The sequence below is a fragment of the Magnolia sinica genome, chromosome 3 (genome assembly GCF_029962835.1).
Source record: "Magnolia sinica isolate HGM2019 chromosome 3, MsV1, whole genome shotgun sequence".
In the NCBI taxonomy this organism is placed as follows: domain Eukaryota; kingdom Viridiplantae; phylum Streptophyta; class Magnoliopsida; order Magnoliales; family Magnoliaceae; genus Magnolia; species Magnolia sinica.
Window position 1 is genome coordinate 111,191,712 of NC_080575.1, and position 72,089 is coordinate 111,263,800.

A 72,089-nucleotide genomic window follows, 5' to 3' on the forward strand; every position below is an offset into this window, starting at 1 on the left:
CTCAAACTTTGCTGGAGTAGTCGTCAATGAATGAAACAAACCATGAAGACCCCCCAATGAAAACTTCTGGCGATGGCCCCCATACGCCAAAGTGCACATAATCAAGCACTCTTACATACATGTTTTCCAGATTTAAAAGATAATCTAGATTATTTACAATATATACAATGATCGCATATATCTAAATGAGAATTTTTAAAAGCTGGAATCAAACAACGATCAGATAGTACCTTCATGCCCCGCTCGCTGATGTAGCCTGGACAAGCATGTCACATACGTACAAACGTGGAATTTGCAATAGCCGCTACCGCTCCACCTGCTGAAATGTTTCCCGATCAACCTATAAAGGTTTTCGTGCCTTTGCACTCTCATAACTACGAGTGCCCTTTTTGAAACTTTAAGGACATCATCAATACCAGTAAACTTACACCCTATAGCTTCGAGTGCACCGAGAGAAATCAAATTGTTCTTTATATCAGGAACGTGTCTGACATCAGCCAAGGTACGCCTCATCCCATCAAACATCTTGATGCTCACGGTACCAATAGCTGCAACATTACAGGTACTGTTATTACCCATAAAGACCTGTCCACTATCGCATTCCTTATAACTGGCGAACTAACTCCGATGAGGATTCATGTGATATGATGCTCCCGTGTCAAGGATCCACTTATCTCTAAGATTGTCATGCATCCGACCATAGACACAGACAAAACATCACTTCTACTTGTTTCTTCATCAAATGTGACAATATTGGCCTCCCTGAATGAAGCCTCTGAGTTTTCTTTCTTTGCTTTATGATTTGTGCAATCCTTCTTCATGTGTCTATTCATCCAACAGTTCAAGCACTTTAGTTTTCATTTGCTCTTGCCCTTATATTTGGATGTTGGTCTTGAAGATCCTGTACCTCGCTCAGTATTTCTTCCTCTTGTAAATAGTGCATCGGAAGATGTTCCCATGCAACCGTTTAACTTTCTCATGACCTTCCCTTGAAAGACCAAGATAACGGTGTCGATACTCAGGGTTTTATTGCGGTGCACATTGTGTCCCTGAATGACTCATATGATGTCGAAAGAGAATTCAACAACATACATGCTCGTTTTTTATCTTTGATCACTTCCTTTATATACGACAGTTTGCAAACTAATTTATTAAAGTAGTTGATGTGGGCCTCAAGATCTCCATCATCTGCCATCTTAAAGGTGTACCACTGTAGCTCAAGTATAGGTGATTTTCAGAGAATTTTTTCGCATAAATATCCCCTAACTTAGCCCATAAACTAGCCGCAGTTTTCTCCATCAAAACATTATAGAGAATCTCATCCGTGAGATATAAACGGATGTAAGCTAAAGCATTCATGTCAAGAGTATTTCGGTCTTTATCATTCATAGTCGATTTTCGCTCATCAAGAGCCTTAACTTCGTCTTGCTTAGTTAACAGACTAATCATTTTGATCTTCCATAACTCAAAATTATTTTTGCATGAGTACTTCTTAATATCAAAATTGACGTTTCCTATTGATGCTAATCCTACAGATCTAAATCTGTGCCCCAACGATTTCTCTGATACTACTTGTTGAGGATTGTGTTGCAGAATCACACAGACACAGAGATGGATCTAAGACAACAATCCAAGAGCACCAGGCAAACATAAGAGAACACAAAGATTTAATATGGAAACCCTTTCGAGAAAAAACTACGACACAAAGCGATAAATCTTCACTATAAAAGTAGAAATTACAAGGAGAAAGGACTTACCAGACTTGAGTAATCCTCAAATTTCTCCCTTGCTCCACCCTTTTAGAAACCTTATAACCCTTTTAAAAAGCCTTAAAATCCCTTAGAATACCTTCCAATCCCGTTTACACCCATATATAGTTGTAGAAAAAATCCTACATAAAATCGAAAAGAATTCTAAATGAAATTGGAAACAAATCCCTCACTTTTGCAATTTTGCGAAAAAATCTACACATAATCTGATTAGATTTTAGACATCAAATATAACACTACCAAAATGGCTCACAAAATGTTATCCCTGATCTTTTTTCTCTTCCTTTGCACTATCAGGAACCATGGTGCACAATACTCTTTTTTTTTTTTTTTTTTGAATTAGCTTGTTAGTACACACCCATGTCAGAACACACACTCCATGTTAGCCACCCCCACTAGGGATCGATACCAAGACCTCAAGTGTTGAAACGAGGCATCTCCACTCAGTCTACCAGTTGAGCTATGGTTCTGGGTGTACGGTGCACAATACATATGGCCATTGAAATGTTGTGTAAGATCCAAGTCAAGTCATGATTTAAAATGTGGACCCTGCTCTAACATGCATGTCCTAAAAGCCAAACAAGGCTTTAAATCTTCTGCCTAAAAAAGTTAGACAAGTGCACTTTGCAGGTGGGCCACAACAGGCAAAGTAAATTGGTGTTTGATATTTTCTAGCCTTTCATTTGTTTTGACATGCTTAGGCCCACTTGAGGTGTGAAATGGTTTGATTTTTATCCAGGAAGATCTAAACCATGTAGCTCACCTTGAAGGCATTGTGACAAATATTACTAATATATTGAAAATCTCATGATACTCTCGCGGAAAAGTGATCAAACAATAATTCATGATAATGTTGTGAGATTTTCAAAATCTTCACAGTTATTAATTTCTTGCATTTTTATCATGAAATTATTGCATTTTATTTAGAAGTGAAAATAATTCATTTACACCCATATTTATTTCCAAATCGATTTTCCCAACACTGATAATATCATAAGAAAAATGTCAAAATATGCAAATCGCCTGGGAAATTTTTGATCCAAGAAATTGCCAAGAACGAAGATTTGCGGCTTTGCTTGAAGCAAAGATCTCTCTCACACCTTTCGCATTATGATGCAAGCGTCCACGTGTCGATGCATATAGCTCCCACGCTCGGGTGGCATTAGCAAACCTGGTTTGAAATAAGTTAGTCTGGGATGCATTGAACTACTTCATGAGAAAAAGATACAAGAAAAAAAAAAAAATCTTACAATACCGGAATACAAGCGTAATGGCATTTTTACTGTAAGCCAAAACAAATAAATATATAGAAGGGCCACCTGCTGAACAACTTAGATATTACAAGAACTCTCTTTGATTATACTATAATAGTAGCTGCAGCTGCAGCATAAATATAATATTGTTATTATTATCACTATTATTATTATGGGAGATTGTAAGATCATGGTGAGACCCATTAGATCAGCAATAACAAAGGTTAAGATCTTCCATTTGAAGAGAAATTCGGGGATCTTTTGCTAATGTTGGACAACTATGAAATACTTTAAAATTTTTATTTTTATTTTATTTTATTTTATTTTTGCACTCGATGTTGGAAAAGAAACGTCCACCGATGTAACCTACCTGGATTTGACAATGATGTTTATGTTCTATCCAAATCGTTCGTCCTGTTATTACCAATCAGCTGTAACACCAAATATCTATCTGATATCAACCTTCTCACGCTCCCAGGCATTCAATCCCCACTGTTTCGTGTGATATGACCCACATGAGTCTTGGATCTGCCTGATTTTTAGAATTGTATGCTATTGTGGGTTTTCAAAACGGATGGACGGAGTAGATTTGACACGGACATTTCTGCGGGCTCCACATATCCGCGGGCACAGGAATATCACAATGCTAGCAGTAACAGGCAATCCGCTTCCACCCCTAAGACCGAACATCACACATATCACTATTTAGGACGCGGATTGCGTACTGAGTAAGTCAGCACGCTATGCGTACTGAGTAAACTCTGTGGGGTCCACCATGATTTACATATTTTATCCACTCCGTCCATCCATTTTAACAGATAATTTGAAGGCTCTAGCCCAAAAACAAAGTATATACAGCTCTCAAGTGGACCTCACCACGGGAAACAGTGTGAATTGAAATTCTACCATCGAAAATTTCTTGGGAGCCACATAAGTTTTGGATGGATCTGTTACTTATGTTTTCCCTTCATCCATCTCTGTGTGATCTTATGAACAGGTTGGATGACAAATAAACATCACTTTGGGCCCTACCAAGGTTTCAACGGTGGAAGTCATTATTTCCACTGTTTCTTGTGGTGTGGTCCACTTAAGCTTTGGGCATGTTTCAATTTTCAGGTCAACCACTAAAATGAGATGTAAAAACTGATGAACGGCGTGGATAATACATAAACATTCACGGTAGGCCCAACTGAGTTTACTCAGTACGATAAAAGCGTACTGAGTAACTCAGTACGCAATCCGATTTCCACCATTTAAGTCTTTGATTGGGCCCAACCACCCATATCACCGTTAAATCAGGATCTCATGGATTACGATATCCGTGCAAGTTCATATTTATTATCATATCTTACTTCCACGAGGTTTGTTGGAATATATAGCGCGGTATTTAATATGAAACGTTGGGATCACGCCCGTTGGATCTGGGACCATTTTGGGCAATCCAAATCGTCTACATGATGGGTCTTACCGTAGATGGGATACCTAGTAACGGAACTGTCGGTTTAGAGTAATTTTAACACTTTGATCATTTAATCTTTTCATTTGAATATGGACCGTCTTATATTCTTAACTGTTGTTTCAAGGGCCATCCGATCCGAAGTTTTGATCTTTGATCTTGATGATTTTGAGGTGGCCACCTTCATCTATGTATCTCATCAAACCTACAGTTTGGATCACCTAAGATTAGCGGAGATCCAACGGCTATTATCCCGACGTATCCTATTGCATGGATGTCTCGATGTTTTCCAGCAAACAATGACTCACTATTCGAAGGATAATGTCAGGATAAGACCCACTTGAATGATGACGGTTAATACACGTCTTAATATTAGAGCAAGGCCTCCTCCTTCGTGGGACCCACGTCCTGGATTTCAAGTAAACCAGATTGTTCCACGTAGGTCCTCCCCGCATGTCCAACAGATTTTGTGGCCCATTCGCCGGCCAATCAACGGAAACGTCGGCCCCTTAATAAGATGGTATGGGTCAGGTCGGTCCTGACCATGGAGCTCCACATTGATGCATATTTTATATATGTATGCCGTCCATTTATTTTTTTCAGCTCATTAAAGAGCATGAGCCCAAAAATAAAGCAGATCCAAATATCAGGTGGACCACACCACAAGAAATAATAATCACCCAACAACCATCATTAAAAACTTTCTGCGGACCAATGGAACATTTATTTGCCTGCCAACCCGTTGATAAGGTCACACATATAGCTGTACATGTACAGCCTAAGTTCGGCAACTTGTTCGACTCAGCTTGAAAAAGTTCGACTCGACTCGGATCGAAACACTGTTCGAATTGAGTCGAGCCATATTTTGGGCGCTTGGAACATTTTGAGTCGAGTTCGAATTGAATGTAGCTCGACTCGACTCGACTTTTAAATTAGTATATAAAGGATTTCTAAAAAATCCTACCCAGTCATCCGACCCTACACAATACGCCCAAACCAGCAACCTTATCCGTTCTCCCTCCCTTTTGCTCAAATTGTCCCATTTCTCCCTCCAAATTGCTCAAATCGGTTATCCGTCCGACTACATTTCCTTCTTCCAGCGACTGTCCGGCGACATTTCTTTCTTCTAGCGTCTGTCCGGACAAGCTCTCTCCAATACTCTCCGCCCGGTGACATACCCTCTTCCAGAGTCTGTCCGAACGAGCTTCTCTTCGAAAGTGAGTCATATCCTCTACTCTTTCCATTTTTTCCGACCGTCCGAGTAGCGGAACCCATTCGACTAGCAACCACTGGCCAGACTCGACCTCGACTGAATTGAGCACGAGCTGCTATTCTGAACTCGAAGGCTGAGCCGAGCTGAGCACGAGCTGAGACTTGAGCAGTCCGAGTTTACCATGAGCTGGGCAAAGCTCGGCTCAGCTTAACTCGTGTACACCTCTAATCACACGGACCCTATTTATTTATTATTATTTTTTGAAAGCTTGTTAGTACACCCACTATTAGGTCACACTTCACTGTTAGCCACCCCCACTAAGGAATCGATGCCAAGACCTCATAGTTGAAACGTGGTATCTTTCACTCAATCTACCACTTGAGCTATGGATCTGGGTGTAAACACAGACCTAGATCAAGGGAAAACACAAATATCAACTTAATCCAATTATTTTTCATCTCCTGAGAAGTTTTAACGGTGGCATTCAGTCCCCAACGTGTGGTACAGTTGAGCGTTGGATCTGCCTCATTTTTTAATTCATCCGCTCAAGTGATCTAACAAAATGGATGGACAGCATGGATTAAACCCATACATCACGATGGGCCCCAAAGAGTCCTGCCGGGAGTGATTATGATCCAGATGGGGGCAGGACCCAATCCGCTTCTAACGTCACTTTGAAAGCCACTGAGCTGATGGCTAGGATCATCCACTCTATATGTATTTTGAACTATTTTCTATCCACAGTAGGGCCCACTAGACGTACGTCGACGATCGATACATCACCCTATCACTCATAATGTAGAGAAAATGATCTACGGTATTCCAGTCCCACCAGCTCTACGGTATCGTCCAAGGAGCATTCGCAAGAAAAGATATTTGGGCAAGATCCTGAGAAGGGATCTGAGGCACACACGCCACCGTGGTAAATGTGGACGAGATCTTGCTCAATGAACAGTTGGGGCTCACCCTGGTCCAATTACCACGTCAGTTGATTCATCAGGTGGGCCCCACAAATAAGAGAAGGACGGATTAAAAATGAGGGCCCACCGTGAAGTTCGATTCACTTCAGTAAAAAGTGAACAAATAATAGATTGGGACTGCCTCACGGATGCGTGTTTTCAAATGCAAGACCGTCCTTACTCTTTCCCCGACGGTAGACTCATGAGAGTTTCAATACCAGGTCAATGATTCATCCTCTCATCGGGTGTATCACAACAGTACACTGAAACAAACCATCAGATGTCCCTAGATTTGGAGCTAATTTCCCACCTACTCAGTGTTTCTGCCTGACTTTCCACTACTTTATCACTAGAGAGTGGACCCTCTCTTTAAAAGAACGGAAAGCACCAATTGATTGGGAGATGAATGCGACGAACCCCAAACCGGATAACCTTATCGCTCTTCCTCACCACCGCACCCTTCAACCATGTCCACGTGTATGGATAAGACTGTGCGCGGATTGCGTCCTGCACCTCATGGAATCACTCTGTCCAGGCGGGGCTCGATGGGGGACGCCATGTATTTGTTTTATCTGTACCGTTCATCCATTTCAACATATTATTTTAGGGCATGAGACCAGAAGGGAGAAAGATCCGGTGCTTAAATGGACCACATCATAGGAAGCAGGAGTGATAATACACCCACCATTAAAACTTTTTTAAGGCCCACTGTGGTGTTTGTTTGCCATCTAACTTGTTCATAAGGTCACAATTACATGTACAAAGAGGAGAGGAAAGCATGAATATTAGGTTGGTGAGACTTCCTAGACTCCCAAAAAGTTCTCAATGGTGTGCATTCAATCCCCATCATGTAGTCTACTTGAGCCTTGAATCTACCTAGGCTTACACGTTAAACTTAACTTCCAAAATGGATAGATAGTAAGGATAAAATATACATATATAGTTGTAAAAAAACACCTACATATGAATAGGCCAAGCTAAAATCATAAAAGAAAATGTTTAAACAAAAGTCAAACAGCCAAGCTAAAATAAAAAATAAAAAGTATAAGAATTTACATGGTTCATTAACATGTATAATTTAATGGTGTAACAATACAAAACTTTTTTCTTCCATAGAACAAGAGAAATAAAATTACAAAAATTGCCTCTCCCACTCATACAGGTGGTCCAAGTTCTCTGCACCTTGAATCCGCTATGCGTGCCAAGAATCACTTTGAGATGATCTTAACAGGAAGCTAGGTGTCTTATGCGTTGTGGGGTCCATCGTGACATATGTACTTTATAGCCATGCCGTTCATCTGTTTTCCATATCATTTTACAGTATGAGCTCAAAATGAAGCAGATCCAAAGGTCACCATAGGAAACACCGAGGATACTAACACCCACCATTGAAACCTTCCTAGGGCCCACCTTAATGTTGATTTGCCATCCAACCTGTTGATAAAATTGCATCAACCTGGATTAAGGGAAAACACAATTATCAACTTGGTCCAAAATTCTTGTGGCCCTAAGAAGTTTTTAATGGTGGGCGTTCAATCACCACTGTTTACTGTTGTGTGTTCTACTTGAGTTTTTGATTTGCTTCATTAATGGACTCATGACTAAAATGAGTTGGCAAAATGAATTCACGGTGTGAATAAAACTCATACATAATGGCAAACAAAATAGGCATTTTGCATTGATTACAGCAAAAGCCAACAATCAAATGGTACCAACTTTTAATAACATACCTATTAAAAATCATCTCTAGGCGATTGTAACCATTCAGATTAATGATAAGAAAAATGGACAATCTCGATCAATTGGAAGGGATGCACTTTCATAAACTGGTTTCTCATGAATCATTTTGATCTCCATATTCCATCCAATGAAAATAGACGGTGAGGTCCAAACGGATTGCAACAAAAAAGTGTAACCTCATATTCCTTACCAATGGCTCACGTGTGCCCAATGTGCCACATTTAACAATGTGACAAATTTTCCATCCATCTTCAACATTGCATGATGCGATAGTGTGGCACATAAAGTGATAAATCTTGAACATAAACACCGAACATTATCATGATCCAATCGATGGGATGGTAATAGAAGCAGGTCCCACTACCTATGTATTTTAAGACTTCAATGGATGGTAGGAGTTTTATAACTGTCTGATATCGATCTACATGGTTAAGGATCACAAATTAAAATTTGGCTATGGTGTCCACTGCCAAATCGAAAGACAGAATGATTGGGTTTGCTAAATTGCTATCCCCCAAGGGCTAGGCAATTGTAGTCTCACCTCTCACACGGCAAACATGCCAGCATGCACGTTACATCCGAGTTGTGTAAAAGTTCAGCAGACATCTAAAGAACGGATGGTTTTTCAAAAGTGCCATCAGTCCAAATTCAACCTACCTACTTGATGCTTGGGTCCACCTGATAAAAATCGTACAAGGTCATCCTTATGATGGGGGAACCATGTACGCAGCTCACATGTACCAAACATGTGCAGCTTTGGCGCAGGTGCTGTGTGTAAAGGTACCGGTGGAGGGTGCATTCGTGGCGCCAGTGAAACACCCAAAACCAAAAGATCATACTCTTCTGTGCATCTCTCTAATCAGTACAGCAACATTTTCTTTTTCACTATTGAAGAATAGCACTGAATCAGAGCTTCAGAACCTCAATGTACATGCAAAACCTATTTTCCATCACCACCGGCCTGAAAATGCTCCCCCAATCACAGGACTCGTTTGGCATCACCCACCTAAACATCTGCCTTTAGTGGAAAGACCATCTTTTTAAAATCAGCTTTACCACTCATGCTGACATCGAATTTCCACTTCCACCACTTCATTTCTCCTTCTGATTCATGTGACCGGCATCCAATTTCTACTTCTACCATTTCATTTCTCCCGTTTCATGTGCTCCAGGCCACCCAACACAGCTCATTAGAACAGGAACTGTCACTGAAATGATGGGGCCAACTTCAATGGTTGCACCATGTTTGACATATCAAGTTCAATAAGGACTGGCCTTCTGAATGATGGACGGAAGGACGACGATGATGCCCATGAGGATATGATTTGATTAACTTAAGCTAACAACACAGAAGCATCAAAGGGACCCACCACTCCCTCTCTCAAAAGGCGCATCGCAGCACCTCGAGAGAACTTCCTTGCAAAGAGGAAGCATGGCATTGAAGTAGCATTGCTACGGCACCATTCTGTTCGATGCTCTGTCTCATAGTACACATGATTGATACCCTGATACAAATGGCGCACACAAAAAAAACATCAAAACATCATTCAACATCTTCACATACACATCATAATTTATCAAAAGAACAAATTAAGAGTGATAAATTCTACAGGTAACAAAAGCAACTAGTTAGGTTGATATGGGATAGATCTGGGATTCATCACTCATAATGAAAATTCAAATGGGTAAATCTCATCATTGACCAACCAAAATCTGATGACAATGGGAAGCAGCCCCACTTTGATCTTTTAGGAAGTGGTATGAATAAGTGGAGCCCACTATAGCTGTCAAAATCCTACGATTTATGATTTGAGTCAAGTCTTAGGAAAAATGATTTGAATCCCAGCTTGAATACTTTTTTGTTTAACAAATCCTATAATTCCATAATTTGAATCCAATGATTTATGATTCAAATTATACATGTACTCTTGTTTTATAAACTTAGCTTTCATTTTATGTTTTTTAATTTGTGGGGGCTTTAAGAATCATTTAAAAAGGGTCAATTATTTTATTTTATTCTTTATAACATAGGAGATTTGGGGATTTCAATATTCAAAATCCCGAAATAAAGAAATCAAAATATTGTTTTCTTCAGTCCACAAAATTGAATGCCCTTTTCAAACTATTTCTACACTCAAGAAGTGTAAAATGACACTTGTACAGTTTTAAGCTAAATTTCTCGAAAGATAGATCCTAAAGGAAAAACAATAATCTTTTAACACTATCATGATAGATATCAGGTATGTCGTGTACAAGTTCTCAATTGCCAATATGTCGTGTACAAGTTCTCAATTGCTGATATCATTACATGTATTACTTTTCTTGGTGAATTTTCAATGGGCAATGAATAATTGACGAGTTCTATTTTTTTATGATTTATGTATATTTTTTTAAGAAAATCAGAGAAACTTCTGATATACAGTACGATTTGCAATTCAATATGATTCAATGCCTATTTGACAACCTACTTCTCATCAATCCGATCATGATATTTATAGTGAAAGATTCAGCCATGGAAAAGCTTTGCCATAAGTGCTTCAGATTTTATCATGCTCCCTTGTATTTTTCTTATTTATTGAAGCCTGGGAATTCCTGATCCCTTCACATTTTGCAGCTGCACTCTAGTTCAATAATATATACTTTGAGGTCTTATTTATTGAAGCCTGGAAAGTCCAAAGTCCTAATTCATTTGCATTTTGCAACTGCACTCTAGTTCTATGATACCTTAGGGACCATTTGATAAAACTTATTTTCAGCACTTATCACTGAAATTTGATATTTTCAGTTAATTTCACTGATTCAGATTGTTTTCAGCTCCCCTCCCTTCACTTAATGTTGAAGGCTGAAAGTGGTGATGCATTAAAATTTCTTTTCACTTTTGACTAAACATCCCTAAAATTATTTCAAAAATTCAATTCAGCAGTTTAAGTTATCAGCACTTTCAGTGCTTATTTTCAGTTTACCAAAAGGCACATTAGAGAGAGAGAGAGAGAGAAAGTTGAGTATCTGATCTGAATTAAGGGATTAAAGTATCATCTGAAACCGGTACATGAACATTACAGCTGTGTCGGCCCGAAACAGCCTGATACAGGGCGATATGGGACCGTACCAGTGCATAGCAATATGATACCAGATACACCAATTTTAAACCTTGATCTGAATAGCTTTCAAACATACCATACATATTGGGCACGAGGTGCACAAATTGTACATCTATAATGGGCTCAGGGTACAGCTGCACATGTCAAAATGGTACAAATTATAGAAAGGGGGATAACCATAATTATAACCAGGAATGGAATGACAGTGCATAAGCTGGTGAATGCTAATTGTTTCGGTAAAAGAAAAACAGGTATAGAAAGCCCCAGGACAACAATGAATCATTTTCATGCACTTTATAAATGTGCCTAAATCTGTTAATACATTGGTAAAACTAATTGCATTAATTTGGTCTCAAATGCTGTGAGTAATGCATTGTGGCACCGTTTTTTAATATGGAAATCATTTGTCTATTTGAAAACAGTACAAGAACCTGCAAACCGCTGCAAAGAAACATGAAGTATCACAAGTTCTCAGCCTCATTCTCATAACAGATGCATCAGCAGATCAAACTATCCTTTGTACTTTAAAATCATATTAATAGAAAAATGAATGCCCATTGTAAATGGTAAAAAAGAATACAAACACAAATATGTAGTACAGATAAATGCTTCGCATGGTAAAGGAGATCATGCAAGCTTATTCACCTTTATTTCTTTTATGCGTTCAGGGCTTGCATCATCATGTTTGAATGTGACTGGATGCCAACTTTGTCTTTCCGTTTCAGATGCAGACTGGTTCCACAGAGCGAATGTCAATGACCTTCGTTCAAGTCCATCTTCAAGCTCACTCATCTGATATAGAATTTGGGAAAATAGAAAGAGAAAGTGAGATAAAACAAAATTTAGTTTCATTATTCCAAAAAAAAAAAAAAAAGTACCTTGGACTTTCAAATATCAATACTTAGTCATGTTATGTATTACCATATAAAGGTAATATTAAGTTCCAACATGAGATGAAAATATCTCAGATATGGTAAATAATTCGAATGACAGATGGGTTTAATTACTTGGAGAAAATATGCAAGTTAGTGAAATTTTTATCTGAGAAAAAAAAAAATTGAAAATCATGATAATTGACTCCTTACAGCAAGTAATGTCTGCATATAGTGTTCATCTGGGATACAGTCTTGCTCCATCTGAATAACCTCTCGCTGCATTAAAATTTTGGGCAGTGCTCAAAACCAAGCAGTTCAGCAAGGAGAAGAAATTTCGTTGAGGAAAAGAAAACCTCTTAAGAAATTATTCTTCATCATGTCAGACTAGTTTAATTGCTCGCAAGGTGAATTTACTCAATTAACTCATAGAATATAATTAAGCCATAAAACTACAGTGAAGAAGAAGATTGACATAAAACCAGCGAAACGAGATGGTTCATTAGGTCAAACATTTGTTTGCTTTATTAGTTAAGGAGGGCCTTATCTAGGCAACAATACTTGGAATCCTTTCCATTGCAAAAAATAAATGATTCCCTAAATTCACCTGGAAGAACACATGTTATATTGGACCTCCCATGAGGGGATTCTTATCTTCTTGCCACTATTCCCTATTTTTTGTAATTCATTTTCATTAGGAATATTTGGTCCATGCAACATTATGTAGCCACTCCAAAATGGGTTTCACATCAATGGCTACCTATTCACCTTCTCTTTTTGACTTATGTCCACCCATTCATCAATTAGGTATGAATGCTGTGCTATTACTGTACCTGGTATGAGAGGTTGTGTAATGTGTATAGACAGTATAATGCCCCACCCTTATTAATGAGAATATTTCTTTTGCAGTTCTGATTGACATGGTACTAGATCTAATTCACTTCTAGCTATTCTCTTATGGGGATGTTCTCACAAAAGGGCCAAAGCACTCTTTCACTGTTATTCTTGGAGATTGGACGTTCATCAAGTACGATGAATTTGTATTCTTGGCTCCTGACAAGTTCCATGAATTATTGATAATGCTTAAATGGCTCTGATGAGACAAACAAAAGCCCCTAAAAGGGGTATGAAGCTAACGAGATCACACAAATTGTGTGGGGAAACCATCACTTTGTACTAAGAATTCATGTCCCTTAATTTCATGAAGTTTCACTAGTGAATTTATGCTCCATTAAAAATAAGAAGAAGAAGAAGAAGAAGAAAGATTACCAATATGCTTGACAGATTTGTATCTTAAGAATAAATAACAATTCTTCTTTATCATCTAAGCCTTATCATGTTCTGCTTTTCCACAATCAAGGGCCAGGCCTTCAATTAAACCATAGGTCATCAAGTCTGTTCTTACTACCTCCACCCATATCCTTTTGGGCCATCCCCTTGCCCTTTTAGAGCCTTCAACTTGTACCCACTCACTCCTAACCAACGTGGTTCTTGCTCTCCATTGCACATGACCAAACCATCCAAGTTTGCTTTCCCTCATCTTATTACCTATTGGTACCACTTCTAAGTTCACTCAAATGCATTCATTTCTAATTATATCTTTCCTTGGCATGCCACTCATCCATCTCAATAACATCATCTCAGCTACACAGTCTATGAAAATGTCGTTGAATTCGATTCGTCAACTAACGCCGCTACCTTGGTGCAACTAAATACGCGAATTCCGCCATGATGCTTTCTCCCACATCCACTGTATGTGTCTTTTTTGGGGTACACTATCATGATTCGGGGCAGAAAATCCTTAGGGCGTGTTTGGCCGGGTGCTGGATGTGGGCTATCCTGGGATTAGGAGGGTTATCCTGCTAGATCACATCCCATCCCCTGTTTGGGATGGCGGGATGTACCTCGCCTCGTAAACACCACTCTTTAGCTAACATGGATTCTGCCAATCCCAGGATGTGATTTTTCACCTCTATGTGGGGCCCACCAAGATATCAATGAGATATCCACTCTGTCCATCATTTTCACGGGCCTACATTTAGCAATAAATCTGTTTTAAGGCAAATATAAAACAGTGAGTGGGGCACACCACAAGAAGCAGTGTAGATGCAAACCCATCCATTTGGGACGGTCCAAACAGGCTGTTGTATATCCCATGGGCTATCCCAAACCCATGGGATCAAGGGACAAACACTGACACCACCATCATTACCTTAAAATCCATTCCATCCCACCTAATCCCATGGAATTGGTCCGGCCAAACACGCCCTAAACCTCTTACCTTCCCTACAGTCGGTACCTATCACCCGATCCACACGCCAGTGCTAGGGTTTCTCATTGTTCTTTTACTCTCCAACATTCTGTCCCATAAAGCATGTTTGGTCTTATCGCTATTCTATAAAATCACCCATCCCATTCTAGTGACATGATGATCGTGTAAAACTCTAGAGGCACATCTCCATTTCTTCGACCCAGCTTGAATCCTATGGGCAATATAAGAATAAATAACAATTCTCATGATTTAATATATCTATGGCAGTAAAAGATGAGAAAATTCATGGAGAGGCAGCAATTGTATGTCAAGAAAGTGTTTGAGATGACTGTATAAATGAGGAATAGAGATCACTCAGAGGATTAGGCTTTCCATCGAAGTCTAAGGCTGGCTGCTGCTGCAAAATGACCAGCGATAAAAGATTTACAAAATAGTTCCCTCAAATTGAAATGCATTTTTATCTAACACAATCCAATCTGGAGCCTTTCTCCACTACTGCATCAATAAGAATGATGTTCAAAATATAATTATCATTAAGGATATTATTTTTTTCTTCAAAAAATCAATACTAATCAGCTGATATATAGTTCATATCAGCCATGCTGGTTTGTCAAAATACTGATACATATTCGTCCATGTTTCGAGCCATGAAAAGTATCATAGAACTTGGTGGCCAAATCTATTTTTGCATTGCCATTCAACTCAGGATTTGATGATTCCCTTAGAAACAGCATTGTGCTATGATAACACATAGCTAATAATGGTTGTGAAGATTAAAGATCCAGTTATCAGCATAAATATCCTAATGTGCATGTAAAGTCGTGGAGAGAGGAGAAAAACTTGCTCCAGTACATCAAAATATCAGAACGAATAAATACGGCACCTTACTGCTTGAGCAATGTCAAGCTGGAAGTACTTTTTCTTCCACTTGTTCATAGAAACATCGGAGTTTAAAAGGGAATTTAAGCCATCTTTTTAACCACTGATTATTCTAGATGATCACTGACTACAAATGCAAAAGTTAAAAATATTAACACTTCTTATATCATGCATGCCTTTCTAGGCTTTAATTTAATATACCATATAGCATTAAGCCCTACCTTGCAGTATCTTTTGAAAACTGGAATGACTATATCATCAGCCATGATAACCTCTGCATGTTTTCTAACTAATGTAATCCACTGAAATTTCCACATCAAATTCAAGTTAGACTGTTAGAACAAAGCAAGAGTGCCATAGAGGAACAATGTATTCGTGCCAGAATTCACATGTAACACGTGTGATGATAAATCAGAAGGAAAAAAAAAACTGACAAAAGGAAAACCTGGGACCCTTTCCTCCATTTGCCCTTTGGTATCGTAAGCGACATCTTTGGATTATAGAGACCTTCCTTTGTATCAAGAAAGCTAGCATTCAGAAACAACAAGAAGTTAACACTGAAAGTTGGTAAAATACCATTTCATAGAAACACTGAAATATTTAAATACCAAAATACATGCCATTGATATTGAGTTAGTAAAAAGAAATCTATAAAAGGATGCATACCAGTCAACGAAACTTTTTGAAGAAGACATGATATAATTGTATACATAGCTGAAGTTGTACAGTGGAATACAGCTGCAGGAATCCGTAAGTTCATTAAAAATCAAACTTGAAATTCAGGATCAGTTGGAAGCATCCAAGCCATATATTTTTTCTGAACATTGACAATCAGTTTAGGGGAGAAACAGATCTTTTTACCTACCCAATTAGCAATGGAAAAATAAAAAATGGATATGACACCCTTAGGTTTACACATCAGCAACTGATAAACATATCCCCACAAGTCCTCAAAATATAGGTAAAGAATATATCCAACAATGAATGATAAAATTCTAACATGGTCTACCCAGAGAAGAAAAGAACTTACCAACTTACCATCTACATTGAATCAGCTAGCTGAGAACTTATTCCCACTCACAAGTACTAGAAAACCATGATAATGCATTGTGAATGGACAAAGTAGAAAAGCAAGGAGATGATTATTGCAAATAAATAGTCACAAGGAGAAACAAATTGCTAAATGGAAATCAATTGTGAGGTCAAGTACGACAATACATAATGCAAACTATTATAAAGCAGAATTGCACAATAGATTTTTCCTGTGCGATGATTTTTTTCAAGCAATATTCAAAATTTTGTTGTAACCTAAAAGTACAAAGGAGATCTATGAGAGAAGTTGTAGACACCCCACCCAGGCTAGCATCTTAAGAAAGCAACGACAACCTGGCAACCCCGACCATGTCCTAACCTAGCCCAACCATTCCCTACCCCTAAAACCTAACCTACCCCAACCATTCCCTAAACCCTAACCCTAACCTACCCTTGAACCCCACACCCTACCCAAAACCACAGCCATTTCCCAAACCTGATCCAAACTCTAACCAAACCTAAGCCATTACGAGCCATCATTCAAGCCAGACCATGCCCAAAATTGATCCATTTCTCGGGCCATTTTCCGGTCACAATCGAGCTGATTTCGAGCCATTTTGAGCCAAATATCCAAAAAGGGCTTTGGGCCACTCTCCGGGCCCAAAATAGGCCCACCAGTCAAACAGCGGGAGCAACTGTACCCGGCGGTAATCTGACTACCGCCTGCTCTCAAAAAAATGTGCACGGAGCCAGCTGGATGAGTTTCGGACCAAAACAGTCAAAGGCGGTAGTCTGATCACTGCCGGCGGTAATCCGATTACCGCCTTACCTCGACAGGTGTCTCCTCTGAGCACAAGCTGTCCCCCGTCCCAAAGTCAACTTTCATATGGAATTACCACTAAAGTTCACCCTATTTACCATTTTACCTGGCCTCAAGAGTGTATAAGAGCGTGCCACATGGCATTTCTCTCTCCTCAACCAATCCCAAGCTGCCGTGTCAGCTTTTACTCTTCACAAACCCAACAATTACCAAAATGCCATCACAAAAGGCTATAAATAGCCTTCACCTCTCCTCATTTCAAACAACAATCCTACACAACAACTATCTCATTCCTAAATTTTTTAAGGGAGAGAGTGAGAGAGAGAGGAAGAGAGTGAGGGTGAGAAGGAGCTCCAGGCCTCCAAGAACCGATCTTTTAGCTACCCCTTAGCCTCCTCCAAGCCATCTTGATCCCACAGTCTAGCCTGGATTGGTCATGGTGTATTCCATGTTCTAGCTATCTCAAGAGTAAGCCAAAGATCATCTCATTTTCTATTTAAGCATTCATCATATCATCTTCTCTCTTCTTAACCCCCTTGCTACTCTAGATTGCTAGCGACTGTATGCTCTGTGACTTGCCGTATATCGGATCTTGTCGCATAAGAAACTCATAGTGATCTAGTCCGCTTTTTCTTTACTATTACATTAACATCATTACATCCGCCTTTCTAGACACATCTCAGATGTATGCTCTGTGGCTTGCCGGAATCCCGGATCTTGCTATGCCAGAAATCCAAGTGCACCTAGCCCTACTTCGACCACATCATTTATCCCTTGAGATTACTTACAACACTAAGTAGAGACCGTACATTTGTACGGGCTGAAAGGGTGCCTAACACCTTCCCTCTTTATAACCAAGGTCCCTTACTCGGAATCCCGGATCGCAGACTAGGAGTCAACTTAAAGCAGAGAGTCCTCGGATTCTCTTGCTTCACATATTCTGCAGGTTCTAGTCGACTGCGGGATTTTGAGATTAAGTGGCTAGTGGCGACTCCAAACTTACATCGATCAAGTCACCCCCACACACAAACAAAATCAAAAGAACACAAAACATTTTTTCCAACGCCAAAGCATGGGCACCAATTTCCCAGAGTTCACAGAAGTATAGACCGCTCAAGTAAAGAACACCCTAATTTGCAGGATTTATTTGAATATCTGAACAACTTTCCTAGGAAAGGAGTTGGTAACTCTTGGTGGCATAAAAATGAAGCTGGAGTGGGAGTGCAGAATTGGCAGTAACAGTGCACGTTATAATGAAAGCCAAACCCCAAGAACACAACAAGCGAACTTTGCAGCTCAAAGACAACAACAATGATAAGCTACCTATCGGAAACAAGAACAAAGCGCTGGTTTGCCGGATCCTGAAGAGCTGCTCTGAATAATAACTGCTCGGCTTCAATCATACTTGATTCTCCCCAAGCTACCTACAACATGAGAACTTGAGTCAAAAGAAACCCTAACAATCCCAAACACATCTAAGTGCAGAAATGTATCAAACCGAATACATGGAGCCAAAATAAATCGTTAACCTCTCTTTCCTTTCTTATTAACAATCATATCAGAACCTTAAGCATGATGATACCTAATGATGCACACAACTTATGCTTAATTGAAGAATTAAGTAGATAAATTTCAAGTTGCCCAAAGTACCTAATGATGTAGACCTATATTGTTCAGGCGTTGAATCTAAAGGTAATATTAAGCTACTATAAAACTCAGGCCAAAGGGCAGGCTTTGGAAAAAGGAAGGCGATGAACATGGTTGTGAAAGAATTTTGGAAGAAGTGATAGCTAACATTATCATACACAGTGGGTCTTTGGCAATTTCACATATTGGCCTTCCATTGTGTTCAAAGGACTCTTGTACTGCCATCTTTTCAGGACAACTGCAACCGTGAGGAAGCTACGATGTGTAAAAGGAAGATTCTTTCTTCCAGTGGCAGGATTTTCTTACCAGGGCAACAATGAATAATCTGATTTACTTTGTTCATTGTTTCAGACAACAACTGGGTGGTGGATAACTTGCATCGCCTTAAAAGGGACTTGTTAAATGGCAGGGGCAGATATAAATGTCACTACGTAGTTTAAAAGACAGGAATGAGGAGGAATGGACTTAATCACCAAAGAGTCAACAGCACCCTCATGAGGAAATGGTAGTGTTGACCGGGGAATGGATCACTTGCATCGTCTTCTCTTCTACCGGTATATTTTTTTAATTTGTTTTCCTTCTTAAAATTTATGTATTTTGATTTTAAAATGTTAGATCTACACAATGAACCGGGTGGATCGGCCTCGCGTCTATTGTTTCAATCTATGGGAGGATTTGAAGAAGAGAAGACGGCTTTTGCACGAGATCTCATATCGTGGAGGTCAGCTTTAAACAATCCAGCCATGTTAGTCTAGATCGATTCGAATCAAAGGTTTCTTCAAACCATATCAGGGAATCAAATTCGGATGAGTATTAACAATATTAGACTATGTTGCAGAACGATTGTAGACTACGATAGTAGTTCCCAAATAATTCGGATCTGAGCGATTCATTGGTTTCCCCAAACTTGACGATGGAGAAATCATTGAATGGTTTGGACCTAATCCTTGAATTGATTGAATCCATAAAAACCAAGTAGAGAGAGGAAAACCAAGTTTCGGAAAATCGGATTGTGTAACAGAACACAGCAGACTTCAGTCGAGTGATCGAAGTTAGCCTTCGATCGATTGAACATGTCGATTTTTGTCTAGCAACCAAAGATAGAAATTCGTAGCATGGATCGATTGATCGATGCTTAGGTTCGATCGATCGAGGGTTTCCTTAAGCGATCTCGATCGATCGAGCATAGCAAAATCTATCCAACGACCAAATTGAATTAAATTTGACATTTCTCGATCGATCGAAAGTGACTAAAAGTGTCCAGAGACTAAATCTAACAAATTCGAATCTCTTTGATCCATGGTCTTGAAATACTAATAGTGGGTCATCTTGGATTGATCAAAAGTGGGCTCCACTGGATGGAATAGCTAAATTAAATTCATGATTTGTCAAACTATCTTAATAGGGATTTAGGTTATAGATTCCAAAACACACAACTGATCGGCGGATTTAACTCTACTAAGAACAGGTGAGTGAATCCCAACATGGCTCATACCTGTGTGGTTAAGATAGATGACATGAGTGTTGTGATTACTAGGACTGCTATGATTGCTACAATTGCCATGATTGCTATAGTTGTGCTGCTAAGTAAATCCTTAATGTATGATTTCATGTTGGGATATTATTATTGAAAATTGAATATGTGGACATGTAAATCATTACGCTCATGAATTCATTGTTTCCTCTCATACGGAAAAATGTATATGTGGACTGCGCATCTCAATGCATAGTCATTGAGCATGCATTACATGCATCCATAGCACTTCCATGCTGATTCCTAGAGGCTTGCTCTAGATGACTGCATGCACACCTTGTGCCTGGGTTTCTGGGGGATATCACTAGATGGTCTCCTAGTAGATTCATTATCAGATGCCTACGTTTAGTGGAAGCTTACTCATGGAGTATATGCGGGCCTTGCCCATGCCTACCTACAGTAGAAGCCTATCAGGTGCAGATGCAAGTGGATGATCATCCTACTTGACATGCATTCCATAACATTCCTGCATACATATTCCTACCTGGATATACATCTATTGGATGATGCTTGTGCTATCTTATTTGTGCTGTGTATAAACCATAACAAGTTTAATCACTAGTGTAAGACCCTAACCCAAGTGTACACGGCGTTCCTTAGGATCATGCGGTCCTACAGGTCGAATTCCGGCGACCCGCAACCTATGGTTAGCGTCTGCGGTTGTCACTAAGTTCGGTCACGTCGACCCGACTCAAATTGACCCGAAACCTATGTCATCTTGTCCGTATCAGCACCACGGTTCCAACGCCGCGTCCCGTGGGTGAATCGGACATGTACATCACAAGTTATGGGCCACGCTCGATATGGACCATTGATGTGTGATTGGTGGACCCCACCATGGCCTTGCACGTTCTCCCATGTAATGATGTCATGCCTAGGCTGGATTTTCAAAAAGCCTACTAGCCTATGAACATTGTTTGTAACTCCCTACCCTCATGATTGTATTTCTCTACCCTAGATGAGAGAAGCAATCATGACTTGCCTTAAAACTCTCTCTCTCTCTCTCTCTCTCTCTCTCTCTCTCTCTCTTCTCTTCTCTTCTCTTCCTAGCAACCCCAAAACCGTCCCACTTGCCCTCCATTTTCTAACCCCTTCTCCCTCTAATCCACCCATCATCAACCAATCTCAACCATTGAACCATGATCCTTGAAGCTTCTTGATGCTGGTGGTGTAGCCTTGGAGTTGTTTTGATAAGTGGGTATGCTTACATTCTAAAATTTCAGATTTCTTTTATTTCCTTCTTGATCTTCATTCTTCTTCCATTGATGGAGCTTGTGGGACCCATCAAGTGATGATGGTGGCCCCAAGACTCCATGGATATGGCTTGTAGCCTATCCTGCATGTGCATGCAAGGGACCATTCTCCATGGATCCCTTCACGCTCCTTTCTTACTTAGATCAGGGATCTTTGGGTCATTTAGACCCTTGATCCTTGGTGGAGATTGGATCTCCACCATAAATCCTAATAGATAGCCTTGATCATGTAGATTGTACATCTTATGGTAATAAAATGTCTATGTATGTGTGTGATGAAGGGAAGGACCTCATTGAGGCGGAGACCCTTCTCTTGTGGCCGTTTCCTTCTCCTTTTCTTGTTAGAAGTTTCTGATCATGAGTGTGTGGCCCACCTTGTGGACCGACAAGATCCAAACCGTCCATAGAGGAAGGACGTTTTTCACAGTCCATCCCTTGGACATGTGGCCCCTAAAATCACCAAAATGGGGTGCATGCACGGATGATTTGGATGATGGGATGGTTTGAATGTTTGTGGGGCCCACTTGGGTGATCACACCATGATTTTCTGGGGTTAAATCCCCATTTAAATAACGTCTACAATTTATTTTTATCAGACATATGTTGCTGTCCAGACCGTCTGGACAAATTTTGGGCCATCTTAGGACCTGATTTTTGGTCATTTGGTGGGGATGTTGATACCATCCAATATGTGATTCTTGAAGGTATTATGTCCTATAAACCTACCAAATTTCAGCCCCAACTGATGAACCCATTTGAACCTCCAAAAGGTGTTCAACCAGAATTCTGCTGTAATTTCCAATAATACAGGCTGTGGTAACCCATAATTTAAAAATATTTTCTCTGATGGTAGGCCACCTTTCTGGGTCCCACATTGTTCTAGACTTGATAAGGGACCTTGGCCCCCAATTTCAGAATTTTTGGAGACCCTAGACCCACTCCATTGGGTAGCCAAAATTGGTACAGCAACATGAACATTGCTGGAATTTTTCTACATTGCTGTATTTTTGTGTTTATGGAGATAATTGGGCTCAGCCCATTTGGGCTTTTGTGTATATCTGTGGGGCCCACCTTGTGATGATCCAGAGGCCACAAGGGGCTATTTTTGTGGGGCCAACCAACTGGATTAGCCATCCATGATGGACGTCCACCATGGGTTGGCCGTCCTTGGCCAGGCCCACCATGATGTATGTCTTTCATCCACGTCATCCCTCCATATTTGTGGGGCCCATATGGGTTGGGTCCACCCTAGGTGGACGTCCCATGTGGGGCCCACTTGGGACGTGGGAGCCCACCTTGTTGCATTTGTATGGGGCCCAGGCCGTCCACACCTTGGACCGCCCAGGCCTGGGACGCCCCTGCCCTTTTGGGGCTGCTGCTAGGCCTGCAGTCCAGCAACAGGCCTATAACATGTTAAATATAAATAATATTATTATTTGGGGAGGGTGGCCCATCATGTGGGACCCACCTCATGTATTTCATCCTCACCCCACCTGTGGGGCTGCACCTTGATGTATCCATCTGTCCAGGCCGTCCAAGGCCCTGGACGTTGTGATATATTAATATTTTATATATTTATATATATATATATATAACTGTTGTGGTGGGCCCTACGTGGGACCCACCTCTACCCCTTTTAAAGCTGCAACATACAGCAGCTATATAGCTACTGTATTGACGTCAGCAAGGTCTGTGGGACCTGCTGTACGTGTGGATGTAATCCACACCATCCGGCTATGTAGACTCCACAGCTAGCTGCTGTACTAATGGCAACAATTTCTGTGGGTCCCACCTGTTTCATCCATGCCGTCTATCTATGGGACCCACCATGATGCATGTGTTGTATCCAAATCGTCCAACCATTTGTGAGATCATTTTATGACATGGGGAAAATGAGTGAGTTAGATCCAAAGTTCAAGTGGACCCCACCATTTGTAATAATAGTGGGGCACAGTGACATCCACCGTTCAAACTCCTACGGGCCATAGTAGTTTCCAAACAAGCTGATATTTTGATTTCACTTCATCTATCTCTATGTTAACTTATGAATAGTTGGATCTCAAAAATGCATCATGGTGAGTCCTATAAATGTTTAGCGGTGGGTGTGGCTACCCCCACGGTTTTCTGTCGTGGGCCCTATAGGATTTTAACGGTGGAGATCATTATCACCACTACTATTTGTGGTATGGTTTAGACGATCTTCCAATCATCTCCGCTGCTATTTGGAATGCGGTCTAGATGATCTTTCGATATGATTTATTTTTGGCATATGGTGCGGCCCATTGATGTAGCCCACTTGATGTGTATGAGGCCCATTAGTGCAGCCCATTGATGTAGCCCACTTGATGTGTATAAGGCCCATGTGTAGGGCTCACCTATTGTGTATTTGAAGCCCATGGGTTGTGGCCCATTCTGATGTACTCGAGGCCCATTGCGATGTACTCGAGGACCATTGTGATGTGCTCGAGGCCCATTGTGATGTATTCAAGGCCCATAGGCAAGGCCTGATGAGATGTATTTATGGCTCATGTTTGAGGCCCATATGATGTATACAAGGCCCATGGGACGTGGCCCATTGTAATGTATTTGAGGTCCCGGTATGAGGCCCAATATGATGTGTATTAGGCCCTTGAGTGAAGCCCATGGTAATGTATATTACACGGCCCACTATATGTTTGGCCCTATATGGGCCACTCCTTAGGAGTAATATCGGTTAAATGTCCATATTGATGGACAATGATAGTTGAATGTCCACATTGTGACCTTCCCTTGGGCCTTGTTAGGCACATTCTCACAAATTCCGATTGTCGAGGCCGATTGTCGAGGCCGATTCTGATTTCGATTGCTGAAGCCGATTGTCGAAACCGATTCCAATTGTCGAGGCCGATTCCAATTGTCGAGACCGATTCCCATTGTTGAGGCCGATTCCGATTACCGAGGCCGATTGTCGAGGCCGATTCCGATTGTCGAGGCCGATTGTATAAGCCGATTATCGATGTCGATTATCAATGCCGATTATTGATACCGATGATGAGTATGTAACAGCATAACATCATGATACATGCCTATACGCATCATCTACATGTTTGTTATGAGATGTGGTTGACCATTGCATATGTCATTGGACAGGTTATGAGACTCCCTGATAGGTGGAGGTTATTTCGCATGAGCGCACGGTATGCGCAAGATTGATGCATGTCTAGAATATATGACTCATGCATTATGTGTTGTGATTACTATACGCCCTAGCGACATCAGGGCCGTAGCCTCCACAGGCATATCGTGGATGGCCAGATGGGACACCGAAAATATGTTATTAGCATCGGGCTACCATAGATGGCCCTGGGTGAAAATCTCTAAACCCTCTTGGTACCAGAGGATGCCCCAACATCGAGACCGAGTGGATATATATGAGCGCATGAGGGCCGTATACCAGTAGGCCGCGTCTCCCACTGTGTCGTGGTCGGTTGGGAGGGGGTGTGGCCTTACCCGCCTGAGGGAGTAGGCAATGCTAGGCTGAGTCTGACCAGCTTGAGGAATGGGTCCGCTATCGACGAGCCGGGCCCGATATTGGCAGGCGGATAGTGAGGTCTCTTCCACTTACCCAGTTGTGCGCTTGATGGGGCGGCAGGTGGCGTAGAGTGTACTAGACCCCGGTGATGATCCCAGAGATGTACAGTACTGATTTGTGGAGCAGGAGTTGCATACTCAGCATTATATTCATTCATTCATTCATTCACTATCCACTCGGGCTGGTGGTGTGCAACTAATTGTTAAGTGTACCTTCGCAATAGTCAGGATTTCGGTTGGGGCGCGTGACTAACCTGAGATCAAAACTCTACTACATTGAGTCTGGCTATCCAAATTTAGGTATGGGACTGGTTTGGATAGAAGTCCCTTGTAATAGACCCCATAACCTGTGACACTACATACTATCATCCCGACTTCACTCTAACTTGGTCATTTCATTCGCACCGCATATTGCATTGCATCCGCGACATTTAGCATTTTGGGTTGCCATGTTTCTGCATTTATATGGCCTAGATACAGCTACCGGTATTCGTAGACTCATCAGGATTTGCATATTGCATTGCATCATCAACATCTGATATTTGGCTTACCGTCTCCGCATTGCATAGCTGATCTACATTACTTCATCAGTATATGATATTGTTTTTATTATATTTTTGCATCGCATAGCCTGGATAAGGCTGATGGTATTTATGGGCCTATCAGCATGTTTTCGCATTACTCTGATATCGTATGATTTATGATCTTGCCAGTATTTCTGATATTGTATGATTTATGGGCTTGTCAGTATTTCTGCTTGCTCTGGTTACTCTGATATTGCTTACTTGACACTTATCTTGTACACACACCTACACCACCCTCTAAGCTTTCTATAAGCTTATGCACAATAGATGCGTGTAGGTGGCGTTACGTTGCAATAAAGTTGCGCATGGAGCATGCAGCGGTCTTCTGAAGCTTTGATTTTGTCATATGTATTTCTCTTTCAGCATTGTATTCAAATGTTTATATTGGTGGATATGTGATGGTGATGTTGCCTTTGTGATTTGGGTAAACTTGTGGTTATGCTTATTACGAGTTAAATGAACATTGAAAAATCCTTCTTGTAGGATCCCAGGATCGGAATCTGGCGTATGGACGCTGGGAGCCGAGAATGGAGTACTACGGAGGCTGTCGCCACTGGATCCGGCGATCGGGAATTTTGTGAGCCCGGTTTCCGAGTTTGGGGCGTGACAAGGCCCACCTTTCTGAGTGCCAAATCCTTATCTCCAAATTGGTGGGGCCCCTATGATGTATTGATGGACACTATGGGAATAACTCCCAAGTATTTTGACATGTTTCTGGGCCTCAATAGGCCTAGAAGATTTGGTGGACTAAAAGTCCAGCCATGGCCATTTAAATACACAATGTATAGCTAAATTGGGGGCCCACCATATTGATAAATTGGGTACTTGTTCCTCGCCTATACCTTAGTATAATTATTTGGGCTTAATTAATGCATGTTTTGGGCCACCTTTGATAACCATTTATAGGACCCACTGCATACCAGATCTTGGGGCTTCTTAGTGGGCCCAAGTCGAGCTGGAATGTCTCACCTTGGCCAGCCAAATGATGGGCTGACCTTCCACCATTTGCTGGACTTATAAGCTGAGGAAAAGGTGGATTTGGGCCCTTGAATGCCCACTTAAATGACTAGTTATTGGGTTGATATAATGGGGCCCATTCCACCCAACAAAAAAAAACTTGTTTTGGGCCATGTATTTGTATACATGGGCTGCCCACTAAATCCATCGAAATGCTTGGACTCTATGGCCCTTAGGAGTTAGGCTTGGGCCTTGGTTCCCCTCCTTGGGCCATGATTGTTGGAGGTACTATTGGGCCTACTTCCTTATGCCTTTTGTGGGACTTATGTGCATATGGTTTGGATATGGGCCTTGGGCCTTATGTTTATGTGGTTTGTGGATTAGATGCCTTGGGGCAATGGTGGTTGAAAGTCCCCATTTAGACCCCTCTAGGTCCATTAGTTGCTAAGTGTGGTTGAATGCCCACCTTAGTCCCTTGCTAGGCCCGTTTCCATATTATATAGGCCCTAGCATTGTATGCTTAGTCTCCTGTACTATCCCAAGTAAATGGCCTCCACTAGAGGTTGTATTCCTTATGAGGAATTGGTTAAGTACCTAGACCCTTTACGGTTAGGTAGAGAGTACATCTTCTCATTCACCTCATTGGCACCCTTATTTATCTTTATGGCCCACTCCCATATGCATCATATGCATGCTTGGTTGAGGTATGATTGGCCATGGTTGTGCCATTATGTAGGACATGTTGGTATCTCTCCGAGGGATGGAGTTTACCCTCTTGAGCATGGTGGATGTTGGGGATTGATGCATGGTTGATTGTGTGATTCAAGCATCTGACATTGCATAGCATGTAGATATTCGCTCTTGCTTCATCAGGGTCGTAGCCTCCACAGAGATATCGTGGATGGCCGTGTATGGACACCAGAAATGATTCTTGAGCATTTGGGGTGCATAGGATATCCCTGGGTGAAAGCCCCTAAACTTCCACGGTACCGAGGGGACACCTCAACACCAAGACCGATTGGAAAATATGAGGGCAAGAGTGCCTTTATACCTTGAGGCAGCGTCTCCCACTGCAACGTGGTCGGTTGGGATGGGGTATGGCCTTACCCGCCTGAGAGAGAGGGCAACTGCTAGGCTGAGTTTGACCAGCTCGTGAATGGGTCCGCTACCGTCGAGCCTTGCTGGTGATTGGTTGTTCACAGTTGGGTAGTGAGGTCTCCTATGCTCGTTTGACTTTGCGGGTCTTGCAGAGCGACAGTCATCCAGCAGTGTACTTGACCTCGGTGGATTCCTTATGATGGAACTGTACTTGATATGTGGATTGGATATGAGGACTGGCATTACTTCGCATTGCATTTGCATCGGCTGTATAAGCCTTATATTGCATCATCTCGATATGACGCCCAGTACTCATGTATTACATTGCATAGCCTTGGTACGGCTTACTGCATTCATAGTTTAGCCTCGATACGGCTAGTGGCATTAGTATCATTCATGTTTCCTTCTGCATTCTCCCATATCTTCTTCTAAACACCATTGTCACACACCTTACACCACCCTCTAAGCTTTCTATAAGCTTATGCACGATTGATGCGTGCAGGAGATCCCAGGTCAGCACAGTAGCGGAGGAGCTGTGGATTGGATTGCGCGAGCTGAGGACCTGTTGCAGATATTTCCATCCCTTCTTTCTATATTATGTATTTCCTTTTGAGCCTTGTACCTGTAAAGTTTAAATTCTTAGTGGATTTTGTAGTGTGTTCCTTGTTTATTTTCTGAGATTTACTTGTTATGATCTTGGGTATGCTCAATTGGATTGGAATTGTAATATGAAAATCCTCCTTGTAGGATCCCAGGATCGGAACCTGAGCCAGGAACCGAGAATGGGGTACTACGGAGGCTGTTGCAGCCAGAACCAGCTATCGGGTTCCTTTTGGGTCCGGTCACCGAGTCTGGGGCGTGACAACTAGCCTGGCCAGCTAGCGTTGCAGAATGACAATTGTACAGAGGCGAATGAGACAGGAAATCCGAATCAAGTGTTAGAGAATGAGGCCCGGTTAGCGGATGAAGTACATGACCAATGGCCTAGCCAACGTTGTGGAATGACAACCGTATAGAAGCGAATGAGACAGCAAATCCAAATAAAGTGTCGGAGAATGAGGTTCGGTCGGCAGATGAAACACATGACCAATGGCTGTATTTGGCAGAAGATGAACTCGCTACGTTGGATGGATAAATTTTTTATATGATTGACCATTAGGAAATTCAGTTTTCTTATTATAGATATTGATGTTTAAGTTAAATTGGAACTGTTTAGGATCATTATACTTCGAATAATATTTGATATTTTAGTGGAATAAAGTCCCAGATGGGTGGACATAGTTGAATTTTGGAATATAATTATGTGGTTGTGAATATGATGGATTTGATAATGGAAGAGTATGCAATTGTGTGGATGTATGGATGTTAATTTAGTGGAAACTTAAAATACATTAAACTACGGCTCCAAACAAATGTATGATGAGTGGAATTATATACACTTGGTGTACGAGTCATGGACCATAACTCAAGTTTGAGGGTGCACACTCTATATCCAAATTACAGGGCGTGACATAAGATACCATTCCCAAACATGATGTGCCTTAAAGGCTATTACGTAAAGGTAACAATGGCATTATGGGGTCATAATGGTTGTAACAACCGTTATAGGAAAAATGACATGTAACCGATGTTAACGGCTTATTACACCCCTTGTAAAGGTTGTAATAACCCTGTAATGGTCTATTACGAGAAAAATACAGGTTTTTCGGATTATTTTTTTTTTCAATTTTACATGACAAATACGTGCTTTTTGGGCTTTTTCTTTCAATAGAAAAAGAGATCGTGACGGCCGCTAGTACTCGTATCATAAAGATAATTGTGGTGGCCGTTAGGGCCACCATTACCATTACGGAATACCTTGTTCCCAAGTGAACATTTCAAATAGTTGAGGATCCTCATAAGTACTACTAAATTCCATGTCCTCAGACTCTGTATGAATTGGCTCACCACATTGATTAAGGAGGCAAGGTGATGGTCAAATAGATAAGTTTGTCAACAAGTCTCATGTACATATCAAGGTCTTCTAACAATTCTCCTTTTTCAAGTTCAAGTTTGAGATAACAATCCATTGGTATATCAACCAGTAATTGGCACCCAACATCCTAGTCTCCTTCAACAAATTATAAACATATTTTCTCTTACATTGATTTATTCTAACTCTTAATCTTGCCACTTCAATGTCCCAAAAAGTATCAAAGAAGACCAATATCTTTGGTATGAAACTCAATTTGAAGATATGACTAAAACTTTTCAATGCCCTCCAAGTCATCACTACTCACTATGATATCATCCACATACACAGTAAGTATTATGTAGCTAGATGTAGAGTTCATTGAGAAAATTGAGTGATCTACTCTTCTCCCTTTTAAGCCACAAACGATATAACCACAATATTAAACTTCTCAAACAAGGCCTCTGGTGATTGCTTCAACCCATGTATAGATATGTTTAACCAGCATGCTTTAGACGACTCCCCCTAACCAACATACTCAGGAGGTTGCTCCATGTAGACTTCTTCTTGTAGATCTCCATGTAGAAACACGTTCTTCACGTCTAGCTAAAAGAGTGGCCAATCATGATTTGTAGCTAGAGATATAACAACTCGAATTGAATTAACCTTAGCCAATGAAGAAAACTTTTCCAAATAATCTAGAATTAAACTTAGCCAATTAAGAAAACTTATCCAAATAATCTACTCCACAAATCTGAGTATGCCATTTAACAACCAACTTGGCATTGTAATGATCTGTTGACCCAACAAGGATGAACTTAATTGTGTACGCCTACTTAAACTTAACTAGAGCCTTACCTAAAGGAAGATCAGTCAGCTTTCAAGTATCATTGGAGTACATAGCTTCCATTTCTTCATCTATAGCTCATTTCCAATTTTCATTCAATAATGCCACCTGAATTGATTTAGTAATGGATACAATAGACAAGCTAACGGCAAATTTATGATAATTTGTTAAAAGATAGATAGAAGTGACAAAATTGGAGATAAAATGAGTAACGCAAGAGCGTTTACCTTTTCGGACGGCAATAGGAAGATCATCAACAACCTTAGAAGACTCAAAAGAACTAAGAACCTCAGTAGGTGTAATAGACGATTGAGTGGACTGAAGAGGAATAGTCAATAATACCTGGCCTTTTCTCCTTTTTCTATAATAAGTCGACATGGAATCCTTCTGAGGTGGCAGTGGCATTTCAAAATTAAAATTTGAAGGAAATACACTTGGCAAGGGAGATTCCATAGATGTAGCTTGGAGGGTCTGCTCATCTTTGACACAGAATGGAATGTTTTCAAAGAAAGTGACATCAACAGTAACAAAATGCTACTTAAGAGTGGAGGAATAGCACTAATAACTCTTTTAAGTGTAAAAATATCCCAAAAAAATATACTTAGCTAAACAAGGCAAAAGTTTATCTCGACTTGGCCCAAATGTATGAATAAAGCAAGTACAAGCAAACACTTTGGGAATTAAAAAAAGAAACTAGTTGATCGGGAAACAACAAAGAAAACAATATTTTGCCATCTAAAACCAATAAATGTATTATATCGATCAAATGATATGTAGTGGGAACTACATCGCCCTAAAAGATCTATGGAACATTTATTTCTAGCAAGAAGGCTCGAGTAACTTCCACCAGATATCTATTCTTGCACTCAGCCACCCTACTTTGTTGGGGTGTATAAGCACAAGAGGTTTGATAAATAATACTCCTGACTTTGTAAATAGGTTTTGAAAATCCTAATAAATGAGTTCCAAGACATTTGACCTAACCATATACAATTTCATACCAAATTGATTCGTTATTTAATTATAAACATTCTGAAATACACGAAAGACTTCCAACTCATGCTTCATTAGATATAGCCATGTTATCTTAAAGTAATCATCGATAAAGAGAATAGAGTACTTAAAACCCAACAAACAAACTAGGGACTCGAGATAGTCCCCACACATCACTATGGACTAATTTAAACAGAGCATCACTTCTTGAATCAATTCTAGATGGAAAGTGAATTCTATGATGCTTACTTAGTTGAAATGTTTCACACGCCAACTTCGACACCTTAGGAAGTGATGGAATGAGAGTTCGTAGATTCTGGAGAGACTGATGTCCAAATGACGATTCTATTAAATTGTCAAATTTGCAGGAACCGCTGATACACTTACTAGTTCTCTCTCCAAATACAAATTATTCCTCTCATGGCCTCCATCGATCGTCTTGCATGTATTGAAGTCCTCAAACACAAAATAAGAAGGAAAGAAGGACAAAACAATTCAAAGACGGTGTTTGTTTACTTACAAATAAAAGGCTAATAAGAAACTTGGGTGCATATAGAACTAATGACACAAAAATTAATGCATAAGGCTGAGTAGTATCAACTCCAATGACATTAGATGATGTAATATCAGTAAAAGTAACCAACATATTTAATGAAACACAATTAAAGGAAGAAAAGAGCCTTTGATTACAAGAGATATGGTCAGACGCTCTGAAATTGATGATCTGATAAGAAGCAGAAGATAACAAGAGACATGTTTTACCTGATTGAGCCAAAATAGTTGCAAAGGTAGAGGGAGCATTGTAGGATTTAGAGCCACTAGAAGATAGAAAACACGCGTATTCCTCCCATGATAGTGAAACACTGATCTAATCACCACTAGGATTAGATGAAGTACTAGTGGGTCTACCACTGGAAGAAGCATCCACCACCATAAGGGCTTGATTCGTCTTTGGGGATTTTCCATGAAGATCCCAACAAAAGCCTACAACCTGATTTGTTAAGCCACGATGAGTACATGTATGGTCTCCTCAACCACCTCTACCTTCCCCCTAGGAATTTACCACCTCTGTCACCGCAGAGAGCACCACGCCCAACATGTCCACTGCAGCCTCCACATAAACTGGAATAACCAGATGAAGAGGTCAATGCGGTTTTATCAAATGCATTAACATGAATATTATTGAATTCATTTGCTAAAGAGACTGATTTCTTGCATAATCCTCTGCCACTAAAGGAATGGAAGCTCCCAAAATTTTATCCTTTACCGATTGATACTCTTTTGGTAGACTAGACATAGGTTTCATTACTTTTGTATCTTTCCATTGCTTCTTCATGAGGCTGACATATGAGATAATGGGATAATATATGAAAAGCTCTTTCCACATGCCGGTCAATTCTTCAAAGTACTAGCCAAGGGGTTTGTCCCCCTTTTTAAAAGAGAAGATATCATTGTATAATTGATACACCCAAGAAATATTTTATTTTGAAGAGTACATTTTCCTCATAGTATCCCAGACATCTTTTGTTATGTTTTAGAACACTGAATTAGAACTCACATCAGACTCCATACTATCTATAACCAAGATTGAATCTGGGTATCCTCATACATCTATTGTCTGTATTTAGGATCATATTCCTCCAGTTTAAGATCCATGAGGTGTTGATCCTTTTCGCCGGCTAAGAGGAATACCTTGACAGACTTGGCTCATAGAACATAATTCTTCCCATTCAGCTTCACGAAAGTTATTGATGCATTGAAGGAGGGTCCTTGCATTTTCCCAATAGATAAGGAACCAACAACTAAACTTTTAGGTTCGACACACATTCCACAATCAATTTACTTTAACACCAATGGAAAATGCTGGTCTTAGAGGAAGATCCACATACAGCTACATGTCCAAAATGTTATTACCATAATCCATGTCAATATCATTCCCACATCGCACATGACTTTACTAGCGAGAATATCTACCAAAAACTGCATCCACATAATGCAGCCAACATAAACAAATAATTTTAAATGTCACTTCATGAAAAATCAGCAAACCTTTATTTATCTGCCAACACATCTAGGCTCCTATTTGTAAGCATTTCCTTCTACATGAAGAACAATGCAGAACACAACATGTTTTCTGCACAAAAGAACAGCAAAATGTGTTTCCCTTAAGGTCTGATCAGTCCCCTACACCTTTGGAAGGTCCCCAAAACTAGATCCAGCAACTTGGGGTGGCATGGAAATGATTACAAGGCCTATGATACCATGTATATTTGTATAGAGATTGAAAAAGAAGAAAGGACGAGAAAAGAAGAGAAAGAAAGAAGGAAAATTGAGAGAAGAAAAGAGGAGATTCGGGTTGCATGTCCCCCCTCCTCCTTTATGTTTAAGTAATAAAAAGGAAAAATGACAAAACTATCCCAAAATATTAATATGTTTAACATATCCCAAGACCAAAACAACTAAGCAACAAGTGGGCCGTAGGCCCATAACCATATCCAAATGGGACATAGGCCCATACCCAGAACCATTAACAAATATATTAGAACTGATTGATGTCAAGTTCTTCCGCATCCATTCAGAGATAATTTGTAGGATGAAACTTTTCAAGAGAAAGTTCTTTAACTGGATATAATATTTACAAAAGTTCCACACTGGAATTTTTTCTTCTAAGATTCATCTTTTCATGTGACCGCTTTCCCTCATTTATATATGGAAAAAAATAATAATAATAAAGAGTCTAGGAAGGTTCACCCATGCCCCTTCTGACCTGCCATGTGTTGATCCAAGCTGTTCATCTAGAAAGTCCCACCATAGATGTACCACACAGTAAAGAAAAATCACTGATCAAAGACACTCGCCATCCATACCAAGCTGAGTTAGAAACGATGGTCCAGATCAAAGACCCTCATTGCGAATGGGCAATGAGGATCTCTAATCAGCAGGATAATTTTCATAGGGGCCACCTGAACTGTTCGGAGCACTGTATACAAAGTTTTTTAAAAAATACCGAAACAAAAATAAAAAATCAAATGAAACTTGAAGGAAAAGAAGAAGAGAACTACAGAACCAAAATAAAGGAGAAAAAACTGATTCAACATGATTTGCCATTTGCCATTTACCATTTAGTGATCCTGAATGTTCATGTAGGTGGTCCAACTGTAGATGCTCCACACGGAATGATCCCGCCGATCAGAGATACTCATATCCCATGCACATGTATTCAAATCTGAACGAACTCACCACTCAATGGAACATGAGGATCTCTAATAAGTGCAATAGTCTGTTTTAGGGATTGGCGACTTCCCCATTCAGTGACTTTGGCACTGGACGTGCCCAAAATGGGTACTATCGGGTCGGGTGAATTAGATAATAGACGTCTGTTGGCATTCTAGCCTTCCTTCTCCTTTCAGGGCCTATCCAAAAGAGAATCCAGTACCTCTTGGTCGTGAATATCTGAATAGGACGAACCGCCCTGTGGGTATCTTTGCTTTGGAACAAAATAATTAGAATTAAGCTCCGTCAACCGAAATGTGTATTCTCCATATAGGAGATCTTCCAATTGTGCAAGACTTCAGTACCTTCCAGCTGAAGGATATGGATAGCAACATGGCAAGGTAGTAGGGGCAAGCAAGCCTAGTAGGCAACTGCCAGTAGCATTTCTCATAGGCTCCTAAGCAGAACTATCGATAAATTGACATCAATGAACAGTTAAAGATTAAAAAGAAAAAGAAAAACAGAGGGGAGACTATTTAATCCTACCAGTTGTATTGCTTTGAACGCATGCAAGTGCCCAATCATCAATCCAGACCGTTCAGTCATTCTAACAGACTCTTGGTAGGAGACGATGCAAGAAGCATGCCTAGGTTTAAAGCCTGGCTGGTGCATTTGTTAAACATACTTATCTGCAAAAACCGCTAGATTCCCTAGGGTGAGAGGAATAACCATTGTTTCCATAATAGAAGTGGTTTTATTCTAGGGTCATCAATCAGGCATAATTGCGAATTGGGGATTGAGTGCCCTTATTGGCAGTTTGTATTTTCTTTTTTTCTTTTTCTTTTTCTTTTTTTTTTTCTTTTTCGGTTCTGCTTTGTTTTCTTTTTGGTGGCCTTTTGGCTCTTACGAAATTCCACCATCTTTGAAAGAAAATAAATTAAAATAAAATAAAATCTCGGCAAAAATAATGATGTAACAATACCAAGACATCCACTCAATAGCATTACAATAACGAGCAGTCAAGATCAAGCAGAGAAATATAGATCCAATCATAAACTTGAAAATCTTTTTGACGGGACCCACCTTGGACTGATTATGATTCTAAAGAAACAATTTGGTCAGATGATTCTAAATATTCCATCAATGGCCATTAACAAAAATGACCAGCATTTAAAGGGCCGATATCATCTGATCCGTGTGATTTCTGTGTAGTGGCTTATCAGTGCCGAGCTCAAAAGGATAGACCGTCCGGATAGATGATCAGATGATCCCACATGTCAAATGCAACTAGTTGTAATGTATAAGATTATTTCTCACAATAAATAAATAAATAATAAAATGAAGAACCATACTACCAAGATGAATAACAAAAAAAATAATAAACAAAATAGAAATGAATTACAGTACATGAGAATACCTGAAAGCTCTTGCTGAGCTGGCGCCCATAAAAGAAGGCGCACCTTGTCGTCGACCTATCAAAGACAAACCCGGGCTTTGAATGGATGTAAACAGAGAAACTCCCTTCTTCTGCATTCTGTGGACCCCACCAACCTCAATACAACAAATTCAAAGGACAAAAGGAAAATGAGAGAAGTCGAACGGCCATGGAAATTGGAGAAAATTACGAACCTGGAAGAACCCCTGCCACAGGAAATCGAGAGGGAGGTTGCTGCGCGCGAGGAAGAGGAATGCGATCTTCGGCGTGCCGACGAAGGGATTGGACGGCCTACTGAGAACGGAAGCGGCCGCGTTGCGGGCCGGGGCCGAGGACGGGAGCTTAGACAGGGAATGGAGCCTGAAGAGGGCGAAGATGAAGAGGACGGTGGTGAGAGAGATGAAGAGCCTCGATCCAGGGCGGATGGGAAACGATGGGAACCGCTTCTTCATCATGGAGGGCAAAAATGGAAATAATTTCGTTTCTCGAATAAAATGACAAGAGAAGGAAAAAGAGGGAAGACGGAGTACATGGAAGGCAGTTACAAGAGAGAAGAAATCTGCATTTTTCGGATGGCGTACGTGTTTCTCTCTTCTGCACGGAATTCTCTTCAATGGCGCTTCATGGCACGCGGAAACTCCGAGATTTTGTGGCACGTGATAGGCACGTGTATGTGATGGGTAACGCTGCTAGCCTGGTTCCAGACCCATCATGAGATCTTGGCACGTGCGAAAGCTTAAAGCCATTTCCAAACCCCTACACAACGTTGATTTCTTTGGTGATGATAGTTTGATCATCAAATAATGAACTTTGTGATATGTCAAATCTAAATTCATAAATTTGATAAGTTTATGAGCTTACCAAATTCAAATTCACATAAATCGAGTGAAAATGATGGCTATGCAGATAAGAGAAATGCTACTTAGAGCTGGCGCTGTGATTGGGTGGGGTGCGAACTCGCTGATTGGGTTTCGAAGTAGGTTTGAGCCAGGCCAGTGACACTGGGTTGAATTTGGGTAAAAAATGCAACCCATTTAAGTAAATGAGTCAAACCTTGTATTAAACCTTGGCATCACTCGCCCAAGTAGCTTATCAATGGGCTAGGTTAAGATAACCAGGCCCAGAAAACTCAAAACAAATTAACAGAATACTAGCCTAAATACACATGCCTGACTGTCTAAAAAGAAGATAAAATTACCATTTTGTGCAATGAAATCTCTGTTTTTCCTGGTGACCCCCCGGAGGCAAATGCATGCGCTTTTTCTGTGGGCGGGCCCACCGTGATGTATCTTTACATCCAATCGGTCTACCCCTTTTCTTAGATTATTTTAAGGCACAAACACAAAAATAAGACAGATTCAACGATCAAATGGATCATACCACAGATGACTCTAGCATTTAATGCAACTTACCTTTAATGCTTTATGGATTTTAATGCAACCAAGCTTATTATTTGGTGTGGTCTACTTGAGCGTTGGATCTGCCTCATTTTCATTTTGTAGCTTGAAATAATCTGAGAAAAAGAGGTTGACGGTTTGGATGTACAGATACATAACGGTGGGCCCGCCCACAGAACTGACCGTTCGGAGCTAGGGACGGGCGCGGGTAGTACGCAATACGCGTCCCGCTTTTTCATTGTCTGGTAGATGCAGTGGGCTCCCCAAATGTTGTATGTATGACTGTGTATTTTTACCAGTGGAAGGGCTAAGCATACCTTTAACCTCTCTATTCCGTTTAAGATCCCGAGGGCTGCTAGGCCTGGTCAACTCGAGCGATTATAGCTAAATGAGTCGGGTTGGGCTTGGGCTTTATCAATTTCAAGTTGCTTGGGTTGCGCCTGTGGGTAATGGGTCGGGACGCGGATTTTACTGCGCAAGGATGCTGGGTGGGGCCCACCACCGTGTTTGTGGGAAATACACTCCGTTTATCCGTTTGGCGACCTCATTTTAGTACCAGCGTCCAAAAAAGAGGTGGATACAAAACTCAAGTGGGCCACACGAGAGGAAACAGTGGGGATTCAGTGAGAACCGTTGAAACATTATTATGACCGTAAAAACTTTGTTTCGGGCTTCCCTTTTTTTTATTCCACTTTATCCCTATAGTAATGACCTTATAAACGGTTTGGATGGCATATAAACATCAACGTGGAGCCCACGAAGGTTTCAACGGTAGGTATTTCTTTCCCAATTTCCCTCTGGTGTGGTAAACTTTAGTTTTGGATCCAACTCGTTTTTGGTCGCTTTCCCTATAATGAGCTCGTCAAACGGATGAACAGAATATATTTCTCACAAACATGGTGGTGGGCCCCACCCAGCATCCTTGCACAGGAACCCCCTGCGAAAGGCTTTAGCAGGAAATCCACGTCCAGTGGGTCGCTGGTCAATTCAAGTCCGGATCCTCTGTTTTCTGGTTAACAGGGATTTCCTGTTAACCTGGCGGTTTGGCGTCCGAAGCTTTATTTTACTTTTTTTTGTTTGGTTTTTTTTTTTAAGTAAGTGGTGACGTGGACCAATGAGGATTAGGGTAACAGGAAATCCAGTTGACCAGATAACAGAGGATTCCGACTCAATTCTTAGACGTTGACACAACGAGTCCGCCACTTGCAAGCGACCATCTGCAAACGCCCAACACAAGCTCCCCACGCATGCAAACGTGGCAACGTGTTTGTGATCTTGGCCACTGGCACTTAGTCCCACAGTGAATGCATTGTAGCTTAGAAAGCTTTCTGGTCCACTCATCAAGTGGGCGCCACCGGTATAATGACACGTGGGCCGTCATTTATCCTTGCCGGGCTGTCTATTCTTTTAAACCCCTGTTGCCGTCTGAAATAATGACCAGGCGATTTTTGCGAGGGCAGATCCAAATCTCAAATGGACCACACCACAGTAAACCGTGGTGATTGAGGGATGGCGAGACGGGCCTAATTTTTGGAATATACAAAGTATTGGATCACCTGATCAAAGGCTCTGATCTCACCCATATCTTCCTCGTTTCCACGTGTGAGGGGAGTGCATTTCCGAGTGCACACGAGCAACTGGATGGTCGCTTTCAGGAAACGATGCAAGGCGGTCGCGGTTTGAGTAATACCCCTCCTGTCCATACATTTTTTATTTTTCATATCATTTTAAGAAATAAGCCCAAAGATGATGAGATAGATCCAAGGCTCAAATGGACCATACAGTTGGGATTAAATGTCTACCGCTGGAAACTTCTTGGGGTATCAGAAGTTTTGGATCAAGTTAATGTTTTTTTTCCGCTTAATCTAAGGTTTATGTGACCTTATTAACGGTTTGGATGGAAAATAAACATCGTGGTGGACCCTAGGAAGGTTTCAACGGTTTACATCATTATCCCCATTGCTTCCCCTGGTGTGGACCAATTGAGGCTTGGATCTGCATCATTTTTTTAAATTTTGGTCTAAAGTGATGTGTAAAAATGGATGGACAGTGGGATATACAGAAAGGTGACCCTTCAGAGCCCTTGACTGTGACGAGCTAGTGACAGGCGGGGTAGTACCCAATCTGTGTCCGTCTCGTGTGCGTGTTTTTTTTTTTCCGTCCAGTTCCAGCGTTTCCCGCCCTGAAAGGAAGAGATACATGCGCGCGAGTGAAAATTGTTGAAGGAGCCTCGCGGTATAGATGATACTTTGTTCTGCGTCTGCAAGATCCACACCATTCATCCAGTGTAGAATATCGTGAGTATGACCGTGATAAAAATCGATACGATCAAGTCATCATGTGGTCCACACCTCCCGTCTTTTTTAGAGGAATGTGAATCTCCATTGTATTTCTCTACTAAACGTTCTATTTACAGGTAGCAAGAAGTAAGGCAGGTGAAAACGTGTTATCGTGCATTCGTGCTCCTGTCTCTAGGAATCGTAGATCATCTGGCGTGCATACAAAACATGCGTCAATCATCTAACGCCTCTTTTAGGATTTTCCATTTAGGATGCATTGGGGCGATACCGATTTCTCATTTGTGTTTCATAGCTTATTTATTATCTGAAAAAAAGAATTCATAGAAATTCTATAGAATATTTTTCATAAATTTAAATTTGATTATTAAATTAACTTTAATTAACGGATGTATATGATATTTGATAAAATGGTTGTAATAAGCGCACTGACATAAAGTATATTTGAAAGAAATGAGGAAATTTTAGACCTTAGGTGGGTAATAAGCATAAGTTTACAGATGAATGACTTGTTAATAAATTTTGAGTGTCCATTTATATTGCACATGCTTGGACATTGCATATTGTTCTATTAATATTGTTAGAGTATTAAAGTACTTTGATGTATATTAAATCCTGATTGCAGCAAATATGCCTAGACAATATGTTCTCTAGTGAGACAACACTACAATTATGGTATCAAATCTTAAGTGAGCCATGCTAAAAAAGATTCAAATATTAAGTCCAAGTTTTAAGTGGGCCATACTATAGGAAATGGTGGTTATTGAGTGCCACTGTTAAAAACTTCAAAGGGACAACGATATCACTCTTAGATCATTTTAAGACGGAGCCCGTAACTTTAGAAGATCTAAATCTTAGGTGGGCAACACTACAAGAAACGGTGTCGGTTGAAACGCCATGATCTAAAAGTAAATAAATAAATAAACATCATACGGCCCACCATAATGTTTATTTTACATCCAACCTCCTGATAAGATTACAAAGACATAGATGAAGGGTAAAAGCAAATATCAGCTTTATCTATAAACTGTTGAAGTCTGTTATAATTTTTAATGGTCAATAAACACGTTTTCTTGTAATGTGATCTACCTGAGATTTGGATTTACTTTATTTTTGGTCTAATGTCATAAAATGATATGGGAAAACGGATGGACGGAGTGGATATAGTACAAATACATCAAGACAGGCCCACGTTCAGGGCCGCACTGTGTTGGGTGAGGCCCATGCCACACCTAATCCGCGTTCCTGGCGTTACCTCGCGCGAATCGCCTAGGCTTTCTTCTGCACAATTCAAACGAGAGGAAGAGGGAAATAGAAAACAGAAACCGATCCGGTCTAATCTCCATTCAATCCCTTCCTCTTTCTGATTCCGAGGGATTTCTACCAAAACCCTGATCTCTCTCTCTCTCTCTCTCTCTCTCTCTCTCTCTCTCTCTCTCTCCCTCTTTCTCTCTACAGAAATTCATGGCCGAAAACGTCACCCCAAATGCGAAACAGAGGCCTCCTCCCATGTCTTCTCGCCTCCAATCTCCAACAAGCCCCTTCTTCCTGGGCTCCAACGACGACCAACTCGAACGCGCCCAAGCCCGCGCGGCCCGTGCCGCCGCCAACCGTAGAAAATCCACTGCTCATCCTCCGCCTCAGCCTTCGGACCGGTCAGATCTATTCAACAAAGACCAGATAGCAGAGCTCTTCCAAAACTGCATCAAACTCGCCAGCGAAAATGTGTGCAACTAACCCCCCTCAAAAAATGAGATTTACACAACACCCACTGTTTTTTACACCTACACCCCTCTGTAGATACACTCCAACCATGGGCTGCACTTTACCAAAGAAAAAGAGGCGTATGTCTCAAATGTGGTTGGGGTACAAATATCAGCTCATTTTATATTTATATTTATTTATTTTTTCTATTTTCCTGTGGTGTAGAAAATAAACCAGAAAAACACGTGGGATCTGACCCTCATCGATCATCTCAGTGAAATCATCAGGGTTGAATCGGAGGATGACGCCGAGACCAATTTCCAAAAGGTTTTTTTTTTTCCTTTTCCTTCTTAGAAATTGATATTTAACCCATCCTTTTTGGTAGATGCAGCAGTCTGTTTCTGCCTTTGCATGCCCCTATCTTGTGGAATTCTTCAGTTTGAATCCATTGTTCACGGATTCTACTATTTTTTCATTCTCCTTGATATAGGCGAGCTGTACATTGGAAGCTGGAGTAAAGATATACTCGTTGAGGGTTGATTCAGTGCATTCTGAGGCATACAAAGTTCTTGGTGGGATTAATCGGGTGGGCCATGAAGGCGATAAAGGTCCTTTTCTTTTCTTTTCTTTTGGTGCATTCAATCTTGGGGTCATTTGGCACTGTTGATTGGAGGGGATTTGAGGAGGTTTCAAATCCCCTGGTTGTTTGGCAGCTTAAAGTAACTGGGGGTTTCAAATCCTCTCTTTGAGGGGGTTTGCAATCCATGGTGAGAGCTTGGATTACACCTCAAATCATTTCAATAGTTGCAGGTGTAACATGTGTGTCACTATACTATCATTCTATTGGGCACATGGCCCACTAATGATGATCAGCACCGTCCAAACATTGTCCATGTTAATCAACGATTAAAAATCGTTGGTTAGTCACTCAGACATGATCTTGTGCTTGTGGCCCATCCGAGACTTGGAATTTCATCATTTTCAGGCAAATTATATATTTCAGTGGGCTTATCACACCCATCATGTCAAAAATTACATATCTCACTAATTAGAGATATTAAAGTTGATTTAGTAATTAAATTCAAACCCCTGTAAATATACCATGCACAGGTACTTTTGGATTAAAGTTGATTCACACTCGAGGGTGCCAAACACACTGGGAGGATTGCAAAGCCAGGGGGTTTCAAATCTTGAGGGTTCCGAATCCAGGGGGTTCCAAATCCACGCTCCCAAACAGGCCTTTAAGGTGCTCGAAGGAACCATCTTTATAATGTTGGAAAAAGGGCACATCATGTTGGCTGGCCTTGCTCTGTAGAAGTAGTGGCTAGATGCATCAAAAGGAAGGGTCACCTTTAGACTGGAAAAATCTAATTTCAGTTTCTAGAACTGTGCTTGTAGATTGAAGGCTACATTTGGATGCACTAGTGAACTGAATTGCAAATGATCAGTTTACTCAAGAGGAAGTGTTTCCTAGTATTCATAATGTGGACATAGGCCAAATTAATTGTAATTTGGGCTGAACTCAGTATGAATATAAAGTAGAAAAGTAGAATTAGGTTATTTCTGCTCTATTAGACTAATAGTTGCTACTCAAACTCATATTACATTCATATGCCCCTAAGCTTTATCATGTCAAGCTATTGCATGCTTTTGGCAGGGCTGTCAATAGGATCTGGACCTGCAGGCCCCCAATAAGACCAATCAGATTTTAACTGGTCTAGTTGTTTAGGAATCTGGTTTGGTTCAGGTCCACCACTTTGGGTCCCCATTTAAAAAGTCAGGTCTAGTTGGGTTTGGGTCGGGTCCAGTTAAATTTAATATTAATATCAATATATTACATGCATATTATTTATTCTAGAAGTGGAATGAGGTTTGCTAAGCCACATGCATGTAAGAAAGCCCCATTTACATACTGTGCATGTGTCGAAGTGGTACACATGTGAATGAGCTAATCCATATCATTTACTGCCCTTATTTGACCTGGACCCAATCCGAATCAGACTCTAAACCAGGGTCTGATCCGAACCCGACTCTAAACCAGGGTCCAAAGATTGACTGGGATCAGCACCTAAGCCGAAAGGAACAGGATCTGGGAAGACCTGAACTCGTTCAGCGAGGGCATGGATGCTCTAGGACCTGAGCTGAAGCTGATCTGTTGACAGCCCCATGCTTAGGCACTTCTTATTTGTCCATGTCATAATATTGTGGTTTATTGTAACAGAGGACACTGTAGAGGGTGAAAACATTGATTCTGTACAAGAAGAGGGCCGTCCGAAGAAAGAGTCAGAGAAAAAGGTGGTTATCTTTGTCACTAATGCAGATTAATGCATTAATTGCCATCTGACACTGTTTAATATATACAGATCTCACCTTTATCAACATTGGAGTCATCTTTTGAGGCTCTAAATGTAAAGAAGTTTGATGGTAATTAGCTGTTGCTATATTCTTTCGTTAAAGATTTGGTAATTCTGATACTTCTTTTCAAATTTCAATTCATATGCTACAATGTTTTAGTGTTCTGTTTTTTGTTCCAGTGGCCTTCACTGTGGATCCTTTATATCATCAATCGTCTGCACAATTTGATGAAGGTGGAGCCAAGGGTCTTCTCCTCAATAACCTTGGAGTATATGGTGGCTGTCGAGTGCTTTTTGATTCACTTGAAACACCAGGGAAGAATCTATCATGTGCACCACAAACTGATTTATCAGAACAGATCGATATTTCTTTTGCAAGAGGTGTGGCTGCATATACTGTTTGGTGATTCTAGTTCTGTTACATGTACAAATTTTTTGCAAATTCCTCTCTCTCTCTCTCTCTCTCTCTCTTCCTCTTTGTCCTGACCGTTTACTTAGTTTCTTCACAGAGTACATTGAGCAAATGATGATTCAAATGCGTCAGAAGAAAGACATCTCTCCATCACTGAGGGATATTGTGAATCAGTTTGATGAAGATAATCGGAGGCCACCGGATGTATTTTCTGTAGACCAGACAACAGTGGAACAGGATGCTTCAGCCAGCTATAATCAAGCTGAGGTGGAAAATGATGTGTTTGATGATTGTGGGCCTTGGGGCTTTGATAACGATGACCAGACAAGTGTGCACGATGACCTCTCAACCTCTGCAAATCCACATTTCGCAAGTAACCATGAGGTAATCGACTAGTCGTGCTGTGCCATTCGTCTAATTGATTAATATTCTATATCATTTAATGGATTCTGTGTTTTGTAGGAGAATGGCAACTATATATTCCATGAACCTGATGCGGATGTTAGATTCGAAAAAGTTGCTGCTTTTGCGTTTCTAGGCCTGGGATGTATTTCAAAACAAAATTCTTGGGCAGGTCCTGATCATTGGAAGTATCGGAAAGCTAAAGGTAGATATTGAAGGTGGAAAGCTTGTCTTTGTTTTGCATACTTTAATGCTGTGATGCATGTTGTTGATTAGGTCTGAACCTGTAGTTCAGTTGGATGGTGCTGTGTTTCAAGCTTCAACCATGAGATCATGACTTAAACGCAGCTTACCTATAAAAGGAAAACACATGAAAGTTCATTGCTTTAACTTAATATTGTTTTTCAGGTCCGGAGCAGGATCCAGTTTCAGCAAGTGGATCATTAGCAACATCAAAGAAATCAAAGAACAGAAAGCAGGCAGCCATTGATATCGATTTCACAAAATCCTTAGGCAAGGAAATGCCAGATATCTTTGCGCTTCCAAAAAATCCAAAGTCATTATTGCTTCCTGCAAGTAGAGTTCCTTGCAATACTACACTTCCAGAAGACTGTCACTATCAGCCTGTGGATCTCGTCAAGTTGTTTCTTCTTCCCAATGTTATGGTAAGATCTGGTGTTTGGATGGAATGTTGTACCTTTCTTTGCCCTAATTTGGTTCTCTCATCTTTAGATTCCATTTTGTGGCTGAGTATTTTGATGATAAAAAGCCTCTCTCTTTTTGTAGTGCCTTGGGAAGAGAGGAAGAAAATCTTCAGGTAAGTTACGCTTCTTTGGGTGACATGATATTGCTCTCTATGCAGTTCTGTATGACCATAAGATTTTACAAAACTGAAGAATATTAGTAACTTGTTTCATTATACAAGTTAGTGAAGCAAACTAATTTTCGTGGTTCTAGTTGTCATGAATTGGGTTGCTAATCCTGCTTTGTTGTGAACCTTTGCTTTTATGTGAGGCTCCCTTTTATCTTTCACAGCCTCTCACATCCATATATATTTATACTTACGTTGAAAAATATATTATGCTATGAGTTTAGAGTCATAAATACATTGGACATGGACAAATATCTCTGTATAAATAGAAATACGTTGATAGTATATAAATGGTATATAAATACTTCTAAATTACAAGAACAAAACATTGAGGTTATTTCCTAGTAGTTGTGTCGACATGTGCCCAACATGTCTGACATGTGTTTTGGACATGACTTTTTTAATTAGAAAATGTAGTGTTCTTGTTAGAATTATTGGGAGGTAAGGCAATTATGAATCCGACACCTCCCAGTTGAAGCAATGGCTGCACACCATTGAGCTCTGGGCTTGAGCCTGTTGTTACCAATGCCATAATAGTTATGTGAGCAGCAAATGCCAGAACATGCCTTTAGATCATTTATTTTGCCCTCTGCATTGGCTGTTGGTAGGAGCAGTCTTTATTGATAATCATGGGCTAAGTATTTTGTAATAATATTGTTTTCCTTATTTTCTATACTCATAAAAGTAATTCATTTGATGTGGCGTCCCTTAATACATGTGACAAGGTCTTATGCTTGCAAATTTTTTTAAAAAATAAGTTTGGTAACACATTTTCTACATTTGTTGTTGTTTTGAGCATCTCTCCAAATAAAATCACATTATCCCATTATAGGAGAATACTACTGTGCCCACCTTCATGGCATGTTAGCATGCACACATTAGCTTTGTGCTCAAAGCTTTTAAATGACACATGGGACAATCTAATCATTTATCCGGACTGTCCATTCATTCCATATCACTATTGGTAGGCAACAATAGCATGCAAAAATATTCCTTGTCAAGATTGAGATGAGAAAAAACTTGGTCTAATCATCATCCTAAAAGATCTACTTGGCAGGTCAGTGGAGTGCTAATGATTCTGATATTGGCTTGGTCAGATGGTGCTAACCATCTGATCTATGGCTGGTTTGAATAGATGTCAGTTATAATAAAAAATAACAGGGATTATAATCATCTGATTTTTTATTATTTTTATTTTTATTTTTTTGCTTCTGGCCTCGCAAAAGTGGTATGGAATTATTCATAAATAAAGTGGCATGGAATTAGTGGACAGTCCAGAATCTCCAGATTGATGATTAGACTACCCCATGTTTCATTTGAAAGTTTTGGCAAAATGCTAACATGCCCGTGAAAGTGGATATATATTAGATTTTTTTGTACTTAGTTATATCAAAGTTATTCATTTCTATTAGTTAAAAACTTTTGCTTCCACCTTGTTTTTTAATGATAACATGCATTTCTAGTACGTAAATTATCATGCTTATTCTCTTGTCAGATGAATCGAGACGAGAAAGCCACACTAATGAAGGATTTGCATCATGGGATAATGATAGTGAGATCAGTGGCCATTTTGATGATGGGAATGTTCTCAGTGATATGGAAGACTCGAGCACTCTTGTTTCACACCCTCGGCAGGTTCATTTTTACTCTTTTCGTTAACTTAACTTTACATTAATCTCTGATGAGGATCAGTTTGATATGAACCTGAAGAAACTTTGCCATTAGCTGTTCATCTGATGCTAAGATCTCTTTTGGAATAACCGAAATTTTTTTTCCCAATTTTGGATGATTAAGATGCTTTCAGGCTGCAAAAAGTAGACGGTGGTTCTTCGTCCAACCAAACATTATGTTTCAAAGTTCGACATGCTTTTTCTAATTTCGTGGTTATTTCCTTTTCTTCTTTCATCAGTAAAGTCTGTTATGTTGCTTAAAATGGACATTATCGGGATGGAGAAGCAAGAATCTCTCTTTTGGGGAGCGCATCACGTTGATTAAAGCGGCTTTCAAATATGCTTTTATACTTCAGGGTGCTATTTCAATTCCCTTAAAGCATAATCAGGAGGTTAGAAAGGATCCAAAGGGATCTCTTATGGAGAGGAGCGGAAGGGAAAAAATTTCATTTAGTCAATTGGGCTGAGGTTTGCAAACCAAAGGAGAAGGGGGCACTTGTCATAAGATTGCTGAAGCTTTTCAATTTAGTTCTTCTCACAAAGTGGTGACACTTATCGAACAAGGTGCTTTCTTGTAAGTATGGTGAGGAAAGCAGGTGGTGGTTTACGTCTCCCTCATCTCCCTATAGGGCTTTAGGAATTTGGAAGCTAGTACTTAAAGTGACAAGCTCCTTTAGAGAGGAAATCTCCTCCCCGGGAGATGGGTTGCACATCAGATTTTGGGAGGATAGATGGTTTGGAGATGGGCCTTTTAGCTCAGGTTTTCCACATTTATTCGGGGTGGGAAGGGAGAGAGACTCTCATTGCTCAGTGTATCTCGAGGGTCAAGGAGCAAATGATTTGGAATCCATATTTAGAAGGGACCCTCTAGACGAGGAGATCAGTGAGTATCTTAGGATGATGGAACCGCTTCATAACCGAGGCAACATTATCCATAATGGGGATAGATGAGTTTTGGAACCCAAGTAAGTCTAGAGCTTTTTTTTTTTTTTGGCAAGGTCATTCTATTCAGTGCTTTAAGGCCTATCTCTTTTGGAAATCAAGGACCCAATTCGCCATATTTGGAGATACCTAAGACCTCATTGGGTGGTGGCTTTTGGTTTGCTAGTGGAAAAGAACAATGTCCTTATGATTGATAACTTAAGGAAAAGGTAGATGATCTTACCTAATGGGTGCAATCTCTATTTACGAGACGAGGAAAACTTGGATCATCTACTTTTGTATTGTGTCTTCTCTAGGAAAATTTGGGATTTTATTTATTTATTTATTATTTATTTATTATTTATTTATTTTTATTTTTTTTGAGTTGTAGGAAGTCAATTGGGTCATGTCCCATCCCATGGGGGACCTTTCTCCAAATCAAGTTTTCCATAAAGCAGAATGGTTGGTTATGGAATGGGCTATAGAGAAAAATATGTGTGCATGGATTTGAGTAGTTGTGTAGAGTATCATATGCCTTTTTGATATCTATACTATATATAACGCAGACAACTTTTGGGCAATTTTGCTTTTGCATTTAATTTTGTAGTGTGGAAAATAGAGTTGTACACAAGTCGAGTTTGCTCGGTCAACTCGACTCGACTTGACTCGGAAAAGCTCCCACCCGCCTTGGCTTGAAACTGGATTTGGACCAAGTTGAGTTGGTTTTTGGAGCTCGAAAAAATTTCGAACCCCGACTTGATGACTTGGTCATTTTGATCTTGATGTTGCTTGCCGAATGTTTCATGAAATACGTCAATGAAGTGTTATTTCTTGGATTGCCCTCATATCAGGGTATTCTCAAAATGGGTATTCAAGGGAAGATTGAAGAAACAAATCCCTACAAAAAAAAAAAAAAACTTTACATTGTAGGACTGCCCTCATTTTTTGATCTTGATGTTGCTTGCTAAGTGTTTGATGAAATGCCTGCAAAGTGCTCTTATTGATTTGCATTCAAAGTGTGAGAGAATGAAGATGCAATCTATGTGTTTGAGAAAATGTCTCACAGGCTTGAGCGGCTGATCGAACCGAGCTGAGCTAGCCAATTAGTAACGAGGACCGAGCCGAGCCGAGTTTGAGTTGGGGTTGTCTACTGGCCGAGCCGATTTGAGTTGTGCCTAGCTCAACTCGGTTCGACTCATGTACAACTATAGCGGAAAACTTTGAATAGTTAAAGGACATGGAAAGGCATTTTAAATGAAGTTAGGGGTATTTTGGGAATTAGAAAATGTGATTGTTGTTTGATTTATGGTTTAGATTTCCCCTGCTAAAAGCCTACAACGGCCAGCAAGTTAGATTTTACCTGCATCCTTTCAGTTGTTCGTTTGAACTTCCTTCTGTGTGTAGCCCACATGGTATGTACTAGTAGGGAAATTGTGCAAGAAGCCTTTGTAGGGCCCACCATCATAATTGTGTGAAATGCATACCATACATATGTTGTGCTGGCTCATGTTATTATGTCAACCCAACAACAAAGAGATCTAAAGCTCGAATGAGCCACATCATAAGAAACTGTGGAGATGGGCTGTGCACAATTGAAACCATGAGCACCCTTCTTTGTCTCCCTGCATGTATCTCGTAACTTTGCTACAATTACTCCCTTTTTTCATTCCCCTTTCCAATTTCTCCCTCTATATACTATTGCATATGCCACTTCCCCCAGTTATTAATAATGGTGTTAGTTTAATGTGGTTAAAATTTATATAAAAAAGGAGTATGATACTCCTCCTGACTACATAAATCCATGCACATACACATCTATTGACATGGGCTAGGGTTGACAACACATTTTGTAGGGAGCTCAGCAGAGGATTTTTAGGATAGCCGGGGAGAATTTCCTTCTTTTTATTAACTGGATGACCTCCCATCATCCTTTGTCTCCTTGTTTTGCTATCGTTTTAATAAAATTTGTAGTTACTGTTCCAAAAAAAAAAAGAAAAAAGAAAAAAAAAAAGAAAAGAAAAGAAAAAGAACCGAAGTTTGTTGCCTATACTAAAAATGTCCTTTATGATTTCTCATATATCTATCTTCATTTAGTGTATTGATCGCCCACAATATACCAATGCCCATTTCATGTCTCCATTTCAAGCACTTTTGTTTGGAAGAGCCTCCAATCTAGAGCTCTAGAAAGGTCATAGTTGCTCTATAGCTGCTTATAAAAAGTGTTTTCACTATCAGTATCAATGCATGTATCACACACTTGTTATGCGAAAACATATATGGTATTGCATGGGAAATATCACATGTATTGTGTATTACAATTTTTGGGAAACATCGGGAAATTGATTGAATTTTTCAATAAAACTTTAGATATTAAAAAAGACATTAATACACACTTATAACTCAAAAGATCACAAAAAAACAAGTAAACATGGTAAGTTTCCTTTGTATAGGGTCCTAAACCACGCGCTGTCTGACAGAAGTGATGCAACTATATTCAAATCAGTTCATATAATTTAAACCATAAAAGACATGTATGAAAACACAATCAATACATTCAAAAGCCAAATTCATCCTGCAATGTATAGTGGTTTTATTTAAAAAATATATATTTTAAAATTTTTTATTTATAATTGTTAAAGAAATTAAATTTATTTTTGAAAATAAATAAATGAGTATGGTGATGTCAAGATCAGCATACACTTGTAAATATATAAACTCAAAGGCATAAATAATATCCTGGCAATGTAATTAAAAAAAAAAAAAACTATTTTCCATTTATTTTTTGATATTTTTGATTAGCAAATATTTTTTTCTCAAAAATTCCAAAAAGTTTGCCAATCCATGGATAAGCCTCCAAGCATTCTCATGTGATTGTTCCACACTTAAATTGCAAGTAAAAAATGGTGAAATTGGATTTTTCCCAAATTCCTCAATTCCCAAATTTGAAAGTTGGCAGGTCAAAATTCATGATTGAGCATGCAAAACATACAAATTCACATATTACTAACTTCATCTGACAGATTCCAAGCAAATAATAAAAAAATAGTTGAAATTAGTACGAACTCACTGATTGGATTTCTGGTACTACACGCTCTTTGATATTGATTTCCGCACCCAAATTCCCTTCTCTTCAAACAAATGAAAAAATTGGTCGAAATCCCCTCAACAACATAATTCCAGCAAAAATGAAAAAATAAAATCAGAGAAAATCATTTTTTATTGTGGATTTTTGGTGAATTTCCGAAAATTTTCAGAAGGGGATTGACGCAAGTCCGATATTGTTGATGTGTATTGGTGACATCATCCATACGTGTGATGTGTATCGACGATACTGAAAATTTCAGAGCAACAATATTTTCATAATATTGTATTGTCTTGATATATCATTGATATATTGTGATATATCATGATATATCGACTGATATTGGAAAGTTTCCCAACTACAGCCTATTTTCTTATCGGCACTATGCGATATTGATCGGGTGTTACTTTCTATGCTGCAATCACTGTGTACAATTAAGTGCCACTAGCAAAGCCAAAGGCTGGGGAAGCAAGTTGCTCTGATATGGAGTCTCATCATATGACATCGAACCAATTATTGAAACATTGTCTACCTCCAACCCCTCAAGCAGCAGCCGCAACATCTGCAACTACGCATACTTATTTGCATTTTCATTATCTATTGTTCTAGCATTGTTAAATGACTTTGTACTAATACTTGCTTCTTCTTTCAAAACTGTAGGTAAATAAAATTGAAGTTCAATATGACAAGTCTTCTAAGCAGGTTGATGTTCATGTATTGAAAGAAACGCTCTGGGATCATTTGCAAGAATGCATTAAAAACACTGAGATGGTAAGCCTGTTAATTTTTTTTTGGCGATTTGTTTGCTCCACATATTATTCTTCATTCTCAGTAAGGATGTAGAAGATCGATTCGGGTCAATTCTTTCCGCATTGTCTATCAAAGAAATCTAGATGCAAGATTTTTTTAGTTTTACTTTCATTTGTCATGGATTGAGGTGATGCTTTAAGTTATATAGCGTTCACCACCCAAACATCTCGTGAAACTTCCATAGAATTAACTGTACACTAGCGTAATGGACTGATGAACCTAGTTGATCTAACTCATGTTTTCAGCTTGTCATAAATATTTTTGATTAGTTGAAATAAACATATACTTGAAGTATTTTACTCTGTTTTGTGCATTACATACAAGGTCCCCTTGAAGCATCTCTGGGAATATCCCCGATGATGTTGCGCATAACCTTTTCTTTGCAAACTTTATGGGAGTTGTTGAGGTGTTAAACATCATGGACATTTTGTACCCACGATATGCCTATATCTCGCTGCAGCACCTTTTTGCCTTGGTAGAGGCCAGAGGGGGACTCATCCGTTGCGATTGCTTGGATGCCTGGGAGATCCCCACCACCCGTTTTGTATTTATATCTGCTATGGATGCAATTTCTTATATTTGTTTGTTATTCATGTGATTATACTGTTTTTCAAATATCATTAAACCAAGGATTCCTAATGGTGGATATGGTATTTCAATAGGGACATGAGGAAGAGGTATCTTTCAACCATGTCTTGAGCAGCTTTCCTGCCGACTGTGCAGCAGCTGCATCCAAGGATATTTCCCCACACCTGTGTTTCATATGTCTCTTGCATTTGGCTAATGAGCATGGTCTGAGCATCCACGACTGCCCCACTTTGGATGAACTCCATATACGCATTCCTCAGCATGCCAAAGCATTCGTGCAGTGATCCTGCCATCCTCCCCCACACCATGGATCTCTGTATTAGCAGGTGCACAAGTGCCTGCAACTCAATGTAATCATGTACCATGCTGCTAGCAGCTTTCTTTCCATGATCAAGACTGGCAAGTGACCATGTAAGCTCCACACCCCTCTGTTTGTTCTCACTTATTTTGTACTTGATATTGACTTATCATGTGTTCCAAATTGACCTTTTTGCTGCTTGCAAATGGGCAAAAGGCTGGCACGGTTTGATTACTGCAGTTTGCATGAGTCTGTTGTTTATGATAATCCTTTTGAAGGCACTTTATTTGTTTTAGGTCAGTATGGCAGCACCTTTATTGAAGGATATGCTGTTATTCTTCTGTAGGACAAGGTTTTACTAGTATTTCTTAAGTAGAAAGGAAATGTTGTATCAACCAAATAGGGTGGATGAAAACCGGGTTTAAAATATCAACATGTATCATATCATATTGGGATTGTATCGCGATACATTCATCTGGCAATATGACACAGATTTCTCTGCATTGTGATTTAGGCATGTATCAAACTATTGAAGTGATCTTTCAAAAAAAAAACTATTGAAGTGTGTCATATCATATTGGGAATGTATCATGAGACATCCATCTGGCAACAGGATGCAAATGTCTTGGCATTGTGATTTGGATATGTATCTAAGGGAACTGTTTGTATTGGTTCGCATCAATGATACATTTTGATACAATTGCTTACTGTCAAAATACATAGCTGACATATTCACATCAATGCTCTTGCATGTGTGATATAATCCATTGGTCACAATATCATAAGACGCAAAAAAGTCTAGTGGAAATTTGAGAAAAACTTTTGTACTCGAGTAAGGGTTGACAAGCTGGCGGTAATACATAGTGCACTTGGCATAGAAATAACTCAAATTAAACTGTCCAAACTGTGGGCCACAAATTTAGATAGATTATAGCCCAAACATCATACTCATTTAATTAATTAACTAGCTGATTGGTGGGCATTTTATCAATGGTTGAGATGAAAAAGTGCTAATGGTTGGGATTCGGCAAACTGTTGTCCAACATTCAGAGGTTAGATTTGGCAATCGAGTTTTTATTTTTGGAAAATCTTATTTTGACCGTTTAATTTGAGTTAATGCAATGCCATGTACAATTTCAGAGTGCCTGAGCATCAAGCCTCAGACTAGGCTGGAGCATCAAATAACTCTACAGTGGAAATTATTCTGTGAGTCATCTTCCATGAGCTTCATGTAACCTATCTGCCACCTTCCATGTTGCAAGAGGATAGTGAATTGGGACCATCTACCTTGTGACCCTTGCTGTGGATGCCCTGCAGTTCAAAATCCACTCTAATCAGTGGTCCAACTACAGTGGGGAAAGGTGTGTGAAAGTGATGACTGCTTTTGTGTGATCATTGTTGTTTTTGAAGTGCGGGCCACCACAGCACAATCTCCTTGGTTGAAAGAGAAACTTTGACGGATGATACGCTGGCACCTAGAATTACTCAGAAAATGCATGCGTGCCATTCATGTAATTCAAATTAAACTGCCTGGTGACCCATTAAATCAAAGGTCTTGATCACTCTAGGGGACTTGTGGAGCTCTGTTATGTTGGCATTCCTCTTCAGAGGAAAGCTGGGGGCATAGCTCAAACAGAAAAGAGAGAATTGTAGGAACCTGACAGGGGAGCAAGTGAGCCAAATAAGGGGAGCTCTACAACCTACCCATTCAACAATAGGGTCTAGATTTTAGGCCGACCCAATTCATTAGTATATGGATCGAGTTGAAGTCCAAATCCAAATAACTTGGGATTGGGTTGGGTATGGGTGAAGTCTAGACTGAGGATTCAGACCCAACCCATTTATCTGTAGTGATTTGGGATGAGTCTAAATCGAGTGGATCTAATTTCTAATTTCCTATATAACATTGGGGCTTCTGAGTTTCTTATTTGTGGCGAACATGGACCTTTCCTTTTGTGCACCTAGTTTATGCATGCGTTGGCTTATGGTTGTTTTATCTGAGCCACTTATCTGATGGCCCCATCTAGACTGTGATGCCCAAAAGTTCTCCCAAATTGGAAAATCCCAATCATCAAATGTTTGATCTTCTCTGTTGAATATGGATTGTTGGTGTGTCGTGTATCTGCGTGCCAATTGAGGGTATTTTTTGGGCATGGTGAATCCATGATGGTGACATCAGATCAACAGCTTGTATACACATGTACTTGGTGCACGACAGGGTAGTCATCTTCTTAACAAACAATAAACTCACCCCTTGACATAGATATCTTGTTGAGACAACTTAATTATATGTTTTCTTTAAGCAAGTTTCTGTATGACATCAATTGCCTTAGTTTATATATTTCTTAGCTTAGTAATTCCCTAGTTCTCACAAAATATGTTTGGATCACACTTTTTTGTTGGCCTTTATACTTGGAAATTTCATTCCCCAGCTTTTCATCGGAATGCTGGGGAATGAAAAGCCTAGGGAATTTAAACAATTATTTATACTTTAACTAGGCGTATCAACCAAACAATTTAATCATTCCCCCAGGGATTACTAAGCCAAGTTTAACATTCCTCAAGGAACATAAAAATTAGGGAATGAATTCACCAGCAGCTAAAGAGGCACTTAATTACTTTAATTAAGGGGATTTAAAGTTTAGGTATTGAGTTTGTGTGGACATGGATAGCTGTAAAGATTATGTTTTCCAAGCACCAGGTTGATTCTCAAAAGGGTCATCTATTTGTATAGCAAGTGAAACTATCCTCATCAGACAGTAATCACCTTGTTTCTTGCCTCACTTTTTGCAATGTAAATTTTGATTTTTTAAGGCAAAACATAGGTTGAGTAGTAGGGGTGCCAACCGATAACAAATGGTCCAATAATTATTACCATTGAATCCATGGCTTTTATTTTTCCAACTCAAACAATGATAAATGTCAAATCAAGGAAACTGATTGTTCTATCATTGATTCCTTATATCCAAACATGCTCATGGGAAGTCCAAATTTGACCCGTCTAAGAGTCACGCGGGCAGTATGGGTCGGGTCAATTTTGACAGATTCTAAAATTAGTCCATTCGAAAGATCCTGGCCACTAGTCTTGGGACCTCCTTATTTGAACATGGACCATTAGGGCCTGTTTGGAACATGGGATTAGGTGCTATGGCATTGCATTTTGTCCAATGTAAATTCCATCGTATATTTGGAATCCATGAGAGGGATCGAATTAATCTAGGAATTATATCATCCAGTTCCAGCAAGAAATGAGGCGGGATTTCTGGAGGAATTTGAAATCCACACTACATCTGTGGGCACCAGGTTGATCCATCTGTTTTATCGACACCTTCCATTCACATGTGCTCTTTACATGTGACACACAAGTTGCATATGCATATAGGTGACCGGCATCATTTGTGAAATCTGGCTGTTGATTTTCCAAAGGAAGAATATGATCCCAAAACAGGTAAGTGATTCTCTTTCTTGACAGTGTATTAGAGCCGAGCAATTCAGAGGATATGATTGCTTGATCCGTGTGATTTTATAGATGTGTATCATTGACAATCGTACCCCCAATTTGTATGGTCTCTGTACATGAGCCCGTCAGGTGATCAGAGGATGAGGACTGCGGATGAGGAATCCGGTGCAGCACAAATGAAAAAGTTCCACGTGCACGTGTGGACCTAATGTGAAAAGTGAAGATTTCCTGCGTGAAATGACGATTTCGCCAGGCGTGTCCTGCTGGGCGCAATCTGCGTCCGAGGATGAGTGACCAGTCACTCCTGCTGGTGTGCTTATTAATAAAAAGCTGTGATGTATTAATAGGTGCGTGTTTAGGAAAAGTTCTAGGTTCCTGTGATAGTCTATCACCATGATGAAAGCGGGACCTAAAGACCACTTTCAAAATGGTGGTGGCTCACAACTTTTTAAGCCCGGTTCCTCTACAACCATTGTAGGATAAGTTTATACTAATACTACGTATGTGGGGACTACAGTGATGTAGGCCCACATCCACTCCGTACACAAGGTGTGCCTTTCCAACATTAAAGCCGTATCCTGCAAATCAGACTGTTCCAAGACAGGTGCGTCACACGACACCTGAAAATCAGACCTATCCAAGACAGGTTGGGGAATAGGAACCCTTGAAGTGACTGATTTTTTAGGGTTTTTTAAAATCCAAGACAGTTCCCTCCGTGCGGGGAACTGACTGTTTTTTGGGTTCTTATTCAAGACAGCGGTGCGTCATACCATAGGAAAAGTCTGGGGTTTGCCTCATTTGAGTTTTTGGATATTGGAAAAAGAAAGCACAAAACTAGAGAAGAAATGAAGCAATCTGAGATGAAAATATCATACCATTGAAGTTTTGATACGAATGACCAATGTCTCAAAGATAGATTCGCTTCCATTTTCTAAATATTCCATCAAGTGCAAAAGAGGGAATAATAAATTTTCTACAAGAAATCCGTGATTCAACATGAAGATTTGTACCTTATAGTGTAGAACATATTTCCAAGTGTTGACACTGATATACCTTATAAACATATTTTGAAGAATAAATTAGGCTATGGATAACTTGATCGGTAAATGTTTTTGTATCTTTAGACTACAATGTCCGTGGCTTATAGTTTTATAGAGACATGGTGTCCTTTGAAACACTCTTCCTCTTGATGAAATCCACATTTCTATTCACATAAAATAATAATTTTGTAATAATTACACATTAAGATACATGATCTAGAACTTTGATGGGCCATGAAAAATTAAAACAGTTTCCTCCCTTGATTTGCATTTCTCTCTGCTATGGCCCATCAGAATTTTAGATTAGGGTGAAAATTTCTCATGTGAGGTTTCATGGGATTCCACATCACATGGACCGTCCATATTAGACACCCATGACACGTGTGCACACCGGGGAGCTTGACTCTATATATATATATATATATATATATATATATATATATATATATATGGTTTCTTCTGGACAAAAATAATTACACAACAGTTAAAAATGATTGTGCATGACAACATATATAACTACTACTCATATCTTAATTAACTCAACTATGGCCACTTGCAAGGCACGTGATAATGATGAATATATGTCTGGCACACTCAACCAATTCTACCTGTAGAACATGAAATACAGGTGAATTAAACCTTTGGTTGGACCCAGTTCGCCCCTTAAAGGCACCATCAGGTAGATGATTCCGAACAAATTACTAAAAAGATTAAGCTCGTTAAGCTCTTTAAGCTTCTTATAAGGATGTGTATGTGAGAAGTTGAAAGTTGGCCTAATAAAGTGTTAGAAAGCACCCAAATAGCCCTATAACCCATGTCATCTGCACATGCAAATTCAAGTGTTTCATGGCAAAAATCCCTGTTCTTACCATTAATCTATATAAATATTTTACAAAAGGTTTCCATATTATTAGGTATCTATTTACTTTTTAAAATAAAATATTCTATTAGTAAAATTTATTTTCTCATGAAAATTGAACATAAGAAGGGACTGATATTTTTGGGGTTTTGTTGGTCATGGTGGGACGCATTTTATGAATGAACTGGAAGATACGTATCGGTGGCCTAGTGCATTTTATGAATGAACTGGAAGATGCGCATGGGTGGCCTAGTACACAATTTAGAAGGTTTTAACAATGGGCACCTTCATCACAACATTACAACTGTTTTCTGCTCATATACTTGATCAAATGTCTAAAACCTTCATGTATTTTTTAAAATAGAATAAAAACTCATTTTTTGGAGCAAATTGAATTAAACACACCTTATCCAATAAAACACATTTTTTTTTTTTTTTTGGTCTAAAAAACATTTTGGATGCAATTTAATAATAGAGATTAGTGGTTGCCACCCAATGATACGCTTGAGAAGAAAGTGAATTTTTTTAGCAGAGAGTCTTATATATACTATGATTACTTGAGAAGGAAAGATTTGGGAGAGGTAAAGAACAGTGAACAATAAACTATTTATATACATTATTGTTATCATATATAGAAATTTTTTTCATTTTAGTTACAATTTTATCTTTTAACCTTGTGTAAATATAACACACACACACACACACACACACACACACACACACACACACACACACACAATTGTTATTTATTTTGTTTGCGCAATTCAATCAAATACAAGGTCACATGTGTGATCAAGGGCCTATATTTGGCTTATGTGTGGTTAAGAAGTGCGCATGTATCTGAGTCATACTCGACTAAATGTTTGATTGAACACTGCGCTAAAATGTTTGAGTAAGATCGTATTCAAAAATTCAATTGTCATCTCATCTACCAGTTGTAATCAACGATAATGTGATTTGCGAAAGTGTAGGGGTGAGTCCTATATGGATTCATTTGTCCTTAGGATTAAAGACTTTTCTTTCACCACTACTTGCAACAAATGTATCTCTTAAAAGAATGAAGATGAACATATAAATGTAAAAGAACTAAAATAATACTGATTTTATTAATATGTAAATGCGCCTTATTACAATTAACAAATTAAAAACCACTAGAGACAATGAAAAAGATAAATACCTAATCCATCCCTATGAATAGACGATCCAAGTGAATGGTTAGTAAGATGTGACGAGGATGATTGATCGCCCAAATAAGGACTTGGTTGATCAGGATCCATGAACTTAGGGTTATGGATGTGTATGCTAATCCTACGATACTATAGGGATGGTGCTAAACGATATTGATCTATGCTAAGATAACTTTAAAAAGAAGATAAATTATGTTTGCCACGGGCCTTTAGCTCTTCATTATATTCTCCTTTTATAGGTTGCCAATGCTGCAAAACACTTGCTAGGTTTCCTTGATGGTTTAGGATCATTTGTATTGACGGCTTGTATTCTTCCTATAGGGAGTTCGTGTAAATCTAAAACTGTTAGTTTCCAGGTCTCCACCTCTATGTAGATGCTCTCCTATAAAATCTTCTGGAGGATGTTGTATCTAAAAATAGTTTAATTAGCGTCATCTTTACCCTTCGTCCCTTCTAATTGTAGAACTAGTAGAATCAAATCTAATGAATCTCCATTTTCTTGATTCCGATCCATTCTAATATGTGCCCATTTCATTAACATCCATCCATTCAGATATCAGTTTGATTTTTGGATATTTGAAATTTTCATAATCACCGCAATAACTCTGAACATTTCTAGAAAGACCTCCCATTTTATAAGGCTTGTGAGAGATGGCATTTCTGAGATATCATATCTAGATCCGTGATAGAATTCTCACATTGGTAGGTCTTTTATAAACTTGTTAGGTATGCTACCTCATTCAATTGCCACATCAATCACGACCACATGTCACTCAATGTTTCAATCTCCTAGAGGCATACGTATGATTTTATTAATAATAGAAGACGTATCACCTAAGAAAGAGTGGTGAAAGAAATATCTTCTAACATGAGTATGACTCTACTAATATCGAACCATAATGTCAACACAGGATGACTTTTTATTGGTCCATGCTGGTGCATCGAAAATAAGTGTAAACATACTCTTTACTTTTTTATTTATCTATTTATTTATTTATTTATTTATCAGACCCAAACTTCTCTATTTGTGAACTCTGGGCCTGGCTCACCTATAGTTTCGGTAAGAGCTGATTTTTTTTAAAAATTATATTAAGGAGAAAAAGAACTGATGGACTTTTTGGACATATTGAATGCTTGCTCTGTTTGGAATTTACGTTTGGATACACCGAAAATATAAAAAATAAATCGAAAAAATATTTCACTAGGCAGAATCATGTATAAAATACGTTGTCCTTAAAGCGTGATTCGCCCCCTTATCAATTGCTGATGGGTTACAGACGAATTACTTCTAGAATAAGATAAGCCTTATCTGGATCCAGCGTGCAGCAATCACGCTAGGTCCACTATGTAACAATTTTAACGTAGCAGATCTCTTCTAGTTGACTTAGACGGTAGAGATGATCAAAGTATTCTAAAATGGAGATTTACTTTGTATCTGATTTGATGGGAGAGAGGTGTTTTGAGATGATAAAATCAGACTAGAATAGTCCAATTTATATAGGCATCAGGTATAACACTGTTGTTGTGTGGTTTTCAATGGTCCAAAACGTTTGAACAATGTTTCTGGCCGTTGTCCATTAATTCCAGACGTTTCTGGTTGTTAGATCGGAAAATCTGACCGTTGGATCATCCTGGCCCGTCCGTTTTCGGACCATTGTAACTTTCAAGGTATCTATCTGTTTTAAGAAACTGCTAGACGTTTCGGATTTAAGATCCGACCGTTTTCAGTCACCTATAAAACCCAGGCTCATTTTAGATTTTTAGAACACACCGCCCTAAGGCTCTTACCAGACCCATCGCATCGATTCGAGTAAGGTCACGAGGGAGCGACCACTCTGCGACATGTGCGAAGTGCAAAGTGCATCATCTAGCTCCACTGCAGCCACATTGCCACATTGCCCATGCCCTCACTCGTGCCCAAGCGTGTGCTCGCGTGCGTGCGTGTGTTCCAGTGCGCATGCAACCCGAATATCACCTCCTCCAAAAACTTCAAGTAAGAATACTCTTCACAACATCTCATATAAACACAAAACCATTTTTTGCATTTTTGATGTGGGACAAAGCACACATACCACACTTTTTAATTCAAAAAATTCAAAAAGCGTTTAGGCGGGAAATTCTCGAAATTTTGAAAAATTCAAAATTTTCTTTTTATTTTGAAAGACCACTAATTTTCAACAATCCCCCAGTGGTTTTTTAAAACAAAGAAAAACTCCACCAGAATAATAACAATTATTATGCATAAATAAAGATATCTTGCGATTTGAATATTTCATTAGTGTAAGTATTTTAAAGTTATTTCGAAATTTCTGGTTGCCGCAGCATTGAATCAGTTATTCCTATATGATACAACTGAAAATACCACACACATAATAGCTCCTGCATTAGGTGTTCCTTCATAATCTCGCTTAACACTTTTAATGGCCATGTGCTTATCCTATTTCATGAATGATCCCGAGATAATTTTAACTCTCATGAGAAGCGACACCATTTCTACGTTCACATAGGTGAAATTCTTCCAGTGTTTCTATTTAAAACACTTGTCCTGTTTGACTGGACTTCATTAAGAGTTTAGTACTTATCTCTCTTTTATAACGGCCAACACTATCATCCTGGATGGGGTTATTAATTTATTTAGTGCTGAAACTTTTCACTTATCAGTGAATTGTTGTTACCCATTAAACCCAATATTTAGAGATTTTCTAATTTAAAATTGAGTTTCTTTTACTGATGAAACTTTGAGTAAAGAGTTTCAATCCCATCCTTCTAGATGTTGTCTTTACTATCTCTCTCATTAGAAGTTTAGTAAAAGGATCAGCTAAGTTATTACTTGACTTTACATATGAGATCGCAATGATTTCATCTTGAATCAATTGCCTTATATAGTCATGTCGCAAACTTATGTGTCTGGACTTCCCATTATAGGTACCGCTATAGGCTCTTCCTAGAGTGTCTTTACTATTACAAAGAAGTGAAACAGCCGGTATAGGCTTCGCATAGAATAAGATTTCTAATAAAAGATCCCTTAACTACTCAGTCTCTTTGTCTGTAGCAGCTAAAGCTATGAATTCAGATTCCATAGTTGATTGCGTTATGCAAGTTTGTTTCTTGGATCCCCAAGATACAGTTGCACCTCCTAGTGTAAATATCCACCCTGTAGTGGACTTGTTGTCCCCTGCACTCGATATCCAACATGAATCGGTATATCCTTCCAACACTACTGGAAATTTTGAGTAAAATAGTCATATTTCTTTGGTTTCTTTAAGCTAATATAGAACTCTACTTATTAGTTTCAAGTGTTCAACACTTGGATTACTCGTAAACCTACTTAGTTTACTCATAGCGTATGCTATATTCGGTATTGTGCATTGCATTGCATACATAAGACTGCCTATAGCACTAGCATACTCTAGTTGTGCAACTGCTCTTCCACTGTTTTCTTTTAACTTAATACTTGGATCAAATAGGGTCTTTGCCTCTTTAATTTTCAAGTGATTAAACTTGTTTATTATTTTCTCAATATAATAAGACCGGTATAATGCAAAACCCCCACTATGTTTTTTAATTTTGATACCTAATATGGTATCCACTTGTTCAAGATCCTTCATTTTAAAAACTGAAGAGAGAAATTTTTTTATTTCAGTTACACTTTTCATTTTATTACTGATTATTAACATATCATCTACATACAAGCATATGATTACAACATAATCATTACATACTTTTGAATATATGCATTTATCAGTAATATTATGTTCAAAATCATAAGACAGAACGTTAGAATCAAATTTATCATGCCACTGTTTTGGTGCTTGTTTTAATCCATACAAAAACTTAATAAGTCTACACACTTTTCTTTCATTTCCTGGTAGAACAAACCCTTCTGGTTGCTTCATGTAAACCTCCTCATCGAGATCACCATTCAGGAATGCTGTCTTCACGTACATTTGATGGATATGAAAATGATGTATGGATGCTAGAGCGAATAAGATCCTAATCGATGTTATTCAAGTTACTGGTGAATAAGTGTCAAAATAATTGATTCTCTCTTTTTGTCGGAAACCCTTAGCAACTAACTGTGCCTTAAAGGTTTGAATTGTACCATCTGTGTGATATTTTTTCTTAAATACCCACTTACAACCTATTGGTTTAGAACCTGGAGGTAGATCTACCAATTCCCATGTTTAGTTAGATATTATGGAATCCATTTAATCATTAATGACTTCTTTCCAAAAAGCGAAGTCTCTTGAAGTCATAGCTTAACTAAAGGTTTTAAGTTCATCTTTTATAGTTAAAACCATAGGTATTATTTTGTTATAGCCATTCTACTGCGTTCACCTTGAATGAGGATGCACCATTAACATCATCCTTTTTATCACGGTTTTGAGATTCTTATTCAATTCGAAGATGCTTCTGGATTTGTTCCAGGGTGAACTCTTCAAGAAGATCAATTTTTATGGCTTTTATTTTATTTACAATAAGCTGCAATTATTAGATGTGGTCAAGCAGCGGTAGATTGTCTACCATCGTGAAGTCAAAATACCTAATAATTAGAAATTTTTGTATACATTCCTTTTCAGCCTTGTATTTGTATTCCAGCGCGCTCCAAATTTCTTTCGCTGATGTGGTCCCCGTGTACAAATCATACAACCGATCAGAGAGAGCATCGAGGATGTGGCCACGACACAGCAGTTCATCTTCTTGTCGCTTGATTTTAGCAGCAACCTGTTCTGGAGTGTTAATATCCTTTGCTTCAGGCAAAGGCTGGAGAGTCGGGTACAGGATGTAAAAGATCTTCAAAGCAGTTAGCGGGAATTTCAGTTTGTCCTGCCATCTAGTGAAATTTGAACCATCGAATCGGTCCAATTGGATCAGATCCTGGTTCATCGGTTTGACTGATGCAACACTTTTGGTGTCCATGAATCAAGTTTTAAGATTGTTTGGAATTTACGTTTGGATACACCGAAAATATAAAAAATAAATCGGAAAAATATTTCACTAGGCTGAATCATGTATAAAATATGTTATCCTTAAAGCGTGATTCGCCCCCTTATCAACTACTGATGGGTTATAAGTGAATTGCTTCCAGGATAAAACAAGCTTTATATGAATCCTAGATCCAGCATACAACAATCACGATAGGTCCACTATGGAACAATTTTAACGTGGCAGATCTCTTCTGGCAGACTTAGACGGTAGAGATGATCAAAGTATTCTAAAATGGAGATTTGCTTTGTATCTGATTTGATGGGAGAGAGGTGTGTTGAGATGATGAAATCGAACTGGAATGGTCCAGTTTATATAGGCATCAGGTATAACACCGTTACTGTGTCGTATTCAATGGTCCGCAAAGTGCGCCATCTAGCGCCACTAATGCCTTACTGCCCGTGCCCAAGCGTGCGCATGCGTGCGTGCGTGCATGTATTCCAGTGCGTAATGCACTGGAACACGCAACCCGAATATCACCTCCTCCAAAAACTCCAAGTAAGAATACTCTTCACAACATCTCATATAAACCACAAAACCATTCTTTGCATTTCCGATGTGGGACAAAGCACACACACCGCACTTTTTAATTCAAAAAATTCAAAAAGCGTTTAGGCAAGAAATTTCCAAAATTTTGAAAAATTTAAATTTTCATTTTTATTATTTTTAAAACCATTCTTTGCATTTCCGATGTGGGACAAAGCACATACACCGCACTTTTTAATTCAAAAAATTCAAAAAACGTTTAGGCACGAAATTCCCAAAATTTTGAAAAATTCAAAATTTTCTTTTTATTTTGAAAAATCACTGATTTTCAACATGCCCTACATAGCAGTGGGCCCCGCACATTGTGTTGTAGAATAAGCTTACTCTACAGCAATTGCAGAGGATCCGTTCACCATGCTTACTCTACAGCAATTGCAGAGGATCCGTTCACCATAAAATATGTCGGAAGGTGACACTAATACTCTGAAGCTAGGCCAATGGGTCGGGTCCGGTCCAGGTTGGGGTCAACCCAAGCTTAATAAACAGGCCAAGAAACCTGCCCCTAACCTGACCTGCTGCCCATTACCTGGTGACCCGATCCGACGCACTCAAAATTTGTAGAGCCCGAACCCAGTCCGACCTAACCCATTTAATTGCAGACTGGTGGGAGGGGCTCAACTGACCCGCCCAGCCCGAACCATGACTAAATCTCTCATGTTAGGCTTCTCGGTTCTTGGTGGCTTTTCTTGCCTTCTACACACTCGTGGCCCATCCACGATAGATCCAAAAGACAAATGATTTGGTTTCCTAGGGGGCCCACATGAATTCTAAAAAAATCATCAGTAATTTTTAATTAAAGAAAAGAAAATATTAATAAAGCTAACAACATTGGCTGTGGTACTGCTGGTTAATGAATTGGTAAAACCTCAGAGATTGCAGAGTGCATGCGGGTTTTCACTTTGTCCAACTGGGGCCATGGTTCAATGATCCAAAACGTTGATAGTGTGGGACTCACTCTCAATAGTCCATGCACCAAAAATCACTCGATGAGAATATCCTAGCCATAGAAAATTTGGCCTTTTATAGGTTGGGTGGAAATCTGGCTGTGTTTTTCCTTCGAAATCTTGTTATCTGCCTATTGAAAGGTTTACAAATTTTCCATCTGGACATTGTCGGTGCATGAGCCAGCCACGGTCGGGTCCATGATATTAACGGTTTGGATCACTCAACAATGTCCCCACTTGTTAAAACTGAAAACAACAATGCAGTACTGATTGCTAGGACTATCTTAACCGTTCAACATGTGAAGTGTCCTGCTAGGACGATCATGACCGTTGAAAATTTTTCATGCCTATCTACCACAGGCTTGGCATCCGTGCACCCATTACGATTCACGCCAATCCGAATCATTTTAGATCATATACCCCACTAAAGATGAAGTGTAAGTATCCCGTAAACTATGAGGATCCAGCAGTCTAACCAGACAACTGATGACCACACGGTTAAAAGGAAAATTTTGGGCGGTCCAAATATAATGGAAAAAATAAAATAAAATCAGAGATTCAAGATCTTCTAAACAGTGTGATTTTCGGGATATGCTCCATTTCAATGGGGCCCACCATTTGGATGGTCCACATTGGCGTGCTTTGTATGAGAGAAAGAGTGAGACCTTTTTGATCCCTTTGAACGTGAAACCTTTGATTGTGGAAAAACGCTGTTAGCAATGTGGTGAAAGATTATCCACGGATATAACTTTCATGGTGAAAGGGAAGGCCTGAAAAAAGGATGATGAGGGACCACCAAAGCACTCGTACAAGTTGGCTTTGGCAGATGAGATTCTCAACTCCCCAAAACCAAAACAAACAGTACTGATTTAGTAGTCCTCACTAATTCTATAGCACATGAGCCAGTTATCATTCGTCATCGGAACCGTTGATCCCTTTGAGCTCACTATGGATAGTCCACCATGCAAAAATCATATATGTTGGACAATCATACGCATCCAATCAGTGGCCTTTTGCGCCTTGGGCACAAACACCAGAGCTTTATCTTTTGGCTGTCCATTTGCAAGCTGTTGTTGGGTCGGCCAATTCAACTTACTGGCTACATTTCTTTACAGCGGGCTAAATCTCATGGTGTCCATCAATATGAACGGTTACGATTACTCTAGGTGGGATTCACGTGGGACAGTGGCCCCCTCAAACTACAGTTTTGTAAACTAGAGATGAACACCTGCCTTTCTCCGGCAAGCAACAAAGATCCCAATGGACATCTTGTGGGTCCCAGCCAGGAGCTTGCACCACTGAGGATCGCTTGTTTCATGGAGGCCAAGACCACTTAAAAGCGTGCGAATATTCTCACCGACCTTATCAAGCACTACCTGTTTAACCTTCTTACATGTACTTATCAACCACCGTCTAATCAACTTCCTCTTTCCGAATAGATAATGGGACCGGAATCCTCTGCAACACGTATTATACGCGGGGCTGCTCCAGTGGTACAGTTACCACCGTAACTACGTTGGTACCGGGCAGATATGGTGTCCACGTAATGCGTTCATTAAATCCAAACCGTCCATCATATGCTTTAGCGCATGTTACTCTTACAATTTAAAAATCAGTCCGAGATATGCATCATGTGGGTCATACCACAGGGAACAAGTTGAGAAGGAATGTTCACCCTTGATTTGTTTGGAGTGCCCGAGTGTTGTTTATATGTAATCCAGGCCATTCAGATCCTTCATCGGACATGGAAGAAGGGTTAAATCGATAATCAAGCTGTTTAGATATTCAAACGACCCCGGGGTAAATCAAGGTGGGGATACACTATCACGTTATTCCTTCTGTTGTGGCCCATTCGAGTGTTGGATCATGATAATTTTTGGCACCTTTAGTAGTATGAGGTGAGGAATTTGATGGACTGGTTGGATGGTCTTCATACATCACTTGGGCCCCACATCTTCCTGGTACCAACTTAAGCTTACAATGTTACCGGTACAACTCGAGGGCGCACCATTATATGCAGCATGTACAACACCTTATCTCAGTAAGGCATGTATAGGTGACATACACGCCGTACATCGAGTGTGCCCCCTTATTATCCTTGTGCACGTTAAAAAACAGCCCCATCCAAAGCTTAGGTGGGCCACACCACACCAAAAGAGATTGAATGTGTACCATTGGAAACTTCGTGGGGGTCAAAGAAGTTTTATATCAGGATGACATTTGTACCTACAGTTTATCTGAGTGGTACTAACCCTATGAACGGTTTGGATGGTATATAAACATTGTGGTTGGCTGCAGGAATATTTCAACGGTAGATGTTTCGTGTTGTATGGCCCACCTGAGTTTTGGATATTCCTGATTTTTGGACTCCTATCCTATCGTGGTCTTGCGAAACTGATGGACGGAGTGACTTTGTCACGGGCATCTCTGCGGGCTCTTCGTAGCTTCCAACCACAGGAACTTCCTGTGGCCTCCGGAGGACAGGCAAGTCGCCTCCTCCCGCCGTTGCGTCAGCCTGCCTTTTGTGTCTATTCATCCCAGGTGAGTTGCACCTGTTGAGCTGGTTAGGAAGAATATAGGGACGCGAATATAGACACTATAGCGGGCCCTACAGACAAACCTATATCTCATACTCGTTCCCTGTGGTGTGACCCACTTGAGTCGTGCATCGCACTGATTTTTCCCCGAGGTCCTAACTTCAAAGGCCCACCTAACGGACAGAGTACATGTCACACAAAAACAGGTGGGCCCCACAGTGCTAGGGTGATGCATGTGCTGCGTATAACAGGTGTTGTAGATGAGAAATAACAGGTCCCGTATATATAATCCATTCCTTAATCTAATCAAACCGATCCCTTTCCATCATTTCTCAACTAGCAGCTATTTCAAACGAGGAGAAATACCTCTCTCCCTCCCTCTCTCTTAGTGTATATATACAAACCTTGTGTCCCCTCACTTCTAACACTACCACTACCACTACCATTAGTCCCTTCGCAAAGAATGGTGAAGTTACACAAATCCCAGCTTGCTAAGATAGCTAGCATTTCTCTTCTTCTCCTCATCACTCCCTTTTTATCGACGTCGATGAGGTCTCCTTATCTCTACCTTCTCTTCAATCTCCTCATTATCGCATTAGGAGCCGAGTCCGGCCTCCTCTCTGCCTTCTCTAAGCCCCCAGATGACAAGAAACCGGTCGTTGCTGTTGCTGCCCCCAAAGCCTCTCTTAACAAGGTTAGTGGCACTGGCACCACTGATGTTGTCTGCGAATCATCCGACGGTGGTGAAAGTAGTCCGGAGACTGTTGAGAAACCAGCTACCGTTGCTAGGATGCAGAAGGTGAAGAAGTGCCCGTCCACGCCAAGCCTGTTTTTTATAGGCGGCGGAGGCAACGTGGAAGATGAAGGGATGGAAGAAGAGGTAGATGATGAAGATCAGGAAGAGGAGTTTGAAGTCATCAGTGGGCAAGAGCTCTTCACTAAGGCGGAGATATTCATTGGGAACTTCTACAAGCAGCTGAAGATACAGAGGGAGGAGTCATGGAAGAAGATCCACGGGCTCTATCACAAGGCCTTCTGAGATGTGGGGCTCAACATCTCTCCAATATTACTTTAGTGAATGATGAGATCACGATGGACCCCACATCCATATTCCCATCTTGATCAGATGGTGTTGAATTCACGCACCCATATCCATTACATGTTTTTCATGTCCCTGACATTTTATTCAAGCTTCTTCTTTAAAGAACTGTTTGGATTGAGGCAAACAATATAATTAAACATGTGTTTTCCTTCGTACACATCAAGTCTGATGTTTACTCCATAAAAAACTGTTTACTCATGTTTATTTATATACTTCTAAGACTGTCACTTTTTATTTGTATCATTGTATGCTTTTTAAGATATTCCCTTCCTTCACTCGGGGAACTGATGTAGAGTGGGTCACAGACAGTATCATGGCAAAGATGGACTAGAGACGGCCCAATCGTATGCGGAAATGATCCGGGCCATCAGAACCTTAAAATAGTCGCATCTCACAAACAGGATGAGTTTTTCTACATATCATACATGATTTTGAGGCAGCAGAAGCTACTTTGGCTAACCAACCTTGCTATGTTGGGTTGCCCAGGCCAGATTCCATCAAATCGATGGTCAAAAGCCCATTTTATTTTCATTTTTATGGTAACTAACGAGTTTTAGTTAAAGTATAACTTTTGATCCTTTGAGTTATAAGAGTTGTGACCAACACGAAAATGGTTTAGAAAAGTTAGGAGAATAAAGTGGTTAGGCTAAATTGAACACTTGCCATTTTTGGCCAAAAACCATGAAGTCTAGTAGGAATGGTGACAGTCTATAAATATTAACTTTACTATTTATAGTAAGTCAAGTTTTTAAGGAGATTGAGTTTAAAACTCTATCTAAGTTTGAGCTCATTATTTAAAGGATTGTAATTTCATTTTTTTAAAACCATTAATTAATTTATTTCGAATTTATTAGAAATTATTTCTACTTTTATCCCATGTGGATTTGAGGAAGCTCTATGAGAAGTCGAAAGAGCTCTATGGATTTAAAGTAGATATCCCCTTAGGAAAATGGTGATTGAACTCATCACGTCCCTCCCTGCATCATAAGCTACAACAGTTTATGAGCCCAGATGGTTATTTCCATAGCAACAAGGATGAGGAGTGGCTAAAAGATCTCTTTTCAGCCATCGCCTAAGATTTCTATAAATAGGAGGAAGATCGAGGAACTTAGGCCCTTGCCAAACTAACAAGTCAACCATGTAATGTTGTTTATCCTAGTTTAGTTCTTATATTAACTAAGACAAACTCTTAGTGTAATACAATCCGTTTACACTGCTAGTTGGACTAACTTTAGTGTAGGAGTAGTGTAATCCAATCCATCTACGCTGCTATGCTAGACCAACCTAGCTTAAGTGTAGCGTAATTTCCTTCCATCAAGGCCAAGTGCTAGATTGCAAGGATATATAACATTTTCCTTTTCTTTTTAGTGTAATTTCATTCGTCTATGACCAAGTTACTTGACTAAGGAAGTCCTTAGCTCCAGGACCTTGCCATCCATTTTGCAATCATTGAATCAGCAATAATTTTCTTTTATTTATAAGTGTCTATCTTTATTAAAGTAATTTTTTTCTTCTTTTACTCTTACAATATTTTAATTGATCAATCTTTACTATCAAGGGGAGAAAAAGTCATTTCAGCCGAAAGGTGAAATGAAATCTTTATAAAGACAAACTTTCTATTTTCCAAATTACCTAGCCTTTTTTATATGTGGCTGAATAGAAGGCCGAATTGCTTAGTTCTCGATTATAGACAACTGTCCTTGGGCTCTTTATCTATTTTGACACTTGGTATGAAAGGTGATTAGTTTGAGTTGAGCCGCACCCGATATCATATACACATATCAATAGTTGAATTTTAAGCCAAACAAAATGCCAATAATTTTTTACATGTACGATGGACATTGGAACAAATACTTGATGGAACCAGTGGATCTCAAACATCGGAACACTGGCCTGAGTAGATCTTACTTGCTTTAGCCACAATGAACAACAGAGGATTTAGGTGTAAAATTTTGATACCGAAAACTAGATAATTGCTGTGCTTTGCTCGCCGCACGCTCAAAGTGCATTTGACACCTAAATGCTATTTAAGCTAAACCCCAGCCCCGTGTCGTGTGTACGGACGAGGATCATATAATCCTACGCTAGCCGCTTGCTGGTGAATGATTACATGCTTTCAAATTAACCTGTGACAATTACCATACCTTTTGAGCTGTGTGGGTCCACGCATCATC

General features: G+C 39.7%; 2 protein-coding genes across 3 annotated transcripts; one reads left to right on the forward strand and one right to left on the reverse strand.

Moving 5' to 3' along the window:
- Window positions 1-9,203: 9,203 nt before the first annotated feature.
- LOC131239073 (glycosyltransferase BC10-like) lies at window positions 9,204-39,548 on the reverse strand. The gene is made up of 11 exons (XM_058236632.1): window positions 39,402-39,548; window positions 36,979-37,137; window positions 36,643-36,894; window positions 36,431-36,547; window positions 18,690-18,790; window positions 16,181-16,252; window positions 15,960-16,041; window positions 15,736-15,816; window positions 12,577-12,642; window positions 12,137-12,283; window positions 9,204-9,895 (listed from the first exon to the last, which is right to left on the reverse strand). Exons 1-11 carry the CDS (start codon window positions 39,546-39,548, stop codon window positions 9,725-9,727), a joined length of 1,395 nt encoding a protein of 464 aa, XP_058092615.1. The 3' UTR covers window positions 9,204-9,724.
- Window positions 39,549-41,369: 1,821 nt separating this feature from the next.
- LOC131240714 (condensin complex subunit 2) lies at window positions 41,370-54,816 on the forward strand. 2 transcript variants are annotated; one of them, XR_009168844.1, is made up of 14 exons: window positions 41,370-41,867; window positions 42,072-42,173; window positions 42,337-42,454; window positions 44,068-44,141; window positions 44,210-44,270; window positions 44,381-44,581; window positions 44,710-44,996; window positions 45,075-45,219; window positions 45,423-45,679; window positions 45,801-45,831; window positions 47,381-47,520; window positions 52,219-52,329; window positions 53,031-53,367; window positions 54,395-54,816. XR_009168844.1 is itself a non-coding variant. In XM_058239135.1 (13 exons), the coding sequence occupies exons 1-13, from the start codon at window positions 41,607-41,609 to the stop codon at window positions 53,238-53,240; spliced, it is 1,998 nt and encodes a 665-aa protein (XP_058095118.1). In that variant the 5' UTR covers window positions 41,370-41,606; the 3' UTR covers window positions 53,241-53,757. The 2 variants fall into 2 exon arrangements, 1 of the variants encoding a protein (XP_058095118.1); XM_058239135.1 differs by lacking the exon at window positions 54,395-54,816 and having other exon boundaries at window positions 53,031-53,757.
- The last annotated feature ends 17,273 nt before the right edge of the window (window positions 54,817-72,089 follow it).

Coding starts and splice junctions, on each gene's coding strand:
- LOC131240714 (XM_058239135.1), top strand. CDS start 41,607: ATGGCCGAAAACGTCACCCCAAATGCGAAACAGAGGCCTCCTCCCATG. Junction 45,832..47,380: donor GAGAGGAAGAAAATCTTCAG/GTAAGTTACGCT, acceptor TTCTCTTGTCAG/ATGAATCGAGACGAGAAAGC. Junction 52,330..53,030: donor GCATTAAAAACACTGAGATG/GTAAGCCTGTTA, acceptor GTATTTCAATAG/GGACATGAGGAAGAGGTATC.
- LOC131239073 (XM_058236632.1), bottom strand. CDS start 39,548: ATGGACAGGAGGGGTATTACTCAAACCGCGACCGCCTTGCATCGTTTC. Junction 37,138..39,401: donor AGATCAGAGCCTTTGATCAG/GTGATCCAATAC, acceptor GAACCAGGCTAG/CAGCGTTACCCATCACATAC. Junction 9,896..12,136: donor AACGCATAAAAGAAATAAAG/GTGAATAAGCTT, acceptor CATTTGTATCAG/GGTATCAATCATGTGTACTA.